This window comes from Macrotis lagotis, chromosome 3 (genome assembly GCF_037893015.1).
Source record: "Macrotis lagotis isolate mMagLag1 chromosome 3, bilby.v1.9.chrom.fasta, whole genome shotgun sequence".
Classification (NCBI taxonomy): domain Eukaryota; kingdom Metazoa; phylum Chordata; class Mammalia; order Peramelemorphia; family Peramelidae; genus Macrotis; species Macrotis lagotis.
Window position 1 is genome coordinate 289,672,963 of NC_133660.1, and position 72,089 is coordinate 289,745,051.

At 34.9% G+C, this 72,089-nt stretch overlaps 4 protein-coding genes and 1 pseudogene across 4 annotated transcripts; 1 reads left to right on the plus strand and 4 right to left on the minus strand.

Annotated features, from left to right (window-relative positions):
- Positions 1 to 948: 948 nt before the first annotated feature.
- Positions 949 to 1,893, minus strand: LOC141519462 (olfactory receptor 14I1-like). Its single transcript, XM_074231699.1, has one exon. It carries the CDS (start codon positions 1,891 to 1,893, stop codon positions 949 to 951), a length of 945 nt encoding a protein of 314 aa, XP_074087800.1.
- A 13,649-nt stretch (positions 1,894 to 15,542) lies between these two features.
- Positions 15,543 to 16,367, minus strand: LOC141519463 (olfactory receptor 14I1-like). Its single transcript, XM_074231700.1, has one exon. It carries the CDS (start codon positions 16,365 to 16,367, stop codon positions 15,543 to 15,545), a length of 825 nt encoding a protein of 274 aa, XP_074087801.1.
- A 36-nt stretch (positions 16,368 to 16,403) lies between these two features.
- On the plus strand, positions 16,404 to 25,946 carry LOC141519464 (galactose mutarotase pseudogene; annotated as a pseudogene).
- Positions 25,947 to 36,180: 10,234 nt separating this feature from the next.
- On the minus strand, positions 36,181 to 52,335 carry LOC141519465 (olfactory receptor 14I1-like). Its single transcript, XM_074231701.1, has 2 exons — positions 52,227 to 52,335; positions 36,181 to 37,148 (listed from the first exon to the last, which is right to left on the minus strand). Exons 1-2 carry the CDS (start codon positions 52,333 to 52,335, stop codon positions 36,181 to 36,183), a joined length of 1,077 nt encoding a protein of 358 aa, XP_074087802.1.
- A 9,059-nt stretch (positions 52,336 to 61,394) lies between these two features.
- On the minus strand, positions 61,395 to 62,339 carry LOC141519466 (olfactory receptor 14I1-like). The gene has a single exon (XM_074231702.1). The coding sequence runs from the start codon at positions 62,337 to 62,339 to the stop codon at positions 61,395 to 61,397; it is 945 nt and encodes a 314-aa protein (XP_074087803.1).
- Between the last annotated feature and the right edge of the window lie 9,750 nt (positions 62,340 to 72,089).

Sequence of the window (72,089 nt, forward strand, 5' to 3'; positions counted from 1 at the left end):
AACATAATTTTCATCAAGGGGTATTGTATAAATAATATAAGTAACACCCTGATGTGTTTGCATTTTTAAAATTTCCTTGGGCTAGAAACAAATATTTTGTACAGTTGCAGCTTCAAACATTATCAGTTGAAATACATATGATCATTTCAAAAGTCATTATTTTTATCAAACAACCTGGCATTATGCAAGTGGAAAAGGAACAGGATAATCCACTAGGAGAGATGAGAAATTAATACTATAAATCTATAAATAATAGAAAATAAAGATATTAAACAGCAAATAAAATATAAATTGTAAAAAAATTAGGTGTGATGAAAACTAATTTCAACTTGAGGGATGAACAAAGATTTTGTTAAAAATCATAGCCTCATAAAGAAATGAAGGGACTATCATGGTCACATAGTCAATATTCTGATTTTTAAAATAGCAAAAAGTAACAAAGAATTTCAGTCCCTAAAAAAGGAGCTAGAACAAACATGCACTTACACAAATGTGCACATATGTAGATATTGACATACATATGGAAAAATGACTCCATCTTCAACATGGAAGGAATGAAAAGAACAATTCCTCAAAAAAAAAGATAAATGGAAGTAAAAGAAAGTGAAAAGTCATGTTTCCTACTGCAGGTAGAAATAGCATAACCATCTCGATGCACACTATTGCTTAGGATTATCTCCTGGGCCTGAGGGGATCAAGTATTGTTCCACTGATTTTTCTCATGATGCAGTTGCCCTAAGACAATGGGTCAGTTGACCTCAACCTCTGGTAGGATGGGTTTGTATTATACTAAACTAAATAATAGATTTATTCCATCCCAGGTAGCTTTCATCTAAAGGACCATTTTCCTAGGTGGCTTTGGTTTGGGTACCCCTTTTATGCTATCTCATATATTCATCATTTTGCATATTTGACAACCCAAATTTATAATCTCCACGTTTGGGCTTTTTATGTTGTCAAGCGTAGGGAAGAAACTATCCTCCTGATCATCTTGCCCATGGCACCTGTAATCTTCTGGTTCCTCAAGCTATAGATGATGGGGTTCATCAGTGGAGGCAATGTTGTATAGGTCAATGCAATTAGAAGATTTTGGATAGGGAATGTGTCTGATGTGTCCATGAGGACTGCAAGCATTATTGAAATGATAAACAACAAGATGATAATTAACTGAGGGGAGCATGTAGATATGCTCTTGTAGCGCCCTTCCACAGAGGGAATCTTGAGTACAGAGGCGAAGATTCGAGCATATGAAGCAATTAAAAAGGCAAAGCAGAATACGAAAAGACTTAAACTTACTGCAATTAATATAAACTCAGTATGAAACACATCAGAATTTAAGACTTTCAAGAGATGACTGGCATCACAGAAAAACTGGTGAATCACATTGGATCCCCTGAAGGGTTGGCAGAACATGTTACCTATGTGGACAGCTGAATAAATAACCCCGCTGAGCCAGGAACCAGATGCTGCCCAGAGACAACGTGCAGGATTCATGATGATGCCATAATGTAGGGGGTGGCAGATGGCCACAAAACGGTCATAGGACATGGCCACAAGTAAAGCAAACTCTGTTGTTACAAAAAAGGTAAAGAAAAAGATTTGTATAGCACAGCCAAAGATGGACAGAGAATGAATCCCAGAGAAAGAATTAGCAATGAATTTAGGAAGAGTGACTGAAATCGTACAGATATCCACGAGGGATAAATTGCTCAGGAAAAAATACATAGGAGAGTGAAGTTGTGAGTCAGTAATAATTGCAGCAATTGTGAGAAGATTTCCCATCAGGGCAGCTAGGTAGATTATCAGGAACAGCACAGCATGCAGGACCTGCACCTCCCGCCTACTGGAAAACTCCATGAGGAGGAACTCCGTGATGATGGAGAAATTGCTCATTCCTGTTGATACAAGAAATAACACTATAAGTAGCAAAAAATGTTTTTGAAAGACAAATGAAGTAAAATAATCATCCATCAAGAACTTGAGAGTTATTCTATCCAATGAAACCTGGACAAAAGGAACATCACACTGTATTTAAAGCCAGATAGACGTTGTAGAAGGAAGGATGAGGCTATGATGCCCACAATAATTTTAGAACATAGCTTTATATCTTAGCTCCCCAGAATGACCAGAGGAAGTTGTACATGATGAAGATCAGTCAAATGAAAGTTATCACTTTAGAGTTAATAAAGAGGACTATCAAACCCAGGGAAGAAATGAATTTTATACATCTTTCTGCCTGCTTACGGACACAAGCACACATACACACTGAGATATGTATACATAGAAATACTTATAAGTATATGAATATGTGTATTGCTATTCCTACTCCTCCATTTCTCAATCATCTATCTAAGCATCTATCTTCCTATCTAGTTTAATCATCTATAGAAAGAGATCAAGAGAGAAGGAAAGTTGAGGATGAGGGAAATATTTTTATTTTTATTTTATATTAAAAGAATTGTGTTCAGAAAAGTGGCTGGAAACATTCAAACATTCTATAAGTTAAGTTGATTTTATTGCTAGTATTAATGCACAGGAGGGTAAAGCAAAGTCAGCTGTAATTCAGCTTTGTGGGCAAAGTAACAAAAATCTTTAGTACGCCAATCAGAACTTGAAATCAATTATCTTAACTCTAAAAAGAATTTCCTTCTTTTAAAAAACAGAAATGCAAATAAATTTTTCCCAAATAAATTTTTCCCATTGCTGTTGTCATTTTTCAATTATGTTAACTTTCCAGATCCCCATGATGGACATATTGGAATGACTTGCCATTTTTCCAACCCATTTTATAGATAAGGAACTGAGGCAAATAGAATTAAGTGACTTGCCCAGGATGACAGAGACTCATGAACTTACATCTGGACAGTCATTTTATAGTGCTACCTAGTTGCTCAAAAAAAAAACAGAGGCCACATTTGTGATCCCAAATTTGAAAGACTATGAGAAGTCTTTATGTTTCCCTTCAGACTGAAGAATTTCCACCTGAAGAAATATTATTTTTATCCTTACTCACCAAGCATCTGACCGTAACTAAGGTGGAAAGGGTTTCTCCTTGTTCTAATGAGAATGTCTTTCCTCTAGTTGGGCAAGACTAGACTAAGGTTAACACATGTCATTGGTTCTCTAGGGATCTCCTGGAGAGAAAACTGTCAACAATGCAGATGGGTAAGAAAGATAGAGTTAGAAGTAGAGATGCCAATTGTAATAGAGTTGTAAAGTAAAAATAGATAATGGATCAATACATGAATATATGGCTGCATACACAGCAATAAATATATTGATGAAGTGATTTTATTTGTGTATGCATCTACATAGCTATATACATGCTTAAATATATATATAAACAAATTGAGTGTATATACTTGCGTAATCAAATAATGATCATGTTTGTATATGTATGTAGAGAAAAATAGAAAGGTAATAGGTAGATAGTCAGATGGATAGATAGAAACAAAAATAGATAGATACATAGATAAAGAGATTTAAGTCACCACCATCCTTAATCACAGATACTCTTCTAGCTTGCAGCTTCTTTTGAAATTTTTCCCCATATTGATCTACCAACCGGACATTAGCATTCATTCTCCAACCTTCCAAATATTCCATCATTTCATCTGACAGTTCAAGGCCTTTAAAAGCATTGCCCAAACCTGGTGCCCTTGAATTCATTGACCTAGGAGATTCTCAACTCCTGCCCTATATAGATTTACCTTTATGCATTCACCAATCTGCATGCACATCACACACACACACACACACACACACACACACACACACACACACAGAGACATAAATGAAATACCCATTTTCATAATACTCTTTAGATTCACTTGAGATTAAGTCTATTAAATGATTTCTGATGCACATCAAAATGACAAAGATTCTACTATGGACCTGTTAGAGGCATGTGAAGGGGGTTTCAGCTAGAATGATATTTACCCATGGTCAAATCACAGTAAGTCAACAACCATTATTAAGTATTTGCTATGTCCCAGACTCTGTGTATGTACTGAATTTACTAAAAAAAGGCAAAAAACAGTTCCTCACCTCAGTGAACTCAGTCAATGGAGTGGAGAAAGCAAATAAGGATGTACAAATTATATCTATAGAAAGAATTAGAGATGATCTAAGAGAGGAATCTAAAAGATTACCCAGCTCATAAGGGCCAGGAACAGAATTTGGACTATGATCTTACTTTATTCCAACCCACCATTTTATCCACAAAACAGAGTTACTTATACTGATGACATCCGCATCCATTTGAGTTCACACATTAAGCCCCTAAGCAAACTGACCAGTCATAAAGAAAAATAATCATAATCTAAATGAAAATACCTGAAATAATTGTTCAGATGTGCCTACATTTCAGCTTTGTTGTTAATGTCATCAGGTTCTTTAGCTTCTCAGAATTCTATATCTAATTTGGAGATTACTTTTTCACCAATTAATTCCACTCTCACTGGTATATTCAAAAATATGGCCAAGCAGTGAAATTTAAACATCAGAATCCAAAAACATTCTGGTGTTTTTTGGTAATTCTTATGGTAAAGATTTAGTGAAATATATTGCCCAGTGTCATTTGGAGAAGGTTCTATGAAATCTCCAGAGTATACAAGGCAAGCAGCAGCATCTCCGTTGTTCCCATGAACTCTTTGTCCATCACCTGAGAATTATTAATTAGGTAGAGTCCACTTTCTAACAATGTGTTGAAAAACTTTCTCCCTTAAGTCTCATTAGAATATTGGCCACAAAATTATGGCTAATTGGATTCTCTCAGTTCATAAGGGTATAAGTCAAGAATTAATAAACATTTATTGCATGTCTACTATACAACAGACAATGTGTTAATGGAGAGAGGAAGTTGAAGGGGAGAAAGCACCCAGTACAAGGGTATGAGGGAGAAGAACAAAGGCAATTTAACTGGTTTGAAATGAAGGGAAGAATGTTTTTGCTCTCCCCTTAAATGGGGAGTAGTGATGAAAAGGTGTGTTAGACAGCCACAAAGATCATGGACTAGACCATTAGCAAAATAAATTTTGTAGCTTCAAAAAGGAGAAGGAAGATGAGATGACATCTCAATGAATTTGTGAGCAGGGCTGAGATGCTGCAGATATTCAATAAAGAGAAGTTATTCAGAAAAGTATAAAAAATAGAGTAAAGATGTAGGAAAGTGATCATTGTAGCAGTAGTGAGAAGATTCCCCAATGAGATTAGAAAGGAAATTAGCAGGTAGGAAATAGTATGTAAGAGAAGCATCTCCAATATATCCTGTGACCTGCAATAAACCATTAAGACAAGTTTCAACTCTTCTTTCACCCTTATGGAGCAAACAGTCTAATCATTCATACAGTCATATTTTAAATACAACTTACATGATAAATCACATGGCAAATATTATGAAAAATTATTTTGGATAGCTGCATTTGGGGTAACTAATCTGATTTTTTTCCAAAAAAAAATAATTTTGTTAAAACTATGGGAAAATGCTTTAAGAATTACTGAAGACAACCTAAAATGTACATATCTATTTAAAAAAAAATTCCTGAGATGTCCAATTGTCTATTTCTAATTCAGTTCCAATTACATCCAATTACTTTATTCCAATTACAATGGAATTAGTATAACCTGAACATTAGTTTAATTTAAACTTGATCAAAATCTTAGTTTTGAAAATCATTTATTTTTGAAAAATATGAAATTTCCTAAAAAATAGCCATCAAAATAAACACATGATATTTAGGTAACTGCCAATTATAAGGTGGTTAGGTAAATGCTAGGAATAAATCACTATTTAAAATGGCAAGAAAACAGTTATTTTTTTCTAAACAGTGTTGCTACATTTGTTTTATGGCATAATAAATTCTGGTCTTGAAAATAGTGTAATGGTGATTCAAATATTTTTAATCACAAAGGTCTGCTAACTTTATGTCAGTTTAAACCCAATTTATCAATATTTTGATTTTAAAATAAAGAGGCAAGATCTTATAAAATATTGAGCATTTTTAAATGTAAAAAATGCATGAAAAATTATTTTGTTAAAGATTATATTTACTTTGAGTTTTTCTATTTTCCCCCTAATCTTACTTCCCTTCCCCCACCCTCACAGAAGGCTATTTGCCAGTGTTTACATTATGTCCATGGTATACATTGATCCAAATTGAAGGTGATGAGAGCGAAATCACATCCTTATGGAGGAAACACAAAGTATAAGAGATTGCAAGATCAGACAATAACATATAAGTTTTTTTTTCTAAATTAAAGGTAATAGTCCTTAGTCTTTGTTCAAATGCCACAGCTCCTTATTTGGATACAGATGGGACTCTCCTTTGCAGGCAGCCCCAAATTGTTCCCGATTGTTGCATTGATGGAATGAGCGAGTCCTTTAAGGTTGAACATCACTCCCATGGTGCTGTTAGGGTGTACAGTGTTTTTCTGGTTCTGCTCATCTCACTCAGCATCAGTTCATGGAAATCCCTCCAGGCTTCCCTGAAATCCCATCCCTCCTGGTTTCTAATAGAACAATAGTGTTCCATGACCTACATCTACCACAGTTTGCTAAGCCATTCCCTGATTGAAGGACATTTACTTGATTTCCAATTCTTTTCCACCACAGACAGGGCTGCTATGAATATTTTTGTACAAGTGATGTTTTTACCCTTTTTCATCATCTCTTCAGGGTATAGACCCAGTAGTGGTATTGCAGGATCAAAGGGCATGAACATTTTTTTGCCCTTTGGGCATATTTCCTAATTGCTCTCCAGAAAGGTTGGATGAGTTCACAATTCCACCAGATAATTTTAAAACAATGCTTCTAATCAAATTCTGGGATGGCAGGATCAACAAAGATTCAAAGTGAAACTTTCTTTCAGGCCAAGGCAAATTTGGAATTTACAAAGCAATATCTGGGATATTGGGGTGGAAGCTGAGTTGGAGACAATGTAGATTAATCAACAGTGGAAAGACTTGGTGGTGATGACAGAAGCAGCAGCAGTTTGGGGAGCTCCATATCATATAATCACTTCTGAATCACAGTGTTAGTGGAACTGGAACAGGAACATTTTCTGTGGAGGGAGAGTGGAACCCCTGAGGGACAATTTCTCTTCCTATTCCAAGGGACCAACCTTACCATACTCTAAGCCAGGAGAGCATGACCAGAAATCACACCACCTTGAAAGCACCAAAAACTTCCAAATCTCCATAATCAAATCTTAAAATATTTGTACATTGCTAAAATTGCTTTTCTAAGACCCTCATAGTGGTGAAATCAGGTCTTTGAATATTCCTGTTCATTTTCTATAATACATTGGATATCCCCTGATCAATCAATATCAAACCAGTAAAGGTACCTAGATAGTGTCATTTCAACAGTTTTTTTTCTTCCATAATCCTACATAAAGCAGATATTCCATAAAAGTATTTTGATTAACAACTTTTTGAGAACTCCTATAATTTTTGACTCATTTTATCATTCAGAAGTCATCTTGGGACATTAAAGTCATTAAAGTCACATTTTCTTGACTTCTTCATGGTTCATCATTTAAAGAAAATTTGTTTTGAGATGAAGACTTTGACACTGAGAGAATTTCAACTTGTTTGGGGAAAAAATGGTATGGTTACAACCATGAATGAAAAGCAAAAACAAAAAAAATCACACCAATAAATATGATAATATAGTAATCATGTGATAATCAGAAATATAAAGCATTTCAATTGTTCTTAGAATATCAAAAATGTAAAATGAAAATTTATCAATATAAAAAAAGATAATGTCCACACTCATAGCACCTGAATATTGAAAAAGGAAAACATAATGACATGATGAGGCTGATATTTCTTTTTGAAATGTCAATACTGTCCCTAGATCTTCTAAAGAATTTTTTGTTTCTCTTATCAGAAAGTCTTTCCATAATACCTCAAAATTATGCTAGAAAAATTTTAGTCTCTTTGCCTAGATAAAATCTTAACAATCTCAGAAAAATATTATCGACAGATTGATAGAATTGTACATTGATAGAAATGTAGGAAGCAGAGACAGCCTGTACTGAGATTATTTTCATTTTTATTTTTATTTTAGTTTTTACAAGGCAATGGGGTTAAGTGGCTTGCCCAAGACCACACAGCTAGGAAATTATTAAGTGTCTGAAGCTGGATTTGAACTCAGGTACTTCTGACTGCAGGGCTAGTGCTCTATCCACTGAGCCACCTAGCCGGTGCTATTTTTATTTAAAAAAGTATTTGTTTTCCAATAATATACAATAGTAATTTCTACCTATCTTTTTGTAAGGTTTTGAATTTTACAATTTTCCCACACCTTCCCTTCCTTCTCCCCGTCCTCCCCACAGAAGGCAGTCTGATAATCTTTACAGTGTTTCCTTGTTATACATTGATCAAAATTGAATGTGTTGATAGAAAAATTGTATCGTTGAGGAGAAAATAAAATATTAGAGATAGCAAAATTATGCAGCAAACAAGACTCTTTTTGAAAAGATTTAAGGTAATAGACCTTGTTCTTTATTTAAACTACATATTTCTTTCTCTGGATACAGTTGGTATTATATGTCGCAAGTACTCTAAAATTGTCCCTCATTGTTGCATTTATGGAATGAGAAAATCCATTAAGGCTGATCATCACCCACATTCTGCTGTAAGGGTGTACAATGTTCTTCTGCTTCTGCAAATCTCACCCAACATCAGTTCATTCAAGTCTTCCCAGGTCTCTCTGAAATCCAATCTCTCCTGGTTTCTAATAGAACAATAATGTTCCTTAGCATACATATGCCATTTGTTCAGGCATTCACCAATTGTTGTACATTCACTCTATTTCCAAAACTTTGCTACCACAAACAGGGCTACTATTAATATTTTTGTACAAGTGATTTTTTTACCATTTTGAATGATCTCTTCAGTGTTTAACACAGGAGTGGTATTGCTGGATCAAATGGTAGGCACATTTTTATTGCTCTTTGTGCATGAAACCAGATTGCTCTCCAGAAATGTTAGATAAGTTGACAGCTCCACCAACAATGTATTATTGTCCCAGATTTCCCATATGTCTTCCAACATTGATCACTGTCCTTTCTGGTCATTTTGACCAAACTGATAGATGTGAGATGGTACCTCAGAGCTGCTTTAATTTGGGCAATTTAATTAATCAGTAATGCTTTAGAGCAAATTTTCATATGATTATGGATAGCTTTAAACAAAGCTATCTATAAATTCATCTATAAATTGCCTTTGCATAATGACCATTTGTCAACTGGGTAATGACATGCTTTTTTTAAAAATAAATTTGACTCACTTATCTATACATTTTATAAATGAGTGCTTTATTTGAAATACTAGTTTTATTGTTTCCCAATTTACTACATTTCTTTTGATCTTGGTTTTGTGTGTGCAAATGTTTGTGATTTTCTTTGTGTAAAAACTTTTTTACTAAATGTAATCAAAATTATCTAATTTATTTGTAATGATGTTCTCCATCTCTTCCTTGGTCATAAACTGTTTCCTTTTCCATAGATCTGACAGGTAAAGTATTCTTTGATCTCCTAATTTTCTTATAATACATCTTTTAATGCATAAATCTTGTACCCATTTTTGATCTTATTGGTTGTGAGTTGTTGGTTACATCAAAGTTTCTGCCATATTAACTTCCAATTTTCTCAATAGTTTTCATTGAAGTGAGTTCTTATTCCAGAAGCTGAACTCTTTGGGTTTTTTTTCATAATCATTTCCTGATGTCCCTTTTGTACTTAGTCTATTCCCCTGATCCATCGCTCTGTTTTTTAGCCAATACCAGACAGTTTTGATGACTGAAAATATCCATACTTTAGAAGTGATATAACTGAGAAACAGTATTCCTGAAAAACCAAATACCAATTAGTAAATAATTTGGTATTAGAACTATCTCATTGCCCAAGTAGCAATTACAGGACTTGACATGAAAAAATGAATTCACCCTTGTAACAGTCTCACAATTTATCCAACGATAATATTAGGGGAAAGAAAATAAATCAAATTCAATAATTGAAGGAAAAACTGCAGCCCATGAATTAAATAAATCACAATGTCTTTTTAGCATGGGCTACAAAGCATTCAGGGAGGATGCCTTCTACTTGGAGATTCTACTTTGAAGTGGAAAGGAAGATAATAAGACAATTTGATGAAAAAGACTATGTAGACATTTGAAAAATAGTAAATATGAAAAAAATTTTGAAATAAACATAGTAAATCAAAAGTAGTTGTCATTTGATATACAGTAATAATGGTGTTAAGTAATTTGTTTAGATAAGATCAAATGATCTTATTAGTTCTCATTAGGCACATAAAGGATTAACATCACAAGTCAGTATAACATAAGTCAATTGAATAGCAAATATTGTAGAATATAAATTTAGTTTATAGATAAGAGAAATAGAAATTAATGATAAATGCACTAAGGGAAAGAGGCCATAGAATTCAAAGGAATTTATATTCAGTTAAATAAATTCAATGATTTTCTATTTATGTACAAAGAGTAAAATTAGAAAATTTTTATGCGATTAAATGGCTTGTGGTTTATCAAGATAGACACAATATGATTATAAAGTGCTATGATGGAAAAGACTATCCAATAAGAGGCACAAAAATTCCTTTGGAAGATCTAGGGAAAGATTTTTTTCCAAGTTCAATATTCTTAGAAAACTTCATGTAATTGATACTTTAGATGATCAACGAAAGATGACAATTTTTATTTCAGATGAATTTGTGGAAGGCACATTACAAAAAGTTGAAAAATATGAACAAATAATGTGTCAAGAAAAAACAAGATTATTTTAAATAGTATCTTTCACTTTGATTCTAGTGCTGCATTTAGGCAGAATTTATCAATTATGGTTAATGGTTCTTTCTAGTTCTGGTGCTCAGATAAATAGCTAATGCATTGTAAATTGTCCTTAACAATATATTTAAGAATTCTTTGATTTTAACCTTATAGTTATGTGCCATCTTGTGCTCATTATTAGCTGTTGTATTACTGACATTATTTTTGCAGGATAATTATGTACTGATATTCACCCTGCATCCTGGCCTTCCATCCATCTTCTGTACATTTACTTTGAATATGAAAGTTTTCTGATCTATTTTCTGATTATTCATATTGCTATGTTAAAATTAAATCCATTTTAAATCATCATTGGAACTGTTTCTCTTTATTTGTTTATAATTTCATTCTAGAGCAGATCCCATCTGAGGACAGTTTCCCCTGAACCATTTTCAGTCTTGGAATAATTAAAACATATTTGTTCTATATGCTTCAGAAATCTGCTTTCTCAAAGTCTAGGTATTTGCTTGACTTCTACCAATTATATGTTCCTTCTTGTACCATAAAACTCTTTTTTCCTAGGTTTCCCACAATTTCCATCCCAGTAACCATTTCTTCTTGGTTCATGACAATCAAATTCAGCCTAAAATTTTCCCTTCTTGGAACTCTAATATTTTAAAATTGAAAGACATATCAACTCATATTAAAAAGTTATTATTATTAATAACTTCTAAAAGTTAAAACCTATAGGCCAGCCTTCTGATAAATTTCCCAAACAAGTTTTATTTTTTCCTTTTCCACTAAACCCTTGTTTTTGTCCAATAAAGATAATATGGAAATACAAATTTTCAAATATATATTTGAATCATAGTTCTCATCTTTCTGATGTGTGATTAGGGAAGTGTGTGGATGGAAAGTGGTTGAAACAGAAAATAAAAATTATTAATGAAATAAAATTGTACCGTTTGAGCAAAATTTCCCGAGATTGTATCACAAGAGAAGTGGATAACTATGTCATGAAAATATGTAAAATATAGCTAAATGGTGATGAATCAGTGGTGAATGGGAAATAAAGTTTGCACGTTAAAAATTAGAAATTGTGATTCAACATTGATATTTGTTGTATTAAAGAAAATTTCATTTAATCCTATCATTACTAGGTTTTTTAAAAATAGAAATAGACAATGGACTTTCCAAAAGCCTTTTTTGGTTTATACTTGAATAATCATGATTTTCATTCCTCATATCATTTTTTCTTTTCTTTTTTGCATTGATATATATATATTTATGAAATAAAGCAAGCATTTTCATAACATAATATACTGAAATAAAACAAAAAACATTGTAGCACCTGAAATTAACAATCCATTAAAAACAATTTTCTATTTCTTTCAAATTTTCTTCCTAATCACGTAAATATCTTTTTTCTTCCCTCTAATGCCAGAGATAGTTATCATTAGAAGAAAATAAGTATGTGTAAGTGTGTGTGTGCATATAAAATTATTCCAAGCATGCTTCTATATATTCATTTTTCTCTCTCTGAATACAGATAGCATTTTCCCTCTTGTGTCCTTTAGAGTTAATTTGGACATTTATGATAGGCAAAATAACATATTGTATATTATGTTCTCCTTTGCCCAAAGGGTATATGAATTTTATTAATTCTTAGGGCACAATTCCTGATTGGACTCCAAAATGGTTGATTCAATTGACTATCACATGCCATGAATTAGATTTTCAATTTTTCCATGTCTTCTCCAACATTTATCACATCATGCTTCTATCATCTTAGTAATCTGGTTTGTGTCAAATGATATCATAAGACTATCTTAATTTTCATTTCTCTATGCAAAAATGATGACTTTATAGCCTTTTTATATTATTATAAATTCTTTTGATATCTTCATTGAAATCCTGACTTCATATCTTTAACCATTTATCAAATTCTTATAGATTTAATAAAGTTCTAATTGCAATATGTGAATTTCCTGCAATTATCATCACTAACTATTTTCTTCTCAAAAGCTCTTTTTGCCCTATCCCTGTTACATTTTTATCCTCTTATTCAATTTATTCTCTTATTTTATTCAATACTCTAAAATTCCCTCCCCTATCATCTCCCTAACCCTTCTAAACTTATTCTATATACTCTTCTGAATGTCTCTTCCCATCCATCTCCCAATTTTCTTACCTCAGTAGATTCAGAAGAATAAACTTCAGGTGAATGCTTTATTTCCTATTTTAACCCAGATGAAACAAAGGTTCCAACATTACAAATTCTTCTCCCCCACCAATTTCCTCTCTAATTGATCTTCATTTCATATCCCATTTTTATGAGATAATTGCACTTTTTTGCCTTTTCCTATCCAATTTTATTTTTTAGCGTGACCTAAATACACAACTTAGGTACAATCTTTTGTTCAAAATAGTAGGAATCACATTTTAAATATTTTTTTAGGTTTTTGCAAGGCAAATGGGGTTTAGGACACACAGTTAGGTAATTATTAAGTGTCTGATTTCAGATTTGAACTCAGGTACTCCTGACTCCCGGGCTGGTGCTCTATCCATTGTGCATTGTAACCACTGCATAAACATTTTTTAAAATGATGAAATTCCCAATTCCTTCACCCTGTCCATCCCTCCTCTTCCTCTTCATTGAAAAGACAAAGATTTTGATGTAATTATACATGAGTAGTAATAAAAATTTTATTTCCATTTTAGCCACATATCACAAAAAAGTATACAAAAGCTTCACAAAACAAAATGAGAAGTAAAGGAATTTTTTAAAAGTAGAGTTTGATATGAAGTTTGATGATAACAGTTTTATTTTTGCAAATAGATTTCACTTCTTTTTATGTAACTTGTCTCAATGAATTGGTAAGAATAATCTTCATTCACATTTGATCTGCTATTACTGAGGACAAATTTCTCTTGCTTCTGGTAACTGCATTTTTTGGCAGTGGCTATGTCTTCTCATATTTCTCAGAAACTATCCTGCTTATCACTTCTTATAGCACATAGGTCTAAGCACGTGCACAGTTTTATTGCCCTTTGGTCATAGTTTGAAATTGTTCTCTAAAATGAGAGGACAACTATTTCATAACTCCAATGTTTCTATAACCCCTCCTACATTTGTCTTTTTTATTTTCTTTCATATTAATGTAACTGATACTTCAGATTTGCTTTCTTTCTTTCTTTCTTTCTTTCTTTCTTTCTTTCTTTCTTTCTTTCTTTCTTTCTTTCTTTCTTTCTTTCTTTCTTTCTTTCTTTCTTTTTGGTAAGACAATGGGGCTAAGTGACTTGCCCAAGACCACACAACTAGGCAAGTCCCAAAAGGTAGAAGCAGTGTAGGCTCTCCAGTATCCCACTGCTGGTTTTCTACCATTCAGCCTTTCCTGCATTATACGTCAGGTCTAACCATCATTCTGATGAGACAGACTTTTCCTGTCAACCTCCTTTCAAGGATTGGACTGGAAAAGACTTTAACCCTCACCTTTCATTGTCTGTACCACTCTAGATCTCAAATTTCTGCATCCTTTTAAAGTTATTTGGAAGAGAATCTGGGGAAGTTATGATGAGTCCTTACCTTTATTCCTTCAAATATCTCTAGGTCGTTGGGAGACAGATAAAAAGAGTTATTAATAAATGTTTTTTCTCTATCCATGCATTCATCCATCTATTCATTCTCCTCCCCTCCTCTCCCCACCCCTCTCCTCTCTCTCTGTTTCCCCCATATACCAGATATTTGACATAATACAATATGCAGTACATATACATAAAGGTAAGTAAAAAATATTTCTGTTCTCAAGAAGCTTGAAGTTATAGACAATCATTTAAGAAGTATCTACTGCAACAAACTGTCCCATCAATATAAAGAAAAAACAAAACAGAATTTGCTATCACGGAGAATATCTAGGTCTTAATTAGTGCCAATAATTCCCTAAGGTTGTTGCGATTTTAAATTTCAGATCAGATATTTCCTTTGGATGAGAATTAAATTACAATATTTTATAATTATAACTTCAAATTCTCACAATTGAAATACAAATGATCACTTCAAGGGAACCATTAATTTTTACAATTATCCTGACAATAAGCTAATGGAAAGGGAACAGGGGAACCCAATAAGAGTGACAAAAAATATTAATTGTAAAAAAATTAGGTGTAATGAAGATTAATTCCAATTTGAGGGATGAAGAAAGATTTTATCCAAAATCATAGCCACAAAATTGAAATGGGAATAGTATACTTGTCATACAGTCAACAGTCTTACTTTTAAAATGAATAAACATAGGAACAAAGAGTTTAAGTGTCTGGAAAGCAACTAGAGCGTAGATACACACATTCACACACATCAGTCTCTCTCTCTCTCTCTCTCTCTCTCTCTCTTATATATATATATATATATATATATATATATATATATATATATATATTTATTTATTTATTTATTTGTGTTCCATCAATTCTTCTGATGATTATGTTGCCCAAAGTTAAGCGACTTATGTCATGACAATTCAATAAAAGGCCATAACCACTGGTAGAATTGGTTCATATTATAGTTAAACAAATGATAGATTTATTATATCCCAAGTAACATTTTAGCCAAAGGGCTATTTTCCTGGGTGATACAGTTTTGATGTCACTTCTTCCCCTCTTAGGGCACCTCATACAGTCATCATTTTGCATATTTGACAATTCCAATATATATATAATCTTCATTTTTTTGAGTTGTTTTGTGTTTTTAAGGATAGGGGGAAAACATTCTTATCACCATCTTGCTCATGGCAACTATAACCTTCTGGTTCCTTAGGCTGTAAATGAAGGGGTTCATCAATGGAGGCAATGTTGTATAGGACAATGCAATTAGAAAATTTAGGATAGGTGTTGAGTCTGTTGCATCCCTGAGGAGTGCAATCATGACAGAAATGAGAAACAGCATGAGAATAATTAGCTGAGGGGAGCAGGTAGAAATGGCTTTGTAGCGCCCTTCCACAGAAGGAATCTTGAGGACAGTGGAGTAGATGCGAGCATATGAAGCAATTAAAAAGGCAAAGCAGAATAAGAAAACACCTAAACTTGCTGCAACTAATACAAATTCAATGTGAAATACATCAGATGATAAGATTTTCAAAATATGAGAGGGATCACAGAAAAACTGGTGGATCACATTGGATCCTGAGAAGGGCTGGCGGAACATGTTACCTATGTGCACAGATGAATAAATAAGCCCACTGAGCCAGGAACCAGATGCCACCCAAATGCAACGTGCTGGAGTCATGATGATGTCATAGTGTAGGGGGTGGCAGATGGCCACAAAGCGATCATACGACATGCTCACAAGCAAAGCAAACTCTGCTGAGGCAAAAAAGCAAAAGAAGAAGATCTGAGCAGCACAACCAAAGAGAGACAGGGAATGGATACCAGACAAAGAATTCACAATGAATTTAGGAAGAGTGACTGAGATGGTGCAGATATCCAGGAGGGACAGGTTGCTCAGGAAAAAATACATAGGAGAGTGGAGGTGTGAATCAGTGATAATTGCAGCAATGGTGAGAAGATTCCCCATCAGGGTTGCTAGGTATATCATCAGGAAGAGGACACCATGGAAGACCTGCAGCTCTCGCATACTGGAAAAGTCCATGAGGAGGAACTCTGTGATGATGGAGAAGTTGCTCATCCCTGTAGTTCTGCTGAAACCTAACTAACATCAAAAATCACTATGAGTATCAGGAAAAGTGTTGAAAAGAAGAGAGAAGTAAAATTATTTTTCACAAAGAACTTGAAAACAATAATATCCCATTAAACCAGAACAAAAGAAAACATCTCTTTCTATTTGAAGGGTAAAACCAGCTGAAAATAAAGTTTGCAGTATAAATGATGAAGCTAAGATGCACCCAATAGTTCTGGAAGAGTTTTATATAATTTGCTCTCCAGAATGCCCAGAGGAAGTTATACATGATGCATATCAAGAAAGTGAAAAGTGACCTCTTCAAAGTTAATACGGAGGTATATCAAAGCCAAGAGTAGAAATGAATTTCATTCATCTTTCTGCCACTATACAGATAGACGTACACACACACAGAGATACGTGTGAGCACAGTCTTATAAATATTTATATATAGTGTATATAGCCCAATAAATATCTATGTATCTCTAATCATCTATCTTTATATCTATCTTAATCATCTATCGATTGAAATCAAGAGAAAATGATAGAAAGTTGAGGATGAGGGAAGGTTTAATACATTTATTGCATATTTATAGGGTTGAGTTCAGAAAACTATTCTGAAATCATTAAAGTATTTTATAAATTAATTTGGTTAATAGTTTTATTACATAGGAAGGTAAAGTAAGGCTCAGACAGGTAACAAAGGTCTTTAGAACAAAAAATATTTTTTGAAATCAATTATACTTACACTAAATAAAATTTTACTCCTATAAAAAAAGAAATACAAATAATTATGAAATCATTAACAGTGATTTCTCTGTTTTTGGTGTCACTTTTCAGCTGTGGTATCTCACTATACCCCCATGTGGGACTTAATACAGTAGTTTGCCATTTTCTTCTCTCTGCTCAAATACTTGATCTACAATTCAAAGGATCAATCTATATTACTTAAGATTTATGTATTTGACTTAAACTAAATAGAATTTAACACATTAGAAAGTTCATCTTTTCCAAAATATTCCTCATTTATTTGTTTGTTTCCTTTGATCATCTCATTAGGATTTTTGTAACTATTTCAAGAGCTCTGGCTCTGAATTAGCAAGGAAACATTTGGAGAACATTTATTGTTGTGATTGCTTTCTCATTTTTGCTAAGATTGTATTAGTTTCTTTCTTTTCTGCAAAGAAACAGATCTACCATTTGGGCCCCCAAATTTGAAGAGTTAGTAGAAGTCACTTTTGTTTCACATCAAGTTGAAGATTTCTAACTGAAGAGGTCTCTGTTTATCCTCACTCACTGAGCATCTATACTGTAACTAAGATGGAAAAGGTTTCTCCTTGTCTTCTGAAATTGTCTTTCCTCCAGTTAGACAAGACCAGGACTAAGGTTAGCAGATATCTTCCATCTGATTCAGTATTCAGAAGATGGAACTGGGAATTTGAGAGACATAATTTCTAGATGTAACTCCTTCCTAGGCATTTCAAAAGTTGTCAACTCTTTGTCTCTCATTTCTTGATTCCTCTGGGTATCAGAACCAGGATTTGCAAAATTATCACCTTGAATGATATAATCTGCACAGCCCTTACTAGATCTATCATTTGTGATTCCTAGAATTTCTACATAGTATTTCTCATTGGGTTCAAGGGATTCATTTCCCCAGAAGAGCTACATGACCTACTGGAAAATCTAATTTACACTGAAAAGGAATCAGGAATGGCATTATGCTATCTACCAGGACCTGCTGAAAATGAAACTGTCTACCAATGCAGATGGACAGAACAGAGACAGAGACAGAAGCAGAAATGGAAATGGTAGAGATGGAGATGGAGGCAGAGATAGAGAGAGATAAAAAATAGATGATGGAAAAATAAATAACTATATGGATGCCACAGACAGTAATAAATATATTGATGGAGGGATGTATGTGTACACATGTATCTATCTATCTATCTATCTGTCTATCTATCTATCTATATACATATGTGTGTTTTAAATGAATATATATATTTATAAATCATGTGTATATATTTATAGACATAAGATATTGTTTATGTACTCATAGATGTATATAATATGTGTGTGTGTGTGTGTGTAATGTGTATGTACAAAAGAGAAAGAGAGCTGATGGATAAATAGGTAAATTTTTAGATAGTTCAAATTTGGTCACAAATTTTTCATAATTGGGTAGCTGTTTGATCTTGGGTAAGTCACTTAATCCCATTGCCTTAAATATGTAAAAATTAAAAGAAATAAAAAGAATTCATTCTGCAGCCTTACTACTATTCCATCATTTAAAATCACAGCTCAAGCATTTTAACAATATTGCTCAAATTCAGTTCCCTGAATATATTTATCAAGGATGATTTCACTTCCTGTCCTATATAGATTTATCTTTAACAGAAATACACCTGTATACATTTATATTTACATAACCACAAAGACACATGCGAGTGCACACATGCACACACACACACAGTTAAATGAAATGTTTATTGCTGTTTCCTGGACTTCTCTTTCCCTCTCAATAAATCAAAGTGAGAAAGAAGTCACAGACCTAAAATCTCAAGGAAAATATGAAAAAAAACCAAAAATTTAGAGAATGTTAGGTCATATCAACTATCTCCTAATTTTAATTAGTAGTGAGAAATGAGAAATATTTCCTTTATTTCCTGCATATGTAAATGTCCATTTTCCAGTCTGCAGAATCAAAGAGATCTATCAATTTCTTCAATTCATTCAAAGGTGTCTTTAAGTGGCGGCTATGTGGTGCAGTGGATACAGCACTGGTCCTGGAGTCAGGAGTACCTGAGTTCAAATCCGACCTCAGACACTTAATAATTACCTAGCTGTGTGGCCTTGGGAAAGCCACTTAACCCCATTTGCCTTGCAAAATCCTTAAGAAAACGTGCCTTTAATTCATAGAACTACAGAAGATCAAAGAGCTTTTTTTGAAAATTTCAGGGGAATTGTTGAAGTCCTCAGTGAAGCCAAGCATCCCTGTAAACATGTCTCTTTCATGTATGATGAGAGGAACAGATCCTCAAAACAGGAAGAAGGATACAACTAAACTATCCAGGTTCCATAAATAGAAAGGAAGAACAGAGACACTCAGTGACTGATTTTAAGTTTCCAAGTTTAAAAATGACAAAGTCGGGGCTAAATTACTGCCATCTGCTCCCAAAATCAGTACTCCCTCCATTGAATTCATTCAAAAGTCTAATTTATCAATCTTGCAACAAAATTTAATTCTGGATGGGAGGTTGGAGGAAGCAGAGAGGTGAAGTTAGAACTGACACACAGCTCCAACATCCCCCAGGTAACTTGGAGTGATTCTTCATAAATTTAAGATACTGATGCTTAAAGACCAGCAGGGAATTGATCATAGTTGCCCAAATCTCCTTGTGATCAGTAGTACAAATGTACTATTAAATGAAGGTGGACCTGGCTTTGTCATCATAGATCAGATAATTCAATGTGACCTAATTGACATCCACAAAGTCTGTTACTTAAATCATCTCTGATGAACTTCAAAATGACTCTGTGAGCTACAAGATCATACTATGCACATGTAAAAGGAATGTTAAAAGGTCAGCCACAAGGATGATGCTTATCCATAGTCAAGTGAGATCAAACCAACAACCATTTATTAAGCATCTGATATATCCCAAAGTAAGCACTGATTTTACTAAAAACAGTACCTGACCTCAGGGCAAATATAGTGGAGAAAGTAAGTAAATCAGAATGGACAAACATATAGAGGAAGAAGTGGAGATAGTCTAAGAGAGGAAACAAAATGTTTACCTCTCCTAAGAGTCAGAAGCAGATTCATATCAAAGATCTTACCTCATTCCAGCACTCCATTTTATCCACAGTATAATGCCAAACTACCTCACAGAAAATTAATCACTGAGGACAACCCCATGATTTTAAATGTATTAATTAAGCACCTGAGCAAAATGATCAGTAAGAATGAAAATAATCATAATCATAATGAAAATACCTGAGATTATCGTTCAGGCATGCATACATATCAGGATAGATTGATATTGTCATTAGGTTCTCTAGTCATTTACAGTCTTCACATAATTGGAAGACTCTTTCCTCACCAATTAATTCCATTCTTATTGAAAAACTAAGGTAAAGCTGTGAAATCTAAACTTCTGAACCTGCTGGCACTGTGGAGATTTAGAGTAATTCTTATTTTATTGAACCTGATGAAATATATTGCTCAGTGTCATTTGGAGAACGCTGTGGAATCTACAGAGTTTTCAACTTCTCCTTTGTTCCCATGGATTCTCTGGCCCATCCCTTGAGAATGATTAGTTAGAGTTCGTTTTTTAAACAACATGATAAAAAAAAAATTCTCCCATTGGTCTCATTAAAATATTAGCCAAAATAAGTATAGGCTATTGGGAGTCACTCAGCCCATATGTGTCTTAGTCAATATTTATAAACCTCATTGAATGCCTACTTTAGGACAGACACTATGTTAAGGGTAATGGAAATGGAGGGAGGAAGATGAATGGGAGACAAGTCCCAGCACAAGGTCTTAAGAGAGAAGAACAAAGGCCACGTAGCCAGTAAGAAATGAGGGGAAGACTGTGTTGGGCTCTCCTATCAAAGCTCAGGTGGTTATAAGGTTATAAGTTGTCAGACGTCCATAAAGAAGTCTTGACCATTAGCACAGAAAACGTTGTAGCTACAAAGAAGAGAAGGAAAAAATTCTCAACTATGAGGCCAAGAAGGGGGATGGGTTGAATCCTCATCAGGGACTTTGCAGTGCTTTTTTCAGACAGGACAAAGCTATTGCAGATATTCAACAAGGAAAAATGGCCCAGAAATATATATACAAAGCAGAGACAAAGTGTGGGACAGAGATAATTGTAGTCATAGTGAGAAAATTCCCCATTAAGACTACCTAGTAAATGAACAGCAACAACAGAGGGAGTAAACCCTGCATCTCTCACATGCTATTTGACCTGGAATAAGATAAGATTTAACTCTCATTTCTATTTGGGCAACTATGGTCAATTCCCTGCTGGTCTTTAAGTGTCAGTATCTTAATTTTTATGAAGAATCACTCCAAGTTACCTGGGGATGTTGGAGCTGTGTGTCAGTTCTAACTTCACCTCTCTGCTTCCTCCAACCTCCCATCCAGAATTAAATTTAAATTGCACATGCAATCTAATTATTCACTGTGTCATGTTCTTAGTTATGACTTACTTGAGAAATATCATGAAAAATTATTTTGAATAGGTGCATTGGGGATTACTAAATTGAAATCTTATCATGTCAGGGAAAAGGTCACAGGTAGGAAAAATAGTATTTAATGATGGACCCAAGCAGTGCTGACCTCACTACCATTTAATTCCTTGCACTTCATTAACTCCTTAGCAGATTCCCTACCCCTTTGTAGGTCTTCCAATTCCTTTCATGATTTGACTTCTACTAGAGTGACATATCCTAGTGATGTCTGGATTAATCATGTTTCTATCTGTATTTCATTTTCATTTTTTCCAAATAATAATTTTTATTTTCTTATGCAATTGCATGTAACAATACTTTATAAGATTTCTTTAAATTATGAATTTCTTTTCTCCTTGTCTCTCTCCCTTCCCATGATTGAGAAGTCAAGCAATTTGATAAAAATTATGGATTTGCAGCCATGAAAAGTTTTTTCTTCCCTATTGGCCATGAAGCAAATTAAAAGAGACAAAATGCAACAAAAATTAAAACAAAAGAAACAAAGGAAAATTTTAAAATGGAGTTTGATCTACACTTGGACTCCATCAATTCTTTTTTTATAGGTGAATAGCAATTTTCATTATAAGTCTTGGATCACTGAATTGGTGAGAAGAGCTGTCATTCACAAGTCAGCACTTAATATTGCTTTACCCCATGTTCTTATGATTCTACTCACTTCACTTTGCAACAGTTTATATAAATCTTCCCAGATTTTTCTTCTATCCATCACTATCTCTCAAAAGTAGTACAATATTATGTCCTTTGTTTCCAATACACTATGTCATCTTCTGTATCATATTCCTTTTACTTTCAATATTTCCTAACATCTGGGGCTTTCCTGTAGCATCCTATCTTATTACTTAAGTGTCAGATACAATACTTGACTTTTCTTTGAATAGCCTGAATCAATTTCTTTGACTATTTTCTGATTCGACATCCTTGCTGCCCAGTGGACTCTCAAGTCTTTTGCAGCTTCAAAATTTGAAAACATTGATTCTGTGGTGCTCAGCTTTTTTTAATAGCCCCAACTTTCCCAACCATATATTGATATTAAAAAACAAGTTTGACTATATAAATTTATATATTAAATTAAATTAAGTTTATTAAAGTATTAAAGCATTTTAGTTTTTAAGTTAAATTTAAAGTATAATAAAAACTAAACCATTAATTTAAATTTTTAAAAGTTATATATTTTTCCATCTTCATGCTTTCAGTGTATTGCCAAGATTTGTCATAACCTTTCTTCCAATAATCAAGGATCTTTTAATTGAGGACTTCAGTCACTTTCTATAGTGACTTTAAATTCAGAATTATAAAATTTGTTATGGTTCCCATTTCTTCTCGCCCTATTCCTGCTGAATAAGGAATTTTCATCCAGAGCAATATTCCAGCTTGGGTTTCATCATTCTGTATCTCAATTCAATCTGTGATATAAATTCAGGGTTTGGATCTCACATTCCTCTAACTTGTTCTAAACACATTGGATATTTCAATTTAGATCTTCCCCCATGGTGGGCTTTCAGTTTTAGGAGAAATTCCTGGAGGGAAACTCCTAAATCCCTCTCTGTCCCTTGAGGGCAACCTATTATTCCCTGGCCTCTCCCTCTGGATAGATCTCTCACCTGGAGGACTTCTCAGCCAGCCAGGGTGGTTCTGGCCACTATCCCACCACCGGCAGATCATCATTTACCATGGTTCTTACCAGAAACATTTTAATCGCTCAGCTCCAAACCTGGCCCAGTCTTCACAGGAACCTCTGAGAAATTTCTTCACCAGAAGAAACAAGAAAGTGTTCTTCAAATCAAGCCGTTTGTGCGCACTATTTGTTATTCTGGGAAAATATTGAAAATATTTACATTATATTATACTGAAGGAACCCCAAAATTTTTATAAATGGCTCTTGAATACTTAGTCCAGAGTAATCAAAATAGTCATTTAGTAATACAGAGAAGGATCACCTTTGAATTATCTAGTTCACCAAGAAGGATCACCTGTCTCAAGGGGAGAGTAATGTCAAATTCTCAAATGTTAAGTATCATATACACTTTGAAAGACTTTATTCCCCCCCATATGTTTTCCCCACCCTATGAAATGAAATTCAGCTTTATTACTATATTAGGAAACCAGTTAATTTTTAAGTTGCTTTTAAGCCAAATTATCTGATTTATAAAAAGAAAGGGGAAACCATTTCCCCTAGGGCCATAGTGAAAGTTCCTTTTTCGTATGTTTTGACATTTGCTTTTTATAAGACAAATGCTACATGAATGTTATCACTTATGAAAATGTAAATCATTTAAGGTCATTTTCAAATTGTTAAATCTGAACATTGGTATTTAGTTAATGATTTGGTCTTTATATCAGAACAAATTGCAAAAGGAAGGAAAAATTTAGTGAAATTTCCTATGATATTAAACCAGTAAATTTGTTTGCTTATTGTATATAACTCCTTGAGAGGAAAGATTACTTTATCTAATCCTAATCTGTCCTTGGGTGAAATTAAACAGTTTGGAATAAAAGCCTTTAAGGAATATAATTGATTTTATTTTGAGGTTTGAATTGGGGTATAGTTCTCTGAGGGATTGTTAAATTAGTAATTCACCATTTGAGAGAAATGCCGAAAATCACTCAAAGAATTGTTACAGGTAGAAATCAGGGTTAAAAAAAGATCGTCTTTGGCCTCAGTCCAAGTCAGGATTCCTCTGATTTAATTTCCCTATTGGGTCCTTTGAAAAGCATTGCTTTCTAGCCACTCATTCATAGTGTGGTTGTTTGGCCTCTGTGACTCTTACTTGACATCAAACAAATGTTTGGATGTGGTTTTTTTTTCTGATGTGTATGTATGAACTCATCCAAGACTATTTTGATGCCATTTAATCATACCCCACATTTTCCCGCTTTCTGGTAAATCCCCACCATCCGAGCAGGTAATAAATTGGAGACAAGGGTGGGAATGTATCATGCCCTTCCAGTGTTCCCATAAAGGCTGAAAAGACCTGGGTTTGGGAACTGCTACAAGATGCTAGAAGCAGGGGTTCGCCCTCCACCCCCCGGGAGGGAGGGAGAGGCGGGCGGCGGGAGGGGTCGGGCGTCTCCCCAATAAGGGGAGCTGTGCCCTCGGGGCCGCGGGCCCCCGGAGCGTGTTTGGGGACCTCCCGGACGGAGCCGGGACTGTGGAGAAGTTCCAGCTGCGCTCGGAGCGGCCGAGGGTGGACATCATCCCCCTGGGCTGCCCCGTCGCCGCCCTGGAGGTGAAGCACCCGGACGGCCACTTCTCCGACCGGGTGCTGGGCTTTGCCCAGCTGGAAGGGCATCTCAAGAAGCACCCGTGTTTGGGAGCCGTAGTGGGCCGCGTGGCCAACCGAACTGCCAAAGGGACATGGGCCATAGATGAGAAAGAATACAAGTTGGCCGTTACCGATGGACCCAAGAGTCTACATGGAGCGCTAAAAGGCTTTGCCAAGGTCCTTTGGACTCCCAAGGTGCTACCAAGTGGCATCCAGTTCTCCCGGATCAGTCCAGGTGGCGAGGAAAGCTACCCTGGCGAGTTGAAAGTTGGGGTCACATACACACTCGATGGGGGGCAAAGCCCAGACCAGCAGCACCACACCAGTCGGTCTGACCAACCACTCGTATTTTAAGCTGGCAGGCCACGGTTCCCCGAATATATCCGATCACGAAGTTTCTATAGATGCTGAAGCTTATTTGCCTGTTGATGATAACCTAATCACTACTGGCAAAGTGGAACCCGTGCAGGGGACTGCACTTGACCTGAGGAACCCAGTGGAACTTGGAAGACACATAACGAAATTCCAAATTAGTGGGTTTGACCACAACTTCTGTCTGAAGGATACACAAGAGAAGCATTTTTGTGCAAGGGTCTATCATCCCCCCACTGGACGGAAGCTAAAGGTTTACACAACCCAACCTGGGGTTCAGTTTTACACAGCCAATTCTCTGAATGGAACACTGAAAGGAAAGGGGGGTGCTGTGTACCCCAAACACTCAGGCTTTTGCCTTGAGACCCAGAACTGGCCAGATGCAGTCAACAAGCCACATTTTCCTCGTGTGCTGCTCCATCCAGGTGAAGAGTATAATCACACTACTTGGTTCAATTTTTCTGTGGCTTAAAGAGGTTCACATTGGCCCCAAGAGATGAAGAGCACAAACAATGGAAATACATCTAAAGACTCCTTGATGACCAAGGTTCTAGATTTCCCCTTGATAAAAGGGGGGGGGGGTTGTAAATCAAGAAGTCCAAAAATAATCAACTGGGCTGAAGTAATAGATCCTAGATGAATTCATCAGATTCTTAAATACTGGTGATCTTCTATAATGATTAATTCCAAGCTATGCTCAAAAGTCAGCTCTCTTCCCTGTGCTAATGAAGACAGCAAGAAATAATAAGGAACACCATTCACTAGAGTCCAAAATCTCGCCCCCTAGTCTGGGGTAGAAGTTACTGAGATCATTAGCACTACAGCCAAGGCAATTGTCCCATCACCATTTCTTTCTCTTCCTTTTTCTTCTTTCCCTTTCCCCCTCTCTTTTTTCCTTCTTGTTTCCCTATGCCTAAGGGCATTATTCGTGGAACAGCAGGTAAAGAGTTTCTGTTTCCTTTTCTGGATATTTTATTCTTTTCCCCACTTGCTCTTTATAAAAATTACTTCCAGTAGCAAAGAGATCTGACTAAAAGACATGAGGTACTTGTATTTCATATTATCTGCTTTTAATGTGATGGGGTTGTTTTAACCTAACCTAAGGCCAGCAAAACTTGAAAGTATCTAGAGTCCACATTACTATAAGTGAAGTTCACTAAACCAAAAACTTAATGGAAATGACTTGTTGGAAGTAGACTAGAATATTAGATACCACCTGAAAGTCTGGCTGTCAGAAACCTTAATTTGGGGAACAAAAGAATTGCCATTATTTGTATTGTGTTAATGATCTTTAGAATAACAGAAATACCAGATGATTTTGTTATATACTCATGTTTAATTTGAATTAAAAAAAAATCTGCAAAAAAAAAATTTTAGAAGCATTGATTCAATTAACCAATGGGTCCCAATCTTTGCTGGGATCATGGAGGATGACTTTTAGGCCCTATATTTTCCTCCTCAGCTATTGTTTCCCAGCCCCCCCCCCCCCAGGTGTGGCACATGACTTTTCTCCTTACTGAACCCTATACTCATCCCATTCCTAATCATTTTATATTTTTGTTCCCTGTTGGTTAATTTTCTTTTATGATGTAGTTTCCTTCAGATTACAGCAGTGCATCTCCATCTAATGGTTCCAGTTGAATATTGTCTTGTACCCAAACCTGGGAGCCAAGAAGTGCCTCTTGGATCCTGCCTCAGGTGATTTGGGATCCTCCCCTTTCCCCCCACTTTCTAGGGAAGGACAGCTCCATACACCTTTGTCAGCAAAATATAGCTTCAGAAGAAAACACTTCTCAACTTTTAAATTAATTTGGTTCTAAATTGTTTGAGTGGGGAACAAGGTAGTGGAAATATTGAACAGAATAACATATGATTTATAATTAACTGATTTCCCCTGTACAGATCAGGTACCTTACATTAACATCGATCCCCCACCCCTAATGCCCTTGTCCAAGCTATGAGATGAAGTCCATGGACATTGAGGAAAATTAACTGTCCTTTCCTGGCAAGGACTCTTGGTAAATCCCTGACCCAGGTGCAAAACAAGTCTTCATCAACAAAACAATGCACCCCCGATTTAGTCGGAAACATTAAGTCTTTGACCAACTTCCCCTCATCCACAGACCCCTAACTGCCTGATTTCTGCTTTCCCAGCTGCTTCCCCACTAAAATTTGTCTAAGTTACCTTATCTTCCTGTTTCTTTAAAAGTTCACTCCCTACTCAGTTGAGATTAATTGTCTTCCTCTGGGAGAGCAACCCACCCTGGGGTGCTGTATCCCCCCCCCCAAAATAACCTCTTCTGTCCTCAGACCCTTTTTTACTACTTATCCCATTAGCTCCTGTTGAGCATAGAAATACTTAAATTATCCTTTTTTGTCACTAAAAAGAAAGACAAAAATGTGCTGGAATGATTTTTTTCCATAATTGCTTCTTTTCTAACTAATTACATTTATGTAATCAATTCTGTCTGATTTACCTTCCAAGGTCTTCTCTATGCCTTTTCTGTCTCAGAATTCTCCCTCCCTTCCCCCAACCATAATGTGAATGTTATCTCTTTTCTTTCCCAACTTTGTCCATGACATGATGATCAATACTTTACTCATAAGTACATTTTGAGTGCATTGTGTCATATGGTATAAGATAAGATGATCCATTATATAGTATTCTGTCCTCACAACACATTTCTTTCTCTTTTCTGCATTTAGATCATGTGAGGTTTTATTGCAAGAATTTCAAAGAACTGTATACTCAATCAATCCATCAGTAGACAAGCAGTAAGGACGAGCCTTTATAGTGTATATAATATGCCAGACATCAGAGTTGGCCGTGAGGAGAGGAATGCATAATTGAAAAAAATCCCTGTCCACAAAACATTTTATTTTATTGTGGAAATATCTTAACATGTCAGTAATTTAAATTGTATAAAATATATGCGAAAGAAATGCAAGATAATTTGATCAAAGCAGTCACTAGCAGTTAAGGGAATCAAGAAAGTCTTCTCTGATGAAGTGATATCGAAAGGAAACTAAAATTCTAAGATGGATATACATTTAAGGGGGAAGTACTTCCCATGGAATAAAAATGATGATGCTTGCCCTTTATTTTCAAAGAAGACCATGACTGCACGAAGGTGATGTCATGACAAGCATGTGAAGTGGATTTGAGAGTGGGGAAGGGGGCCGAGCTTTGTCACCAGCCACACTTTCTCCTCTGGAGTCATCTGGGCCCAGTGGCCAGATATGAATCAGAACAACTGGAGATTGTGGTAGATGGGAGGGAATCAGGTTTAAGTGATTTGACCAAGGTCATATAGCTAGTAAGTGGCCAGAGTCACAGTCCAGATCTGAATACAGGTACCCTGTACTCCAGGGCGGGTGCTTTGTCTACACCACCTCCTAGTTGCCTTAATAATAATGTAAAGAACGTGATCCCTGTGGTATTTGTGTGAAGACAATGCTATGTACATGAGAATAGTGTCTCATAGAGAAAAGTGTGATGAATTAAAGGTCATTAGAAAGACCTCAGTTCAAATTCTGCCTTGGACATTCATCTTATATAAGAGAATGGACAAATCAATTGAGCTCATTTACTTTCTATATACATAAAGAGCCTATGCTAAGATGGGAAAGGAAAGGCCCCTTGTTAGAACTGGAGAGAAGGCCAATTTAGATGGATCAAAAAATAAATGGAGGAGAAAAATGTGTCATTAATTTAGAAAGGAGTGTTGTATTCAGATGATGAAGGGACTTAAATGACAGAGTTCTTGATAATTCATTCTAAAGGCAAGGATGAACCACTTGAACTTATTGAAAACTGGACAGTGATATGTTCAAATTTGTGCTTGTTAAATTAATATAATTAATGTAAATTACAATGCTAAGATAGCATGTATCAAACCATATAAAATGCAAGATAGTATGATAAGGAATACAAATATATAAAGTTAGTTCCTGAATCCAAGGAGCATATCTTTCAAGGGAGGGAGAAAATAAGAACTTATCTTGCTCTTTCTATGTGCCAAACATTGTGGGGAAAATTTAAAAGTATTTCATCTGATCCTCACACCAACCTCACAATATAAGAGAAGTTTTATTTATTTTATGTGTCAGGAAACTGAGGCAGACAGAAGTTAAATGACTTGCTCAAGGTCTTATAGCCAGCAAGTTTAGAGAACATATTTTATTTCAGATCATCCCTGACTCCAGCCTTAGTTCTCTTTCCATTGTACCATGTAACTTCTTCCTAAAAAGAAATGTTTTACATTGGAAAGTCAAAGGGAGGAAGACTCATCATAAATATCAATTGGACTGAAATATTCTTCCCAAGTATGATATTGTTGGTTTGGCTACTATTCCAAAAGATAGATGTGGAAAATGACTCGTTGTATATAGGGAAGTGTGTTTTTCTGTGTTTGTATGTGTGTGTGTGTGTGTGTGTGTGTGTGTGTGTGTGTGTGTGTGTAGACAGGGAAGTGTAAGACAAGGTATAAAGATAAATGATACCCAGGTAGCAACATCGAATAATGAAGATGACCAGTGAAGCATCATGGTGGCTCTGTGTTGGGCTACGTGTGGATAGCTTTGGTCATCCAAGAATCAAGAGTTTTGGTCATCCAAGAACTGGAGAATTTGAACCCAATATTAGATTTATGGAACCAGGCAGAAGTGAGAAGCAATATTCATGGGTAAATACTTGAGACATGAGAAAAATCATTTAGGAGGCAAATACAATGATCTAGTCAAAACTGACCTCACCCAGTTCTAACACAAGAAATTTAATATCATAATCATATATTTCATATATCTAAAAGAGTGAAGTCTTAGATTCTAATGTCAGTCCACTTCCAGGGTTCTCTTAATTCAAGTAGTCTTCTTTATTGACAGTAAAGACATGATTGAATTCCATGTTGCCAGAACCTTGATTCTTGTCCTTTTAATCACCAGTATAGTCTTACTATAGGAAAAGAGAATTTATTTGAAGTATTATTAAAAGCACTTCAGCAGAGTGTGTAGTGCTGGATTAGTAAAACCTGAGTTGGGATCCAGTCTGATATAATTGAGAGCTGCATCACAAAGGGCAGGGAAGGCCTCTCCCTCACAGGTTGATTTCAGATATCAGATAAGGAAATTACCTCACTTACCTGACAAAAGTTATAGTACTAATAATTACTATTACTGTTTTATAACTTTACTTTCTAAAAAGAGATGCCTGTTGAACTCCATTTTTCATGGAGCTGAAATCTTTCTCTATTTGTTTTCCTTCAATGACATGCCCCACTCTTCTCCATCTGCTTACTCAATGCTAACCTAAAGTTCTCTCATTTAAAATATTTCTTCAGACTCAAGTAAAATAGGTAAGAATTCTCATTTGTGGGTCCCAAAACATTGATATCATTATGTATGGAGCAATTTCATCTTGCTAAATGAAACAGAAAAACAAACTGATTAAACATGAAGCTAACAATTTAGAGGAGTGGATGAAACATGTGTGGATTGAATTAGTGAATCAATTATGGAATCATGAAGGAATTGCTTTATTAAAATATGTTGTTGAGATTACTTTATAATGGATACACTTCATAATGGATTCAAGCAATAAACTTTGGTGCCTATGAACAACTTCATTCCTCAGCACAGGAAATGCAGTGAAGGAAGCAAATGATAAGAGTTAATCTAGACTCAAAATTTGGCAAGACATTATTGCATGTCTGCTCCTAGGACAATGGAAAAAAACTTGAATGGAAAAAAGAGTGAAGAGGTTTAGCAAGCTGAACAGATTTAAAATAGGGAATAGTTGAGAATTAGTTGTCCTACAGGATTGGGGTAACTGAGGGATGGATGCATTTGAGATCATGGCAATGAAAAAAAGAGTTTCTTGGAATTTTGAAGGGTAAGATAAAAAATGGTGGTAAAATGAAGGAAATTTGGAGTTCCTGCTAATGGAAATAAAACTCTAGTACAGGATGCCAAAATGAAAGTTATAACTACCTTTATAGCTAAGTTGGAATGAAAAAAATTAGTCATAGGGATTGTGGAATCTGAAGAACTGCATATGGAGATTCTTTGCAGAATATCAACATGTATATTAAATGCTTCTAGCCTAAAATCAAGTGTAAGAGAAAAAAGATAGTGACTCTGAGACAGGACTCATTGAGAAAAGAAGGATTTTGTTGTGGGGATTAGCAAATTATTTATTAGATATCAGGTATCAATAAATGAACCTCATAGGAGAAGCTACTGCATGATGGTGTGAGAGTGCAAGTGGCAATGGAAAATGAGACGTATTCTTAGAACTGTAGTGATGTGAGCTCCAGCTGACTGAAGAAAGTCAATTGTTAAATTTTCCTTATGATGTTACTCCTCAAAAATCACAAATCAAATCTTGATTGGTTGTTTTGTTAATTGTCTATACTTATAGAAGTGATAAAAGAAGCATTACTAACATGGAATTAACATTAAGGTATATTCTAGGTAAATTGTTTTGGAGAGCTGCTTCATAAGAATGAGTGAGATAGATGTTTTAATGGAAGTGAAACCAATATTGGAAAATTTGGCTGAGAATAAGAAAGGTAAAAAGTTCAAGAGAAAACAAGTTGTAATATCACTACTTGGTCTGAGGAAAAAATAAAGGAACTTGAGGTAGCAAAATATTTGAAACAGTTCTTTTTGTGGTGATAAAGAATTAGAATCTAGAAGGCTGTCCATCAATTGGAGAATGGTTAAATAAACATGGTATATGACTGAGATAGAGTGCCATTGTTCAGTAAGAAATGATGAAGAGGAAGGTGCTACCCCCATCCTAGCCCAATTCTCTTTCTCTGTGACTCTTCAGCTTTCTCTTATTCTTCCCTCTATTTTCTTCCTAATCTCTTCTCCTCACCCCTTCCCTCCTTCTCCTTCCCTCTCTCCTGTCTCCTCTGCTATCCTTAACTTTCCCTACACCTCTTCTCCTTTCTCCTTTCTGTGGCCTAGATGATGATGTGCTGGAATCGGTCCAGGCAGACATCAAAAGGCGGTGGGTGCCAGGATATATTCTCCAAAATGACCATACATCTGGCAGGTGAGCTGACAGCCACCAGTGAAGGTTATAAACTTATGAAAAATATGAAGAAATGGGTTGAAATATCTAGAAATGAAAAACATTGTTGTAAACAGCTAATGAGCAATAGCCTACAAGTTGCATGCATATTCCAAGATACTAGAAGCAAAAGACAAGTTAGAGCGATGCGAAAGAATTCTTTAGCACATATACGTTACTATGAAAACATGTTTTCTAAGAGCTGAAGTGCACTATGATGGAACTTAAAAAATTTCAGTGCTTCAGTGCCATAAAAGGAAGTCATGGGACTGATCCAAGGAGAATCCGGCCCAACCTTGATCCTATTCCTAAAACTACAGCACCCCCTTCGCCCTCTTTTGTCCCCTGGAACAAGGCTCCGAAATCAGCAGCAATCCAACCAGGAGTAGACCCAGAGGTTAGGCTCTGGGCTCCTTGCCTTCTCCCTCCTCCCTCCAGATTGATCATTGGTGGATGGGAAACAAACTTTGTCTATTAAATACAAGAATTCTTGATTTAAATTTCTTATTTATTATATTTTTAAAATTCCATTTAATCCTGTGATTACCAGACTTTTTAAAAGAAATAAAGATGGATTTTTTAAAAAGTCTTTTAGTCTATATTTTTAAGATCATAATTTTCATTCTTTATATGGTTTTTCTTCTATTTTTTTACATTGATCTATATTGTAGGAAATGAAACAAGCATTTCTATAACATATACAGTTTATTCAAAAAATTGGTTGGAAATGAAATTGAATACTTACTAAATATAATTTGCTTTTCCTTTCAAATACACAACAAATACACATTATTATGTATTTTCCCCTTTTTTCTACCCTCTCCTCCAAGAGATGTCTATCATTACAAGAAAGTATGTGTGCTTATATATGTGTGTGTTTGTGTGTGCATATGTGCCTCTGGTTTGTGTGCCTGAGTGTGAGTGGTTGTGGGTGGGGTGTATAAATTATTCTATGTATACTTCTATTTATCAATTCTTTCTCTGGATTCAGATAGCATCTTTTTATATGCCAATTAGAGTTCATTTGGAAATTTATGATAGATAAAATAACTTTATCTAAGTCATATCTAAAATAACATTGCTGCTAATGTATCTAATTTTTTTAAGCACAAAGCAGAGACATTTTGATAATCTTTAGGCATAATTCCTCATTGGTCACCATAATGGTTGAATCAATTGACAATTCCATAGAAAGTAAATTAGTTTTTGAATTTTTCCATCTCTTCTCTGATTTGTCACTTTATGCTTCTATCATATTAGCAGTCTGATATGTGTAAAATGATATTGTAAGGTATATTAATCTTCATTTCTCTAACCAATAATGAGAGCATTTACATATGATTATAAATTCTTTTGATTTCTTCATTGAAAAACTGTATGTTCATATCTTTGACCATTTATCAACTGGTGAATGATTTGTTTTCTTAAGATTTGATGAATTTCTGATTATAATGTGTGAATTTCTCTCAGTCTTAATTATTATTCACTATTTTCCTTCTTAGCAGCTCTTCTTGCCCTGTCCATGTTAGCATAATGTTTCCTCATAAACCCTCTCATTTATTTTGCCAAATATTCTAACATTCTATCCTCTGTGTTCTCCCCCACCCTCCTAATGTTATTCTATACAACCATCTAAAAGTCCTTTCCCCGGCCCAAATTTTCTTAATCAGTATATTTTCAGTAGACATCTATTTTCTTCAGATATACATAGTTTCTTCTTTAAACTAGATGAGTGAAAAGTTTCAACATTACAAGTTCTTCACCCCTTCAACTCCAATAGATATTTATTTCACATCCAATTTTGAATAGATAATTAAACTTTTGCATTCTATTACCCAAGGTTTTCGTTTTTGTTTTTGTTTTTGTTTTTGTTTTTAGGTTTCCAAGGCAAATGGGGTTAACTGGCTTGCCCAAGGCCACACAGTTAGATAATTATTAAGTGTCTGAGGGCAGATTTGAACTCAGGTATTCCTGACTCCAGGGCTAGTGCTCTATCCACTGTGCAACCTAGCCACCCCCCAGTTTTGTTTTTTTATCGTCATCCGAAACCAACCACTCAGTCACAAACTTTCTTTCCGTCTACTAGTAATAACATTTCAAACATTATTAAAATGCTGAACTCCAAATTCTCTCACTCTCTCTATCCCTCCACTGTTCCCTCCTTGAAAGGGCAAGCACTTTGATATTAATTATATATGTGCAGTAATGCAAAATTTGTTTCCATGTTTACTATGTCACTAAAGAAAACAAACACAAACCCACAAAATAAGAGCAGTAAAGTTAGTTTATAAGATAGGGTTGGATCTGAAGTTGGACAGTCGCAGGTCTATTTCTACAAATATTGACATTTTTCATTAAACGACTTGGATCAATAATTTGGTGAGAATAGCAGTCATTCACATTTGTTCATCTTACAATATAAGTATTATTATATAAATTGTTCTCATGTTTATTATGGTGACTGAATTTTTTCAGCAGTTCATATAAGTCTTCCCAGGTTTTACTGAGACCAGCCTCTAATGGGTTATAGCACTTAAAATTTGAGTTAATCATCTCAAAAGTTATTTGGAAGGGAATTTGGGAAAGTTCAGTTGAGTCTCGCCATTTACAATTTCATCTACCTCTACCTCCGTTAGGTGGAAAGGAAAGATAAAATTAAGTAAAGTAAGACTTTTCTTCTCAAGAAGCTTGAAATTGAATATAGTAACTTAAGAACAACTACTGTATGCAAAAAATGTCCTATTAATATAAAGACAAAAGCACAACAGAATTTTCTATCAAGGATTATTGTATAAATAATATAAATAATGCCCTGAGGTGGTTGCATTTTTAAAATTCTCTTGGACTAGAAGCAATTAAAATATTTTGTACAATTGCAGCTTCAAACATTATCAGTTGAAATACATAGGATCATTTCAAAAGTCATTATTTTTATCAACCAACCTGGCAGTATGCAGGTGGGAAAGGAATAGGGAAATCCACTAGTAGAGGTAAGAAAATAATAATGCTATAAATAATAGAAAATAAATATATAAAACAGCAGAAAAACCATAAATTGTAAACAATTAGGTGTGATGAAACCTAATTTCAACTTGATGGATGAACAAAGATTTTGTAAAAAATCATAGCCTCATAAAGAAATGAAGGGACAATCATTGTCATAGAGATAATATGCTTATTTTTAGAATAGCTAAAAAATAGGATCAAGGAGTTTAAGTCCTTAACAAAGGACCTGGAAAAAGCATGCACTTACACACATGTGCACATATATAGATATTGCATGCCTAATATATATATATATATATATATATATATATATATATATATATTTGGAAAAATGAATACATCTTCAACATGCAAGGAATAAAAAAGAACAATTCCTCAAAAAGTTAAATGGAAGTAAAAGAAAATGAAAAGTCAAGATTCCTACTGCATAACCATCCTGATGCCTACTGTTGCTTAAGATTCTCTCATGGGGCTGAGGGTATCAAATATTGTTCCACTGATTTTTCTGATGACAAAGTGGCCCAAAGTAAAATGACCTCAACCTCTAGAAGGATGGATTCGTATTATGCTAAACTACATAATGAATTTATTCCATCCCAGGTAGCTTTCATCTAATGGAACATTTTCCTAGGTGGCTTTGGTTTGGGTATCTCTTTTATGCTATCTCATTTATTCATCATTTTGCATATTTGACAGCCCAAATTTATAATCTCCATGTTTGGGGGTTTTATGTTTTCAAGGCTAGGGAAGAAACCATCCTCCTGATCATCTTGCCCATGGCACCTGTAATCTTCTGATTCCTCAGGCTATAGATGATGGGGTTCATCAGTGGAGGCAATGTTGTATAAGACAATGCAATCAAAAGATTTTGGATAGGGAACGTGTCTGATGTGTCCATGAGGGCTGCAAGCATTATTGAAATGATAAACAACAGGAGGATAATCAGCTGAGGGGAACAGGTGGAAATGGCCTTGTAGCGCCCTTCCACAGAAGGAATCTTGAGTACAGAGGAGAAGATTCGAGCATATGAAGCAATTAAAAAAGCAAAGCAGAATAAGAAAACACTTAAACTTATTGCAACTAATATAGACTCAGTATGAAACACATCAGAAGGTAAGACTTTAAATAGATGACTGACATCACAGAAAAACTGGTGAATCACATTGGATCCTCTGAAGGGTTGGCGGAACATGTTACCTATGTGAATAGCTGAATAAATAAACCCACTGAGCCAGGAACCAGATGCCGCCCAGAGACAACGTGCAGGATTCATGACGATGCCATAATGTAGGGGGTGGCAGATGGCCACAAAGCGGTCATAGGACATGGCCACAAGTAAAGCCAACTCTGTGGTTACAAAAAAGGTAAAGAAAAAGATTTGTATAGCACAGCCAAAGATCGACAGAGAATGAATCCCAGAGAAAGAATTCACAATGAATTTAGGAAGAATGACTGAGATCATACAGATATCCACGAGGGATAAATTGCTCAGGAAAAAATACATAGGCGAGTGAAGGTGTGAGTCAGTAATAATTGCAGCAATGGTGAGAAGATTTCCCATCACGGCAGCTAGGTAGATCAGCAGGAATAGCACAGCATGTAAGACTTGCAGCTCCCTCACGCTGGAGAATTCCATAAGGAGGAACTCTGTGATGATGGAGAAATTGTTCATTCCTGTTGGTTCATCAAATAACACTATAAGTAACAAAAAAAAAGTTTTCAAAAGACAAATGAAGTGAAATATTCATAACAAAAGAAATTGAGAATTGTTTTATCCAAAGAGACCTGAACAAAAGGAACATCACACTGTATTTTAAAGCCCAAAAGATCTTGTAGAGGGAACAAGGAGGCTAAGATGGCTACAATAATTTTAGATCATAGTTTCATATCTTAGCTCCCCAGAATGACCAGAGGAAGTTATACATGAAGATTAGTCAAATGAAAGGCAGCACTTCAGAGGTAATAAAGAGGACTGGCAAACCAAGGGAAGAAATGGATTTCATACATCTTTCTGCCTGCGTACTGACACAAGCACACACACAGACACACATAAATCTGTATTCATCGAAATACTTACTTATACGTTTATGAATATGTGTATTGCTATAGTTACTCCTACATTTCTCATTTATCTAAGCATCTATTTTCCTATCTAATCTATAGAAACAGATCAAGAGAGAATGAAAGTTGAGGATGAGGGAAAGATTTTTATGTTTATTTTATATTAAAAAAGTTGTGTTCAGAAAAATGACTGGAAACATTCAAACATTCTATAAGTTAAGTTGATTTTATTGCTAGTATGAATGCACAGGAGGGTAAAGCAAGGTCAGGTGTAATTCAGTTTTGTGGGCAAAGTACCAAAGATCTTTAGTACTTCAATCAGAATTTGACATCAATTATCTTAACTCTAAAAAGAATTTCCTTCTTATAATAAACAGAAATGCAAATAGATTTTTTCAATTGTTGTTGTCATTTTTCAATCTTGTTAATTCTCCATATCCCCATGTTTGGCATATTGGAATCATTTGCCATTTCTCCAACCCATTTTACAGATAAGGAACTTAGGCAAACAGATTTAATTGACTTGACCAGGATGACAGAGACAATAAATGTCTGAGACCAGAATTGAACTCATGAACTGACTTCTGGACAGTCATTTTATAGTGCTACCTAGTTGCTCCAAACAAAAAAATCCAACCAAAATCAGAGGCCCCTTTTTGATCCAAAATTTGAACGACTATGAGAAGTCTATATGTTTCCCTTCAGACTGAAGAATTTCCACCTGAAGAAATATTCTTTTATCCTTACTCACTAAGCATCTTACCATAACTAAGGTGGAAAGGGTTTCTCCTTGTTCTAATGAGAATGTCTGTCCTCTAGTTCCGCAAGACTGGACTAAGGTTGACACATGTGCTTCATTTGAATCAGTAATCAAAAGATGGAACTTGGAATTCCAGCGCTATGATTTTTAGAGATAATTTTACCACTTCCATGGCATTTCATCCATAGTGTCACTCCTTTATCTCTCGTGGGGTTTTGTTTTGTTTGTTTGTTTTTTTTGCTTCCTCTGGTTTATCAGGGCCAGAATTTGTAAATTATTATCTTGGCTGAGATAGTATGCAACTTCCCCAACTACAACCAACATTTATGATTCCTATAATTTCTGCATTCTAGTTCTTATGGTGTGAAAGAAATTCATTCTCCAAACCAGCTTCTAGGAAGATAAACCACTCGAAGAGTTAATTGATTTTATAAAGAAGTTAGGAATGGCAATGTGATTTTATTTCCATAGGGATCTCCTGGAGAGAAAACTGTCAAAATGCAGATAAATAAGAGAGAGATAGAGATAGAAGTAGAGATGCCAATTGTAATAGCGAGATGTACAAGTAAAAATAGATAATGGATCATTTCATGAAATTATGGCTGCATAGACAGCAATAAATATATTAATGGAGTGATATATAGGTATATTTTATTTGTGAATGCATCTACATTAAAATGTACATGCTTATATATATAAACATATTAAGTGAGTGTATATATTTGTATAATCAAATAATGATTATACACATAAATGCTTGTATATATATGTATATATATATATATGTAGAGAAAGATAGAAAGGTGATAGGTAGATAGATAGATGGATAGATAGAAACATAGCTAAATGATAGATAGATGATAGATAGATGGGTAATAGATAGCTAGCTACCTAGATAGATAGACAGATAGATAGATAGATAGATAGATAGATAGATAGATAGATAGATAGATAGATGATAGATAGATAGATTAGATACATGGATAGTTATATGACAGATGAATAGATGTGTCATCATCCTCCTTAATCACAAATACTCTTCTATATTTCAGCTTCTTTTGAAACTTTTTCCCCATCTTGAACTACCAAGTGGACATTAGCATTCATTCTCCAACCTCCCAAATATTCCATAATTTCATCTCACAGTTCAAGGCCTTTAACAGCATTGTCCAAACCTGGTATCCTTGAATTCATTGACCTAGAAGAATCTCAACTCCTGCCCTATATAGATTTACCTTTATGCATACACATTATATGAATTCACATCACACACACAGAAACACACAGAGACATACATGAAATGCCTATTTTCAAAACACTCTTTAGATTCACTTGAGATTAAGTCTATTAAATGATTTCTGATGAGCATCAAAATGACAAAAATTATACTATATACATGTTAGAGGCATGTGAGGGGGGAATGAGCTAGAATGAGATGTACCCATGCTCAAATCACAGTTAAGTCAATAAACAATATTAAGTATTTGCTATATCCCAGAATCTGTATGAGCATTGAGAGTACTAAAAGAAGCAAAATATTATTCCTGACATTAGTGAGCTCAGTGTCAATGGAGTGGAGAAAGCAAATAAGGATGTACAAATTATATAGACATAGACATGAAGATAGAGATAGAGATGGAGATAGAGATAGAGATAGAGATAGAGATAGAGATGGAGATAAAAAGATATATAGATATATAGATATATAGGAAGAACTGGAGATGATCTAAAGAGGAACCTGAAAGATTTCCCAGCTCATAAGGGCCAGGAGCAGAATTTGGACTATGACCTTACTTTATTCCAACCCACCATTTTATCCACAGTATGATGCCAAACTAACTTTCACAAAACAGAATTACTTATATTGATGACATCTGCATCCTTTTGAGTTCACATATTAAGCCCCTAAGCAAACTGACCAGTAATAAAGAAAAATAATCATAATCTTAATCAAAATACCTGAAATAGTTGTTCAGATGTATATACATTTCAGCTTTGTTGTTACTGTCATCAGGTTCTTTAGCTTCTTACAATTCTATATCTAATCTGGAGAGTATTTCTTCACCAATTACTTCCACTCTTGCTGGCAAACTCAAAAATATGGCCAAGCAGTGAAATCTAAATATCAGAATACAAAGACCTTCTGGTGTTTTTGGTTATTCTTATGCTAAAGAATTAGTGAAATATATTGCCCATTGTCATTTGGAGAAGGTTCTATGAAATCTCCAGAGTATACAAGGCAAACAGCATCATCATCACCATTGTTCCTATAATCTCTTTGTCCATCACTTGAGAATTATTAATTAGGCAGAGTCCACAGTATAAACAATGTGGTAAAAAACTTTCTCCCTTTAGTCTCATTAAAACATCAGCCACAAAATTATGGCTAATTGCATTCTCTCAATTCATGAGGGTCAAAGTCAAAAGTCAATAAGCATTTATTGAATGCCTACTATACATCAGACAATGAGTTAAGTGTAAAGGAAATGGAGAGAGGAAGATGAAGGGTTAAAACACCCAGTACAAGGGTATGAAGAAGAAGAACAAACTCAATTTAAATAGTAGGAACTGAGGGGAAGAATGTTTTTGCTCTCCCCTTAAATAGGGAGGAGTAGTGAAAAGGTGTGTTAGACACCCACAAAGTTCCTGGACTTGACCATTAGCAAACCAAACTTTGTATTTTCAAAAAAGAGTAGGAAGAGAGCTGACTCCGCAATGAATTTGTCAGCATGGCTGAGATGTTGCAGATATTCAGTAGAGGGAAGTTATTCATAAAAATATAAAAAATAAAGTAAAGGCGTGGGAAAGTGATCATTGTAGCAGTAGTGAGAAGATTCCCCAATAAGATTAGAAAGCAAATTATCAGGTAGGAAATAGTATGTAAGACATACATCTCCCATATATCCTGGGACCTGGAATAAACAATTAAGACAAGTTTGAACTCTTCTTTCTCCTATATAGAGCACACAATCTAATCATTAATATAGTCATTTAAAAAAAATATGACTTACATGATAAATTACATGGCAAATATTATGAAAAATTATTTTAGATAGGTGCATTTGGGGTCACTAATCTAATTTTTTTCCAAACTTAATTAAATTTATTTTATTAAAACTATGGGGAAGTGCTTTAAGAATTATTAAAGACAAACTAAAATGTGCATATCTATTTTAAAAAAAATTCCTGAGATGACCAATTGTGTATTTCTAACACAGTTCCAATTACATACAATTACATTACTACAATTACAATGGAATTAGTATAACCTGCACTTTAGATTAATTTAAACTTAACCAAAATCTTGCTTTTGAAAATCACTTATTTTTGAAAAATATCAAATTCCTAAGCTTTTAATAATAGCATCAAAATAAACACAAGAAATTTAGGTATAAGATGGTTAGCTCAATGATAAATACAAATCACTATTCAAAATGGCAAGAAGTCACAGTTATTTTGTCTAAACAGTGTTGCTACATTTGTTTGATGGTATAATAAATTCTAGTCTTGAAAAATAGTATAATGGAGGCTCAGTTATTTCTAATCCCAAAGTTCTGCTGGCTTCATGTCAGTTTGAACCCAATTTATCCACATTTTGATTTTAAAATAAAGAGGCAAGATCTTATAAAATATTGAGCATTTTTAAAAGTAAAAATGCATGAATAATTAATTTATAAAGGTTATATTTATTTTAAGTTTTACAATTTATCCCAGAATCCTACTTCCCTTCCCCCACCCCCCATAAAATGCAATTTGCTAGTATTTACGTTGTTTCCATGGTATACATTGATCCAAGTTGAATGTGATGAGAGAGAAATCATATCCTTAAGGAAGAAACATAAAGTATAAGAGATAGCAAGATCAGACAATAAGATATCAGTTTTTTTTCCTAAATTAAAGTTAACAGCCCTTTGTTCAAACTCCACAGCTCTTTCTCTGGATACAGATGGTATTCTCCATTGCAGAGAGCCCTAAATTGTCCAGTAGTTGCCCTGATGGAATGAGCTAGTCCATCAAGGTTGATAATCACCCTCATGTTGCTGTGCATGAACAATTATTAAAAATTACCTCTGTAAAAGGAAAGGAATACAGTCCTTTCATTCACTCAGGATTTGGCCAATAAATAGCGACCTAAGTTTATATATAGCTAAGTCAGTAAAGCCAATATTGCCGCTATTGACTAATGACGCATAAATGATTTGTAAGCAGACACAAAAGTCCTTTCCAGTTAGCCATTTTCTAGATGCTTTAACTCTGGTTCCAAGTCCATAAACATAGATAACCTTAACCACAATGAATTTTTTATTTTAATACAGCAATTGTTTTGCTCTATGCTTGGCCACATGTTTTGCTGTATGTTTGCTGTATGGTTGACCACACTCTAAAAAAGTGTTTTCAGAAATGAAGAGTATATTTTCTCTAGAGTTTGTGTCATATGGAGGGCAAATGTATATAACTTTCTATTGTCTGTGTTAATTCATTCTTCTCCCAGGTGAGTTTTGGGTCACTGTAGTCAAGGAAGAGGCTTGGGCACAACTGGCTAGAAATTCAGTGAGCTGAATTTGTTTTGCACCGTTTGTCTCGCTGTTGAACATGCTTCGAATTCAAAGCCAGTCAATCCCTGAACCAGAAATTTGCAGTTGAAAAATTATTCAACTTTTTTTGGTATTCCTATGTGATAAAACTGTTCATTTATCTTTATAGTTTAAATTCTAGCCCTATAATTCAGGAATAGTAAACTATGCTTGGACAAGCTAAAGTTAGCTTTTATAATCACATTTTTTTTAGGTTTTTGCAAGGCAAATGGGGTTAAGTGGCTTGCCCAAGGCCACACAGCTAGGTAATTATTAAGTGTCTGAGACCGGATTTGAACACAGGTACTCCTGACTCCAGGGCCTGTGCGTTATCCACTGTGCCACCTAGCCGCCCCTATAATCACATTTTCAACATATTCATGTACAGAATATCGGTCTAATAAATATATATGTATATATATATATATATATATATATATATATATATTATCACTTTTTAAAGAATAGCCTGCAGAAAATATAAAATACTATAGGTTTAATGAAGTATGGACATTAAAACTTGTCTGAATAAAGATGTAATACTAATGTAATAGAAAATTTTGCTTATTGTGAAACATTAGCAAATATGGGAATATACAAAATACTTTGGAGGACATGTGGTTATGGTATACAGATCAGTTGTTCTCAAACAGGATCTTGTAATTTTCAGGAGTTATGAGGGGGTTTCAGGACATATTTCTCTTCTTCTGAGGAGTGCTGCAGAGGCCTTTAATGCTGCTATATTAGCAGATAGAAACTTTCCCTTTGGTCCCTAAAGCTCCCCCACCCCCTTTTCTTCCCAAATAATGATGTCCAGCCATTTAGTACCTTTTAAAAGACTATTGCTCTATATGGGAAAAAAGTTCAAGAACTACTAGAAAAACTCCAAAAAATCTTCTTGATATGCTGCAAACTTCTCTAAAATGTGAAATCAAGATGTTTAAATTCTATTGTTTTGCATTTAATTTTACACCTTGGAAACCATTAAGATCAGTAACATCAATTAGTTTTAATAAAATTTAGAAAAGTATGAAATTTGCTATTACCTATTTTCCATAACTACATACACAGTCCATATGACTGGTAAACAGGTGAGTAAAGAAGTCATATGAATTACATTAACAGGAATAGAACCTTTTTTACATTGTCCAAAATAAATTAACTATATTTGAGATTCCACAACAAACTGAATGTTAGTCCTAAACTGATAACACTTACACATTCAAAAACAGTATTTCCATAACTAAACTTCAGTACATAAGCTCCATGAGGGCAGGGATGGTTTCTTCTCTAAATTCTTAATTTGTCTCAGTATTTAGTATAGTGCTTTGCAGTCAGTGCTTTTGTTTTCCTCATGGAATTCAGGGAAGCCTGGAAGGATTTGCATGAACCTATGCTAAGCGAGATGAGCGGAAACAGAAGAACACTGTACACCCTAACAGCAACATAGGCATGATGATCAAGTTTAATGGACTTGCTCATTCCACCAGACAACAATCAGGGATAATTTTGGGGTATCTGCAATGGACAATATCATCTGTATCCAGAGAAAGAATTGTGGAGTTTGAACCAAGATCAAAGACTATTAACTTAATGTTTTAAAAAAACTGTTATTATGTAATTTTACTATCTTATACTTTATTTTTCTTCCTTAATGATATGATTTCTCTCTCATTACATTCAACTTAAATCAATGTATAGCATGGAAACAATGTAAAGACCAACAGACTGCCTTCTGTGGGGGTGGGGGGAGGGAAGTGAGATTAGCCGGGAAATGATAAAATTCAAAATGAATAAATAAATTAAATAAAAAAATTTTAAAAATTGTCTTTCCTCCAGTTAGACAAAACCAGGGTTAAGATTAGCATGTGCCTTCCACCTGATTCAGTAACCAGAAGATGGAAGTAGGAAGAGAGAGATATGATTTATAGAGAGAACTTTATTACTTTGTAAGCATTTCAACATTATTGTCACAATTTTATCTCTCATTTCTCACTTACTCTGCATATCAGATAGGATTTGTAAAATTAGCACTTTGAATAATATAATCTGCACATCCCTTACCGGACCTAAGAGTTTTGATTACTAGAATTTTTGCATGCTATTACTCATTGTGTTCAAGAAATTTATTTCCCTGGAGGAGCTACTATGAAAATGAACCACCTGAAGAGCTAATTTTCTTTGAAAAGAAACTAGGAATGGTACTAAGATTTCATATCATCAAAAGTATCCTGAAAAGCAAATGGTCTACCAATACAGATGGACAAGAAAGAGATAGAGACAGAAGTAGAGATGGGGCTGGAGGTAGAGATAGTTATAAAAGAGAAGAAATAGATGATGTAAAAATGAATATGGATGCTACAGACAGTAATCAATATATTGATGGAGTGATGTATGTATATGATGTATCTTTATATCCATGTGGGTTTAAAAAGAATTTATATAAATTGTGTGTATATACTTGTATATAAAAATGTTTATGTACTCATATTTTTAAATATGTATATACAAATAAGAAAGAGGTGATGGGTGGATAGATAGATTTATAGATAGAAAGATTTATGGCAATCACCACTCCATTTAACTACAAATATTCATCTATATGGATAGAGCACCAGCCCAGGAATCAAGAATACATGAACTTAAACTGACCATAGATACTTAATAATTGACAAGATGTGTGACCTTTGGCATGTCACTTATCCCCATTACATAAATAATAATTTAAAAAATAAGATTAGTTTATTCTCCCACCTTCCAAATATTCTATCATTTATTCTCACAACTCAACCATTTTGAAAAGGTGGCTCAAACTGAATTCACCGAATATATTTACCTAGCATGATTTCACTTCCTGCCCTTTATCTGTACTCACACATCTAGAGTTTTATTAAATAGTGTCCGAGGTCACATTTGAACTCAGGTCCTCCTTGACTCCAGGGCTGTTGCTCTATCTATCGTGCCACTTAGTTTCCCCCTTTCCTTACCAATTAATTCCATATTCACTGACAAAATTATGGCAAAACAGTGAAATCAAAACCTCTGAACCTGCAGGTATTATGGAGATCTGGGGTAGTTTTTATTTTATAGAACCTGGAGAAATATATGGCTCAGAGTCATTTGGAGAAGGCCATGAAATCTCCAGAGTATTCAAGGGAAACATCCTCATTTCCTTTGTTCCTGTGTATTTACTGAACTTTGAGAATGATTAGTTAAGAGTCCATTTTATAAAGAGGATAAGTGAAAAACTTTCTCCCTTTCGTCTCATTAAAACATCAGCCAAAAAAGTATAGCCTATTGAGAGTCTCTTAGTCCATGTGTCTTTTAGGCAATATTCGTAAACCTAATTGAATGACCACATTATGAGTGGAATATTATCAATAAAACTTTTTAAGTATTAATATTCTCAGTGAAATCCTCTCAGGGTTATGAAATATTAAGAAAAGAACAAACTATTATTCTTATCTATTTCTAGAAAAAAGCCCCTTGAATTCCAAACAGGGGTTTCACTCTCCTAACTTTTGATAAGACTCCTTTCACTGCTAGAAGGAGAGTAGAATTTTCCCCAGAAAGAACCCATGCATTCCAAAGAAGCTCATAAGACACCTATTGTTTGATGCTAAGTACTAAATGGGAGTATGGTAGACTGTTCCTAGATCTTGTGTTCTAAGACAAGCTACATTATTTCAATATGGTAGTTGAAATCCTGAAGGTTATTCTTACCATCTGGATGGTGAGCTACTATTTAATGAAAACTTTTCATTCTTTTTTTTATTGCTGGGGTAGATTTTCACTAGTAGAATGTAACTCTGAAGATAAACCAATGAATGGAAAGGGAAAATAGGGAGAAGGGGATCCTGTTAGCCCATAAAATCTTGCTTGACTGTGATTTTCAGGGAAGCTTCTTGATCTTTGCTACCTTTGGGAGACTTGGAGTGTACCTTTTTCTTAAAAGCCAAATTAACCTTTTTTTTTTCTTTTTGCTCAGAAGAATCTCTATTTTTAAGTGGGTTTTATCCCACGCAATTATGACAGGCAATATGGTAAGTATAAAGGAAATGTAGGGAGGAAGATGAATGGGAAACAACAGCCAGCACAAGGGCTTGAGGAAGAACAAACTGTGTAGTTGTAAGAAATGAGGGGAAGAATGTGTTGGGCCCTCCTATCAAAAGACAAGTGGTTATAAGAGTATCAGAAGTCTATAAAGCGGTTCTGACCATCAGCAAAGCAAATTTTGTAGCTTCAAAGAAGAGAACAAAAAATTCTTAATTATGCAGCCAAGGAAGGAGATGGGTTGAATCCTAGTCATGGACTTTGCAATGTTGTTTTAGGTGGAACCAAGATTTTACAGATAATCAGCAATAAAAAGTTGCCCAGAGAAAGATACAAGGAAGAGGAAAAGTGTGGGAGTTGATAATTGCAGCAATAGTGAAAAAATCCCTCATCAAGGCTACCAAGTAAATCAACAGGAACAATAGAGGGAGTAAAACCTGCATCACTCATGTGTTACGTGACCTGGAATAAGATAAGATTAAACTCTCCTTTCTCCCTGCATAAAGCACGCCATCTAATCCTTCACTGTATAATATCCTCATACATAATTTACTTACGTGACAAATATCATGAGAAATTATTTTGAATGGGGCATTGGGGATTGGTAATCTAAGCTCTTCTATCATCTCAGGGAAAAGGTCATGGAGAGGGAAAAAATAGTATTTAATGTGGGACCCCAGCAATGCTGACTTCTCTACCATTTCAATTCCTGTACTCCATTATTTCCTTACCAGATTCATTATCCCTTTGTAGATTCCTACTCTTCCAATTTCTTTCATGATTTCACTTGCTCTATTTGAATGACATTTCCTTGTGAGTTTTGGATTTGTCATGTTTGTATCTGTAGTTCATTTTTATTTTCCCAAATAAAAATTTTTATTCTTTCTTATCCAATTACATGCAACAATACTTTATAATATTTCTTTTAATTATGAGTTCCAAATTTCCTCGCTCTCTATGTATCTCCTGCCCATTGTTTGAAGAAGTAAACAATTTGATAAAAAATATGCACATGCACTCAAGTGCCAAAATAAAGCAGATAAAATAAAAAACAAAAAATTAAATAAAAATAAGAGAAACAAAGGCAAGTTTTAAAAGTAGGGCTCGAGTTACACTTGGACTGCATCAATTCTTTCTCTGCAGGTAGATAGCAATTTTCAGTATAAGTCTTGGATGATTGAATTGCTGAGAAGAGCTATTATTCCCCAATCAGCACCTACCAATATTGCTGTGTTCCCTGAATTCTTCTGGTTCTGCTCACTTCATTTGACAAGTTTATATCGTCCAGATTTTTCTTCTATCTATCACTCTCTCTCAAGCTCAGGCCAAGTTTATGTCCCTTGTTTACAGGACACTAACTATCCATCTCATCTTCTGTATCCTATTCCTTTTACCTTCAATCTTTGCCAACTTCAGGGTCTTTTCTATTGAGTTCTATCTTCTTGTTATTTAGTGTCAGCTTCAGCACTTGACCTTTCTTTGAAAAGTCTGAATCAATTTCTTTGAGTATTGACTGATTGGACCTCCTTATTACATTTTCATGAAATGCAGTTTCAGAAGAAAATAACGGTTCCTGCCAACTTTCAAATTAATTTGGTTCTAAATATTTTGAGTGGGCTATAAGATAGGGGAAATACTGAATAGCAAAATTTATATTTTACAATTAATATATTTCCCTGTACTGATCATGTACCTTACATTAACACTGAACACCCCTCCTCATTCCCATTGCTCAAGCAATTAGATGAAGTCCATGGATTTTTAGAAAAGTCACTTGCCCCTTCCTGGCAAGGACTCTTGGTAAATCCCTGACCCCAGGAATAAAATAAGCCTCTATCCCTGATTTAGCCTGAATGATTATACCTTTAATCAAACTCCCCTCATCTAATCATGCCACTAATTACCTCATCTCTGCTTTCTCAGTTGCTTTCCCTCAACATTTGTCTAAATTACCTCATCTTCCTGTCCCCTTAAAAGCTCAATCACTCTCAATTGAGATTACTTGTCTTCCTCTGGGAGATCAACCTACTCTGGGGGGAGTGGGATCCCTCAAAAAAAACTTCTCCTGGCCCCAGACCATTTTTACTACTTATCCTCCTAGCTCCTGTGAACCATAGAAATACTTAAATAAACCTTTTTTGTCCCTAAAAAGAGAAAGAAAGAAATGTGCAGGAATTATTTTTTTCCTTGTTTCTATTCTAAATCTAATTAATTTTATGTAACCAAATCTGTCTGATTTATCTTCTGAGGTCTTTTTAAAAAAACAATTTAGATATTAATTTCTGAAATTTTGACTCTAATGAAAGCCAAACTCAGGCTTTTCAACTAATAGACTTCACATCTTTCCATTAAAATTAATATATATATATATTTCATTTGCCTTTCTCCAATATTTGATATATTTTTTAATTTTCTGGAATCTTTCAAAGATAATAATATTACACATCAAGGGCTACAAAGGATCTTAGAGAACTATCAAATTCAACTCCTTTATTTTACAGATGAAATAAGACAGGGAAGTTAAGTAACTTAACTCAGATCACACAGCTAGAAATAAACTGAGGAACGAATTGGAATGAACCTCAAGTCATCCTGAGGCTAAGTCTCATGTTCTGTTCACTATATCATCTACCTGTCTCTAAATCTAGAGATAACATAAAAACAATATTATTTGACATTTCATGATATGTCAGAGTTTATCTTGGCTAATATACTAGAATTCATTAAGGGCACCCAGGTACTCTTACTATCCTCTCTTTTATCTTATTTTACCTTTTTTTATTTCTTTCAATTACTAAAATAGTCTTGATGTAAGAGTGAACATAAATCTCCTCTCCCACAAAAATAAAAAAACACATGAGAAATAAAGTGTAAGAAAGAGGGGAAAAATGTTCTTGACTCTGTGTTTCCATACCACAAGTTCTTTCTCTGGGGTGGATCTCAGTCTTTATCATAAGTCATCAGAGAAGTTACTTCCATATTTTTCCACAGTTGATGTTGCTGCTTGTAATTCCCTCCATCCATTTTTCCCCACTATCAATTATTATATTTTCCTCTCTTTTCCCTCTGTCCCTCTTCAAAAGTGTGCTGTGGAGCAGCCAGGTAGCACAGTGGACAGAGTACTGACCCAGGGCCCAAGAGGCCCCAAGTCTCCATCCCACCCCAGACACCCAGCAACCACCCAGTTCCATGGTTCAAGTTAGGCCACCCAATCCCACCATTTTACAAAAAGTAAAAAATAAAATGTGTCATATCTGACTATTCTCTCTTATGACCTACCCTCTCCTCTTTCCCCTACATCCTCCCTCCCTTTCCCCATCCAATTTCTCTCCTTTTTCTTCTAGATTTCTATGCCTTATTTCATTATATATGTTGTTTCTTCTCTGACTCATTTCCAATGAGAATGAAGGCTCCCTCATCCCACCCCTTGCCTTTCCCCCTTCCAAGACATTGAAAAAAGCTATATCTTGACTTTTTTACATGAAATATCTTAGTCTATTCTACCTCTCCTTTCCTTTATCCCAACACATTTCCTTTTCACCTATTGACTCCATTTTTACATTACATTATATTTTATTTATATTATATTATGTTACATTATATTTTACATTATATTATACCTTCATATTCAGTTCCCTCCTCTGCCTTGTCTATATATGCTCCTTCTAGCTTGTTTAATAATTGTAAACATTCATATGAGTATTTTCAGTATATCTTTCCATGCAGAAATACAGTCCTTTTCACTTATTGACTCCACTTTTACATTATATTATACCTTCATATTCAGTTCCCTCCTGTTCCTTGTTTATATATGTTCCCTCTAGATGCTCTAATAAATGTGGAAGTTCATATGAGTATTATCAATATCATCTTTCCATGCAGAAATAGACTCAGTTCATCATCATTAAATCCCTCATAATTTGTACTTCTCATCCACCCTCTCTTTGCTTCCTCTAAATTCTGTACTTGAAAACCAAATTTTCTATTCAACTCTGACCATATCAATAGGATCATTTGAAATTTCCCTGTTTAATTGAAAGTCCATCTTTGTCCCTGGAAGAGGATGTTCAGTTTTGTTGGGCAGTTGATTTTCAGTCACAATCCAAGCTCTTTTGCCTTCTGCAATATCATATTCCAAGCCCTATGAGCCCTTATTGTGGATGCTGTTAAGTCCTGTGTTATCCTGACTGCAGCTCAATTATATTTGAACTGTTTCCTTCTGTCAGCTTGTAATATCTTCTCTTTTACTTGTGAGTTCTTGGAACTTGGCCACAATATTTCTGAGGGTTGTTTCTTTTTTGCATCTCTTTCAGTAGGATATTAGTGGATTCTTTCAATTTCTATTTTTCCCCTCTTCCTCTATGATATCAGGACAACTTTCCTGTAGAAATTCTTTAAAAATTAAGTCAAAGGTTTTTCCCCTGATCATAAATTTCAGGTAGACCAATAATTTTTAAATTGCCTCTTCTTTATCTGTTTTCCAGAGCTATTGTTATTTCAATAACATGTTTCACATTTTCTTCTAGTTTTTCACTCTTTTGTTATTGCTTTATTGTCTCTTGATTCCTCACAAAGTCATCAGTTTCCTATAGCTTCATTCTACATTTGAAGGATTTGTTTTCTTCAGAGAGCTTCCTCATCTTCTTTTCCATCTGGCCAATTCTGCTATTTAAGACATTTTTCTCCTCATTAACTTTTTGAACTGTTTTTATTCCCATTTGGCCTAAACTTGCTTGTAGTATGTTACTTTCTTCAGCTTTTTTGGATCTCCTTAACTAGGCTGCTGACTTGGTTTTCATGTTTTTCAAGCATCTCCCTCATTTCTCTTCCCAATTTTTCCTCTACCTCCCTTACTTGATTTTCAAACTTTTGGGGGGCTCTAAAACAGTCTGAGCCCAATGTCTATATTTCTTAGGGGATTTACATATAGAAGCTGGAATTTTCTCATCTTCTGTGTATGTATATTGATTCTCAATGGGACCAAAGAAATTGTCTATGGTCAGGTTCATTTTTTCTGTGTACTCATTTCCCCAATCTGTACCTGATTTGGAGGTGGTTCCAGAGCTGCTTATTATTATTGGGACACCTCTGCAAGGACCTCAATACCTTCAAGGTCTTATGAGAGACTCTAACTGCTCTCCTGCATGTGCTCTGATCTGTGGATATCCACAAGACCACCCTCTGTTCTGGAGCTGGGAGGAGGTCTCAGGTCTGTGGAAATGAGGTCCCACACTGTGTCCAGGGACTAACTGAATATGGACATAGCACAAGAGTCCTGTCTCAGGGCCAGAAGAGAGACCTCAATAGTCTACCCTATCCCCTTACCTTCTGTGAACTGTGCATACTGAAAGAATCTGCCCAGCAGCTCTGCAGGCCTGCTCCTATTCCCTGGAATCTGAGCTACTCTGATGGTCCCTGTTGTGCTGATGGACATGCTGGCTCCCACTCACTTTGTCAGAAGTTTCCCCACTAATCTTCCAAGTTGTGCTTGGTGCTTCCTGGGTTGGTAGGTCAAGAAACTGCTTCTACTGCTAGGAGCTGGTATTCCCAGGGACCCTGGTGACCAGCCGGCCAGCATGCTATTCCTGGAAGACTAGAATTCCTTCACTCTGGAGTGCTATTCCTGGCTGTGCTGTTACCTTCTCTACCCCATGAAACAGATCCTTCTGAAAATATTCCAGATTCCCTCAGGCATGAACATTTCATCCATTGATCTTTATGTGGGTTCTGTCTCTTGAAAATTTAGTTAGAGCCATAATTTTAAGGTTTTTGGAATATTTCAGAGAGAGCTTCTAGCAATGGCTGTTCTTATGCTGCCATCTTGGCTCTGCCCCATCTTCTGAGGTCTTTATGCCTTTTCTATGTAGGAATTCTCCCTCCCCCCACCCAAGCCATAATGTGAATTGAGTTCTCCTTCCCTTCTCAATTTTGTTGTTGTCATTATGATCAATATTTTACTGATAATTAGAATTTTGAGTATACTGTGCTGCATGGTTCTTTCATCACAATACATCACAACACATATCTTGAGATCATGAAAGATTTTATTATAAGACTGCAAAGAATTGCATACCCCATCAATGCATCAATGGACAAGCACTAAGAATGAGACTTTTTAATATATAATATGCCCAACATTATACTTGGCAATAATGAGAAGAACACATAATTGAATAAAATCCCTATCCCCCCCTAAAAAATTATGTTTTATCATGGAAATCATATGTTTTCATCTCAGCAATTTAAGTTGTATAAAATGAATGTGAAATAAATGTGAGATAATTGGTTCAAAGCCTTCATTATCAGGTAAGGGAATCAAGAAAGTCTTCTTGGTGGATGAGATATTTAAAGGAAACTAGAATTCTGAGGTATAAGTGAGGAATTGGTACTTCCCATGTGATGATAATGATGATATTTGTCCTTTGTTCTCAAAGAAGAAAATGACTTTGAGAAGGTGATGCCATGAAATGGGTTTCAGTGAAGGGGTGGGGTGGGATGAGCTATCACCAGCCCTACTTTCTCCTCCACAGTCATCTGGGTCTATTGACTATATTTGAATCAGGTGAACTGTAGATAGCAATAGATAGGAGAAAATCAGGTTTAAGTGATTTGCCCAAGATCATACAGCTAGGAAATGTCAAGAATCTGAGACCAGATTTGAAGTCAGGTCCTTCCAGCTCCAGAGCCAGTGCTATCCATTGAACCACCTAGTTACCCTAATGATAATACATATAACATGATCCCCATGGTATTTGTGTAAAGACAATGCTATGTAGATTGAAGCAGCCTCTTAGAGAACAGTTTGATAGAAGAAAGGTCATTAGAAAGACCAAAGTTCAAATTCTGCCTTGGACATTTTACTTATATAAGGGAATAGACAAATCAATTGAGCACTTTTTCTTCCTGTGTACATAAAGAGTTTATGCTAAGATGGGAAAGGTAATGTCCCATATTAGAACTAGAGAGTAGGCCAATTTGGGTGGATCAAAAAATAATTGGAGAAGAGTAATGTATGATTAAGTTGGAATAGTACTATATATTCAGATGATGAAGGGACTTAAATGACAGAAGTCTTGATAATTCATTCTAAAGACAACCACGTGAACTTATTGACAACAGGTCAGAGATATGGTCAGCTCTGTGCTTGTGAAATTAATGCAATTAATGTAAATTAAAATATTAAGATAGCATGTATCAAATACTTACAAAGTTAGTTTCTGATCCGAAGGAGCATATCTTCTATGGGAAGGGAGGAAATAAGAACTTATCTTGCTCCTTCTGTGGATCATCTATTGTGGGAACAAAACTTTTCAAATGATCCTCAAACCCACTCCACTGACATAAGAGCAGTTATATTCATTTTGTGTTTGAGGAAACTGAGGCAGACAGAAGTTAAAAGACTTGCTCAAAATCTCATAGCAAGTAAGTGTAGAGAACAGATATGAATTCAGATCTTCCTAACTCCAGGTTCAGTTCTCTTTCCATTGTACCATGTAACATTTTTTTCCTAAAAAGGATAGATTTTTACATTGGAATGTCACAGGGATGAAGACTCACCCCATGCAACAAGTGGATTGAAATTTTTTCTCAGGAATGTTATTGTTGGTTTGATTATTATTCCAAAAGATGGACTTGGAATATGACTCTCTGTATATAGTGGTTTGTGTGTGTGTGTGTGTGTGTGTGTGTGTGTGTGCATGTTTGTATGTGTGTGTGTTTGTGTGTGTTTATGTGTGTGTGTGTGTGTCTGTGAGTGTAGTGGGGGTAGGTGTCACAGAGCGCAGAAGAATAAAGTTACACACATAACAAAATTGAATGAAGATGGATCAGTGAAGCATCATGGTGACTCTGAGTTAGGCTACTTGTGAATAGTTTTGGACATCCAAGAACCAGGTCACCTGGAGAACATGGACCCAATGTTAGATTTGTGGAACCAGGCAGAAGTGAGAAGCAATATTCATGGGGAAATACTTGAGACATGAGAAAAATCAATTAAGATGCAAATACAAAAATCAAGGCAAAAATAGATCACAGCGGTCCTAGTACATGACACATCATATCATCATACATGTAATATGTATTTCCTATATTTCAAGGAGTAGAATCTTTGATTCTCATCTCATTCCAAATCCTGGGTTCTCTGAATTCAATTACTGTCCTATATTCACTGTAAAGACATGATTGAATAAGATGTTGCCAGAACCTTGACTCTTGTCATTTTAACCATCAGTAAAATGTTACTTTAGGAAAAGAGAATTTATCTGAAGCATTATGAGAAGTACTTCAAGAGAGTACTTGATTAGAATCTAGCCATAGATAATCACTACCTGCATCACCAAGGGCAAGGTAGTAAGGCTTCATTAGGTCCAATTTAATTTTCTCTAAAATAAAACTAGTAGAGGCACCTCCCTTACTGGTTTATTATAAATATCAAGTAATAAAATAATCTCAATTACTTTGCAAAACTTACACTGTTCATAATTGCTATTATTGTTTTATGGCATTATTCCAAAGAGAGATGTCTGATGAAGTCAGTTTTCCATGGAGCTGAAATCTTTCTCTCTTTGCTTTCCTTTTCAACTCCAAACCAATAGTATGTTTCAGCCTCCTCTTGGTGATTTTTTGCCCAGAATCTCCTTTTGAAGAAATCTCTGGGAGAGGCACAGCTCACTCTTCTCTGAACTAAGCTGTTTACTCTGAACTTCCCCACCTCTATTCCAATTGTTTTTTCCCCTTGAAGATGCTCCCAACTCAGTGTCCCCTCACTTCTTCCCATAACTTCCTCCTATTGGTGAATTCCTAACCTAAACCTCTACTTGAGAAAATGTTGGGACAAGTCACAACTCCTTTCTATCTAAAAATGGGTAGATTTAGTATCAACCTTTTCTCCACTAGTATCTTTCTCCTAGATCATTTTTGCTATCATCTCGAGTTCGAATGTAAGATACTTGAGAGAAGGGAATGTCTTTCTTTTTGCTTGTATTTACATTCAGCACTTAGTCCAGTGTTTGACAATTGATGTGTCTTTCTCACTCTGTGTGTCTCTCTATCTCTCTTTTTCTCTCTCTGTCTTTATCTCTCTGTCTCTATCTCTGTCCCTCTCTCCGTCTTTCCTCTCTGTCCCTCTGTCTCTCTATCTCTCCTCTCTCTGTTTCTGTCTCTCTGTTTCTCTCTCTGTGTTTCTCTCTCTCTCTCTCTCTCTCTCTCTCTCTCTCTCTCTCTCGTGCGCGCTTTTTGATCAATTTCTTCAGACTCAAGTAAAAGAGGCAAGCATTCAAGTTTGAGGGTCCAAAAGTAACTTGATAGCATTAGTTTCAGAGTACTTTCATTTAGCTGCACACTTTATTAAGTATTAAGGAAGATAAAGGAAATTAACCAAAAAAAAGCCAAACTGATACAATGTGAAGTTGTTAACTTAAGAACATCGGGATTGGATCAGTGAATCAATTACGGAGTCATGACCAAATAGCTTTATCCCAATATCTTGTTGAGATTATTGAATCACTTCAATCTGTAATAGATTCAGGACGTAACCTTTGATAACTATAAACAATTCTATTCCTCAACACATGAAAAGCAAGGAAGGAAGCGAATGGTAGGAGTAATCAAGATTCAAAATTTGGCAAGTTATTATTGCATGTCTCCTAATAGGACTATGGCACCAAAAAAACATGAATGGAAAAATAGTGAAGAGTTGATCAGCTTTATCAAGGGGCTAAAATAGGGAAGGGAGGAGAGGGTAACTGGTTCAGATCAGATGATTTAGGGGATTGGGGTAACTGAGGGATGAATGCATTTGAGATCATGGCAAGGAAAAAAGAGTTTCCTGTTTTAGTGAAGGCTTGGATAAAAAAAGGTGATAAAATGAAAGAAACTACAGATATTAGGTATAAACTAATAAACCTCAGAGGGGAAACTACTGAATAATGGTGTGAGAGTCTTGAATTGGTAATGGAAATTAAGACATAATCTTAGGGCTGTGCTTATGTCAGCCCCAACTGGCTTAAGTGGGTCAATTATTAAATTTTGAGTGTGATAAGTTACTCCTCAAAAATTACAAATCAGATCTAGGTTTGTTGTTTTGTTAACTGTCTATATTTATAAAAATGATAGGAAAAAACATTACTAACATTGAATAAACTTAAAAGTATATTCTAAGTAAATTGTTTTGGAGAGTTGGTCCACAAGAATGAGTGAGAAAAATGTTCTATTGGAAGTGAAACCACTATTGGAAAATCTGGCTGAGAAGAAGAAAGCTAAAAGTGTGAGACAAAAACATCACTATTGGGTCTGACAAATATAAAAGGACCTCAAGGTAGCAAAATATTTGAGACAGTTTTTTGTGGTGATAAAGAATTCGGATCTATAAGGATAACCAGCAATTGATGAATGGCTAAATAAGATATGGTATATGATTGAGATGAAAAGTGATTGTGAAGTAAGAAATGATGAAGAGAGAGATGCCACCATGGTAGCCCACTTCTCTATCTCCCACTCTTACTCTTCATCCTTCTCTTTTTCTCCCCTCTCTTTCCCGAAACCTCCCCTCCTTGCCACTTCCCCTTCTCCTTTTTTCTCCCTCCCCTCTCCTCTGCAATCCTTATCCTTCCCTCCATCTCTTCTTTCTCCCTTCAATGGCCTAGGTAATACTGTAGTGGACTCTGTCCAGACAGACATCAAGATGCCATGCCAGAACATGTTTTCCAAAATTGCCATGTACCTGCCAGGTGAGCTGATAACCACCAGTGAAGACTATAAACTTCTGGGAAATATGAGGAAATCTAGAAATGAAACATATTGTTGCAAACAGCTCCTGAGCAAGCAGCCTACACTTCAGAAATACATTCTAAGAACCTAGAAGCAAAGTACAAGAAGTTAGAGAGATGATAAAAGAATTCTTTAGCAAAAATATTTTACTCAAGAATGTTTTCTAAGTGCTGAAGTGCATTGAGATGGAACTTATAAAACTTCCATGCTTCAATTCAACAAAAGGAAGCCATGGGACTGATCCAAGGATAATCCAATCCTAAACCTGATGCTATTACTAAAACTCTACTAACCCCTCTCACCCCATCTTCATCTTTTCCTCTGCTTCCGTTTGTCCCCCGGACCAAGGCTCAGAAATCAGAATCAACTGAATTAGGAGTAGACCCAGAGGCAAAACTCTGGGGTTCCTGTCTTCTCCCTCCTCCCTGTAGAGTGATCATTGGTGGATGGGTAATGAAGTTTGTAAATTAAGAAGTTTTCTTGATTTCAATTTATTTTTTATTATATTTAGCAAAATTCCATTTGATCATGTTATTACCAGATTTTTTTAAAAGAAAAAGAAGATGGATTTTTAAAAAAACCCTTTTTTGTCTATATTTGTAGGATTACAATGTTTATTCATTATATTATTTTTCTTTAATGTTTTATATACTAGATATATACTTAGGCAAGCTTTTCTATAACGTTATGCAGTTTATTCAAAAATATGGTTGTACATGAAATTGAAAATCTACTAAATACAATTTGCTTTTGTTTTCAAATACGCATAAAAATTATTACCTATTTTTTCCTTTTTTTCTTACACTCACCTCCAAAGGTTGTTTATAATTAGAAGAAAATAAGTATATGTGTTTGTTTGTGTTTGTTTGTGTGTGTGTGTGTGTGTGTGTGTGTGTGTGCATGTGCCTGTGATTTTTGTGCCTGAGTGTGAGTGAGTGTGGTAGAGGTGTAAAGTTATTCTAGGTATACCTCTATTTATCAATTCTTTCTCTGGATGCAGATAGAATCTTTCTTCATGTCACTTAGAAATAATTTCAAAATTTATGATAGATAAAATAGCTTATTCTATATGCCATTCCTAAAATAATGTTACTGTTACTGTATACAACGCACATAACAGAAGTATTTTCAATAAGTCTTTGGGCATAATTCTTGATTGGTTTCCATAATGGATGAATCAACAGACAATTCCACAAACATTGAATTAGGTTTTCAGTTTTTCATGTGTTCTCTAAGATTTGTCACTTCCCACTTCTGTCATATTTGCAGTTCCGTAGGTGTAAAATGATATCTTAAGGTTTATTAGCCTTCATTTCTCTACTCAATAATGAATATTTGAAAGCCTTTATATATGATTATAAATGTTTTAATTTATTCATTGAAAAACCAAGTGTTTATTTCTTTGACCATTTTGGTTTCTTATAGATTTAATAAACTTTTAATTTCAATGTCTGAATTTCCCTAAACCTTATTATTGTTCTCTATTTTCCTCCTTAGCATTTCTTCTTTTTTTTTTTAGGTTTTTTTTGCAAGGCAAATGGATTTAAGTGGCTTGCCCAAGGCCACACAGCTAGGTAATTATTAAGTGTCTGAGACCGGATTTGAACCCAGTCCTCCTGACTCCAAGGCCAGTACTTTATCCACTATGCCACCTAGCTGCCCCTTAGCATTTCTTCTTGCCCTGTCCCTGTTACCATAATGGTTCCTCTTAACCACTTATTGTTTATTTTATCCAAGATTAAAAAATTCTCTTCCCTATCTCCTCCCTCCTAATTTTATTCTATACACTCATCTAAAAGTCCTTTCCCCTCGGCCCTAATTTTCTTAACTCTCTAGATTCAGTAAACATTCAAATTTCTTCAGTTATACATACTTTCTTCTTTAAACCAAATGACAGAAAAGTTCCACCATTATAAACCTTTAGCCCCCACCTACTTCCTCTCTAATAGTTTTTTTTTGTTTCACATCCAATTTTGTTGAGATAATTGAACAATTGACTTTTATTATCCAATTTTTTTCATAGCTTTATCCAACATCCCCCATTCAATCATAAACTTTCTTCCAGACTCCTAGAAGTAACATTTCAAATATTTTTAAAATGTCGAACTCTTAATTCTCTCACTTTCACTATAACTCTTCTGTTCCCCCATGAGAGGGCAGCACTTTGATATAGATTATGTGCAGTAAAGTAAAATTGATTTCTACATTAACCATGTTGGAAAAAAACAGACCAACCCCCCCCCCAAAAAAAAAGAGAAATAAAGAAAGTTTAAAAAGTACATTTTGAACTGAAGTTGCACAGTAACAGTTCCATTTCTCCAAGGGGATAATAGTTTTCTTTATACATCTTGGATCAATGAATTGATAAGTATAGCTGGTTTCCAAATTTGATCATCTTAGAATATGTCTATTACTGTGTAAAATGCTTTCAAGTTCATTATGTTCACTGCATTTTTCAAACACTCATATAACTCTTCCCAGGGTTTTCTGAAACCAGCCTTTTATTGGTTATGCCATATTAGACCTCGAGTTTGACAATCATCCTAAAGTTATTTGGAAGGGAATTTGGCAAAGCTCAGCTGAGTGCCTTTAGCTTTCATGAATCTCTTCCTCTGTTAGGTGGTAAGTAAATATAAAATGAAGTAAAGTAAGACTTCTCTTCTCAAGAAGCTTGAAATTGAATTTAGTAATTTAAGAACAGCTATTGTATGTAAAAAAATATCCTATAAAGAAAAAAAAAACGAATTTGCTATCAAGGAGTATTGTATAAATAGTATAAATAATGCCCTGAGGCAGTTGCATTTTTAAAATTCTCTTGGACTGGAAGCAATTAAAATATTTTGTACCAGTGTAGCTTCAGACATTATCAGTTGAAATACCTAGGATCATTTCAAAAGTCATTATTTTTATCAACCCACCTGGCAGTATGCAAGTGGAAAAGGAATAGGGAAATCCACTAGGAGAGATGAGAAATTAATAATCCTACAAATAATAGAAAATAAATGTATAAAACACAGCAGAAAAAATATAAGTTGTAAACAATTAGGTGTGATGAAAACTAATTCCAACTTGAAGGATGAACAAAGATTTCGTAAAAAATCAAAGCCTCATAAAGAAATGAATGGACTATTGTCATATAGTCAATATTCTCATCTTGAAAATAGCAAAAATAGGATCAAAGAGTTTAAATCTCTAAAAAAGGAACTAGAACAAACACACACTCATACACATGTGCACATATATAGATATTGCACATAAATATATATATGTATATACATATATATATATACATATATATATATATATATATGGAAGCCATCTTCAACATGCAAGGAATGAAAAGAAAAATTCATCAAAAAAGTAAATGGAAGTAAAAGAAAGTGAAAAGTCAAGATTCCTACTGCAACTAGAAATAGCATAACCATCCTGTTGCCTACTATTTCTTAAGATTATCTGCTGGGACTGAGGGGATCAAGTATTGTTCCACTGATTTTTCTGATGATCTTATTGCCCCAAGACAATGGGTCAATTGACCACAACCTCTGGTAGGATAGGTTCATATTATGCTAAACTAAATAATGGTTGTATTCGATTTCAGACAGCTTTCATCCAAATGACCATTTTCCTAGGTGGCTTTGGTTTGGTTACCTCATTTATACTATCTCATATATTCATTATTTTGCATATTTTACAGCCCAAATATATAATCTCCATGACTGAGTTTTTTTATGTTGTCAAGCCTAGGGAAGAAACCATCCTCCTGATCATTTTGCCCATGGCACCTGTAATCTTCTGGTTCCTCAGGCTATAGATGATGGGGTTCATCAGTGGAGGCAATGTTGTATAGGTAAATGCAATTAAAAGATTTTGGATAGGAAATGTTTCTGATGTGTCAATGAGGACTGCAAGCATTATTGAAATAATAAACAACAGGAGGATAATTAGCTGAGGGGAGCATGTGGAAATGGCCTTGTTGCGCCCTTCCACAGAGGGAATCTTGAGTACAGAGGAGAAGATTCGAGCATATGAAACAATTAAAAAGGCAAAGCAGAATAAGAAAACACTTAAACTTATTGCAACTAATATAGACTCAGTATGAAACACATCAGAGGGTAAGACTTTAAATAGATGACTGGCATCACAGAAAAACTGGTGAATCACATTGGATCCTCTGAAGGGTTGGCGGAACATGTTACCTATGTGGACTGCTGAATAAATAAACCCACTGAGCCAGGAACCAGATGCAGCCCAGAGACAACGTGCAGGATTCATGATGATGCCATAATGTAGGGGGTGGCAGATGGCCACAAAGCGGTCATAGGACATAGCCACAAGTAAAGCAAACTCTGTCGTTCCAAAAAAGGTAAAGAAAAAGATTTGTATAGCACAGCCAAAGATGGATAGAGAATGAATCCCAGAGAAAGAATTCGCAATGAATTTAGGAAGAGTGACTGAGATCGTACAGATATCCACGAGGGATAAATTGCTCAGGAAAAAATACATAGGAGAGTGAAGTTGTGAGTCAGTAATAATTGCAGCAATTGTGAGAAGATTTCCCTTCAGGGCAGCTAGGTAGATCATCAGGAACAGTACAGCATGCAGTACCTGTACCTCCCGCCTGCTGGAAAACTCCATGAGGAGGAACTCCGTGATGATGGAGAAATTGCTCATTCCTGTTGGTTAATCAAATAACATTATAAATAGAAAAAATGTTTTTAAAATTTAAATGAAGTAAAATACTCAAAATGGAAGAAATTGAGAATTATTCTATCCAAAGAAACCTGAACAAAAGGAACATCATACTGTATTTTAATGCCCAACCCAGATAGAGCTTGTAGAAGGAAGGATGAGGCCAAGATGCCCACAATAATTTCAGAACATAGTTTTATATCTTAGCTCCCCAGAATGATCAGAGGAAGTTATAGATGATGAACATTAGGCAAATGAAAGGTAGCATTTCAGAGTTAATAAAGAGGACTATCAAACTAAGGGAAGAAATGGCTTTCATAAATCTGTGTGCTTGCATATTGACACAAACAAACATACAGAGATATGTGTTCATACAAATACTTGCTTGTAAGTATATGAATATGTGTATTGTTATAGCTACTCCTACATTTCTCAATTATCTATCTAAGCATCTATCTTTCTATCTACTTTAACCATCTATAGAAACAGACCAAAAGAGAATGAAAGTTGAGGATGAGGGAAAGATTTTTATGTTTATTTTATATTATATTAAAAGAGTTTTGTTCACAAAAGTGGCTGGAAACATTCAAACATCCTAAAAGTTAAGTTGATTTTATTGCTAGTATTAATGTGCAGGAGGGTAACGCAAGGTCAGGTGTAATTCAGCTTTGTGGGCAAAGTAACAAAGATCTTTAGGATTCCAATCAGAACTTGACATCAATTATTTTAACTCTAAAAAGAATTTTCTTCGTATGAAAATCAGAAATGCAAATAGATTTTTTTTTCATTGTTGTTGTCATTTTTCAATTATGGTAACTCTCCAGATCCCCATGGTGGACATATTGAAATGCTTTGCCATTTCTACAACCCATATTACAGATAAGGACCTGAGGTGAACAGAATTAAAAGACTTGCCCAGTATGACACAGTCAATAAATGTCTGAGGCCAGAATTGAACTCATGAACTGACATCTGGACAGTCATTTTATAGTGATACCTAGTTCCTCAAAAAAAAAAAAAAAAAAAAAAAAGAGGCCCCATTTGTGATCCAAAATTTGAAAGCCTATCAGAAGTCTTTGTGTTTCCCTTCAGAGTGAAGAATTTCCACCTGAAGAAATATTCTTTTTATCCTTACTCACCGAGCAACTTTAATGTAACTAAGGTGGAAAGGTTTTCTCCTTGTTCTAAAGAGAATATTTTTCCTGTAGTTGGACAAGACTACACTAAGGTTAACACATGTCTTTCATTTGAATCATTAATGAAAAGATGGAAGTGGGAATTCAAGAGCTATGATTTTTTTAGATATTATTTTACCACTTCCAAGGCATTTCATCCTTAGTGTCACTCCTTTATCTCTCATTTTTTGCTTCCTCTGGTTTATCAGGGTCAGAATTTGTAAAATTATCATTTTGGATGAAATAGTATGCAAATGCCCCAACTAGTACCAACATTTATGATTCCTATAATCTCTGAATACTAGTTTTTAGGGTGTGAAAGAAATTCAATTCTGCAAACCAGCTGATAGGAAGAGAAACTACTCCAAGATTTAATTGATTTTGTAAATAAATTAGGAATGACATTGTGATTTTATTTCCATAGGGATCTCCTGGATAGAAAACCATCAACAATGCAGATGGGTAATAAAGACAGAGATAGAAGTAGAGATGCAGATTGTAATAGAGAGAGATAGAAGTAAAAATAGATAAAGGATCATTACATTAAAATGTAGCTGCATAGACAATAATAAATATATTGATGGAGGGATATATAGGTATATTTTATTTGTGTATGCATCTACATATATATGCACATGCTTAAATATATATATATAAACATATTAAGTATATTTGCATATTTGTATAATCAAATAATGATTTTGCACATATATGGTTGCATATGTATGTCGAGAAAGATAGAAAGGTGATAGGTAGATAGAAAGATGGATAGATAGAAATATAGATAGATAGATAGCTATATGAATACATAGATAAATAGGTTCGAGTCACCATCCTCCTTAATCACAAATACTCTTCTAGACCTCAGCTTCTTTAGAAACTTTTCCCCCATCTTGAACTACCAACTGGACATTAGCATTCATTCTCCAACCTTCCGAATATTCCATCATTTCATCTGACAGTTCAAGCCCTTTAACAGCATTGCCCAAACCTGGTACCCTTGAATTCACTGACCTAGCATAGTCTCAACTCCTGTCCTATATAGATTTAGCTTTAGGCATTCACCTATATGCATGCACATCACACACACAGACACACACAGAGACATAAATAAAATACCTATTTTCATAATACTCTTTAGATTCACTTGAGATTAAGTGTATTAAATGATTTCTGATGCACATCAAAATGACAAAGATTATACTATGTACATGTTAGTCATGTAAAGGGGGAAATCAGCTAGAATGAGATTTACCCATGGTGAAATCACAGTAAGTCAACAACCATAATTAAGTATTTGCTATTCCCAGACTTTGTGTGAATATTGACATGACTAAAAATGGCAGATACCAGTTCCTGACCTCAGTGAACTCAGAGTCAGTGGAGTGGAGAAAGCAAATAAGGATGTACAAATGATATATATATAGGAAGAACTGGGGATTTTCTAAGAAAGAAACCTAAAAAGATTATCTGGGTGATAAGGGCCAGGAACAGAATTTGGACTACAATGTTACTTTATTTCAACCCACTATTTTATGCACAGTACAATGCCAAACTAGCTCTCCCAAAACAGTTACTTATACTGATGACATCTGCATCCTTTTGAGTTCACACCTTAAGCCCCTAAGCAATCTGACCAATCACAAAGAAAAATAATCATAATCTTAACGAAAATACCTGAAAAAATTGTTCAAATGTGCGTACATTTCAGCTTTGTTGTTAATGTCATTAGGTTCTTTAGCTTCTTACAGTTCTATATCTAATCTGGAGACTATTTCTTCACGAATTAATTCCACTCTCACTGGCATACTCAAAAATGTGGCCAAGCAGTCAAATCTAAACATCAGAATCCAAAGACCTTCTGGTGTTTTGGGTAATATTTAGGGTATGGAAATAGTGAAATAAATTGCCCAGTGTCATTTGGAGAAGGTTCTATGAAATCTCCAGAGTATACAAGGCAAGCAGCAGCATCTCCGTTGTTCCCATGAACTCTTCGTCCATCACTTGAGAATTATTAATTAGGTAGAGTCCACCGTCTAAACAGCATAGTGAAAAACTTTCTCCCTTTAGTCTCATCAAAATATCAGCCACGAAATTATGGCTAATTGGATTCTCTCAGTTCATGAGGGTCGAAGTCAAAAGTCAATAAGCATTTTATTGAATGCCTACTATATATCAGGCAATGTGTTAAATGTAAAGGAAATGGAGAGAGGAAGATGAAGGGGAGAAAGCACTCAGTACAAGGGTATGAGGGAGAATCACAAAGGCAATTTACCTGGTAGGAACTGAAGGGAAGAATGTTTTTGTTCTCCCCTTAAATGGAGAGTAGTGGTGAAAAGGTGTGTTTGACACCCACAAAGATCATGGACTTGACCATTAACAAAAAAAAATTTTGTAGCTTCAAAAAAGTGAAGGAAGATGACCTGACTCCTCAATGAATTTCTCAGCATGACTGAGATGTTGAAGATATTCAGTAAAGATAAGTTATTAAGAAAAAATATAAAAAACAGAGAAAAGGTGTGGAAAAGTGATCATTTTTTGCAGTAGTGAGGAGATTCCCCAATAACTTTAGAAAGTAAATTAGCATGTAGGAAACAGTATGTAAGACATGCATCTCCCATATATCCTGTGACCTGGAATAAACCATTAAGACAAGTTTCAACTGTTCTTTCACGCTTTATGGAGAAACAATCTAATCACTCATTCAGTCATATTTTTAAATATGACTTACATGATAAATTGCATGGCAAAAATTATTTGGAATAGGTGCATTTGGGGTTACTAATCTATTTTTGTAAACTAATATAAGTTTATTTTATTTTATTTTATTTATTAAAGGTATGGGAAAATCCTTTAAGCATTACTAAAGACAACCTAAAATGTGCATATCTATTAAAAAAAAAATCCTAAGATGACCAATTGTGTATTTCTAACACAGTTCCAATTACATCTTATTACATTATTCCAGTTACAATGAAGTTAGTATGACCTGCACATTAGTTTAATATAAACTTGATCAAAATCTTACTTTTGAAAATCATTTTTGTAAAAAAGATTTTATTTATTTCAGGCTTTACAATTTTTCCTCCAATCTTACTTCCCTCCAGCCACCCTCCACAGAAAGCAATTTGTCAGTCTTTACATTGTTTCCATGTTGTACATTGATCCAAGTTGAGTGTGATGAGAAAGAAATCATATCCTTAATGAAGAAACATAAAGTATAAGAGATAATAAGATCAGACAATAAGATATCAGTTTTACCCCTAAATTAAAGGGAATAGCAGTTGGGCTTTACTGAAGCTCCATGGTTCTTTATCTGGATACAGATGGTATTCTCCATTGCAGATAGTTCAAAATTGTCCCTGATTGTTGCACCAATGAAATGAGCAAGTCCATCAAGTTTCATCATCACCCCCATTTGCTCTTAAGGTGTACAGTGTTTTTTCTGGTTCTGCTCATCTCCCTCAGCATCAGTTCATGTAAATTCCTCAAGGTTTCGCTGAATTCCCATCCCTCTTTGTTTCTAATAGAACAATAGTGTTCCATTACATACATATACCACAGTTTGCTGAACCATTCCCCAATTGAAGGCCATTTATTTGATTTCCAATTCTTTGCCACCACAAACAGGGCTGCTATGATTATTTTTGTACCATTGATGTTTTTACCCTTTTTCAGCATATCTTCAGAGCATAGACTCAGGAGTGGCATTGCTGGATCAAAGGGTATGCATATTTTTGCTGCCCTTTGGGCATACTTTCCAATTGTTCTCCAGAAAGGTTGGATGAGTTCACAGTTCCACCGACAATGTAATAGTGTCACAGATTTCCAACAATGATCATTATCCCTTCTGGTCATATTAGCCAGTCTGAGAGGTGCAAGGTGGTACCTCAGAGAAGCTTTAGTTTGCATTTCTATAATAAGTAATGATTTAGAGCACTTTTTCTTATTACTATGGATTGCTTTAATCCCCTCATCTGTAAATTGCCTTTTCATATCCTTTGACCATTTGTCAATAGAGGAATGGCTTTTTAAAAAAAATATGACTCAGTTCTATGTATATTTTAGAAATGTGTCCGTTATTATAAACATTAGTTGTAAAGATTGTTTCCGAGTTCACTACATTTTTTTTTTATCTTGGTTACAGTGGTTATGTCTATGCAAAAGCTTTTTAATATAATGTAATCATAATCATCTAGTTTGTTTTTTGATGATGTTCTCCATCTTTTCCTTAGTTGAAAACTGCTTCCCTTTCTATAGATCTGACAAGTAAATTAGTCCTTGATCTTCTAATCTGCTTGTAGTATTGTTTTTTATGTCTAAATCCTGTATCCATTTGGATCTTATGTTGGTATAGGGTATGAGGTGTTGTTCTAATTTTAAGTTTCTTCCATACTAACTTCCAATGTTCCCAGCAGTTTTTATCAAAGAGAGAGTTTTTATCACAATAGCTGGACTCCTTGGGTTTATCAAACAGCAGATTACTATAATCATTTTCTGCTATTGCACCTAATCTATTCCACTGGTCCACCACTCTAATTCTTAGCCAATTCCAGACAGTTTTGATGACTGATGCTTTATAAAAAAATTTTAGATTGGGTAGAGCTAAGACCCTTCTTTTGCACTTTTTTTCATTAAATCCCTGGAAATTCTTGACTTTTTACTTCTCCATATCAATTTACTTACAACTTTTTCTAACTCATTAAAGTAATTTTTTGGAATTTTGTTTGGTAGGGCACTAAACAGTTTAGTTTTTATAAAATTGTCATTTTCATTTTATTATCTCTACCTATCCATGAGAAGTTGCTTTTTTTCCAGTTATTTAAATCTGATTTAATTTGTGTGAGAAGTGTTTTATAATTGTTTTCAAAAAGTTTCTGAGTCTGCCTTGGTAAATAGACTCCCAGGTATTTTCTCTAGTCTGAGGTTATTTTGCATGGGATTTCTCTTTTCTAGCTCTTCCTGCTGTATCTTGCTAGTCATATATAGAAAAGTTGAGGATTTATGAGGGTTTATTTTATATCTTGCAACTTTGCTAAAATTGCTAATTGTTTCCAGTAGTTTTGTGGATGTTTCTTGGGATCCTCTAGGTATACCATCATGTCATCTGCAAAGAGTGAGAGTTTTGTCTTTTCCTTCCCAGTGCTAATTCCTTCAATTTCTTTTCTTCTCTTATTGCTGAAGCTAACATTTCTAGTATGATATTGAATAGTAGTGGTGATAATGGGCATCCTTGTTTCACCACTGATCTTATTGGGAATGCCTCTAGCCTCTCCCCATTGAATATAGTGCTTGTTGATGGTTTCAGAGAGATACTGCTAATTATTCTAAAGAACAGTCCATTTATTCCTACACTCTCCAGGATTTTTAGTAGGAATGGGTGCTGCATTTTGTCAAAAGCTTTTTCAGCATCTATTGATATGATTATATAATTTATGATACGTTTATTGTTGATATAATTGATTCCACTATCTGTTTTCCTCTTATTAAACCAACCCTGCATTCCTGGGATGAATCCTACTTGGTCAAAATGTATTATTCAGTGATAACTTGTTGTAGTCATTTTCCTAAGGTTTTATTTAATATTTTTGCATCTATATTCATCAGGTAGATAGGTCTATAATTTTCTTTCTCTGTTTTAACTCTTCCTGGTTTAGGTATCAGCACCATATTGGTTTAATAGAAAGAATTAGGAAGATTTCCATCTTCATCCATTTTTCAAAGAGTTTATATAGAACAGGAACCAATTGTTCCTTAAGTGTTTGGTAGAATTCACCTGTGAATCCATCAGGCCCTGGAGATTTTATTTTTATGGAATTCAATGATGGCTTGATGAATTTCTTTTTCTGAGATAGGCTTGTTTAGGTATTTAATCTCCTCTTCATTTAACCTGGGCAACTTATATTTTTGTAAATATTCATCTATGGGAACACAGGCTATTCTAACAGCCATGACACAAATCATTTCCAAGTAAACCGCCACCTGGATAGTCTCAGGAACTAGCATGCCACGCTTAGAGATAAGGTGCACTGGAGTCATTGGGAGCTGGACATTCCTCTCCACAGACAAAGGGCACTAGACACAGCTGTGTTTTATCACTTCCTCCCTAATGTGCCCCCTTATCCTGTAACGGAAGATGCTGCACATACCCTGCTTGTTCACTCCCCCATTCCCTCATTATTCTTTATTCTACCCTGGAAGGCCTAACAGTATATATGTAATAGCTAAGTAGTAATAAAATTGAGCTGGAGGCATAAGACAGTGGTGACTTGACTCCTTATTCTCAGCTCCCCTCCTGGAGGGAGTTCATCACTGTGGGCCCCAAGGTGAAGCAAGCCACAACATTCATCCTTTTCACTTAGATTGTCAAATTTATTGGCATAGAGTTGGGCAAAATAATTTTGAATTATTACTTTAATTACCTCCTCATTGGTGGTGACTTCACCTGTTTTCCTTTATGATACTAGCAATTTTATTTTATTCTTTCTTTTTTAATCAAATTTATCAGAGGTTTATCAATTTTATTGTTTTTTTATAAAATAAACTTTTGGTTTTATTTATTAGTTCAATAGTTGTTTTGCTTTCAATTTTATTAATTTCTCCTTTAATTTTTAGAATTTCTAATTTGGTATTTAATTGGGAGGTTTTAATTTGTTATTTCTCTAATTTTTTAGTTGCATATTTAGTTCAATGTTTTTCTCTTTCTCTAATTTATTCATGTAAGCATTTAAAGATATAATATATCCCCGGACAGGTGCTTTGAGTGAATTCCATAAGTTTTTAGTATGCTGTTTCATTATCAAGAATAAAATCATTAATTCTTTCTATAATTTGTTTTTTGATCCAATAATTCTGTAAAATGAGGTTATTCAGTTTCCAACTGGTCTTGGGTCTATATCTCCCTGGCCCAATATTGCATATGACTTTTATTGCACTGTGATCTGAGAAAGACGTATTCAATATTTCTGCCTTTCTGCAGTTGTTCATTAGGTTTTTATGTTGTTGTTGTCCATGGTGAATTTTTGTATAAGTGCTATGTACTGCAGAAAATAATGTATATTCCTTTCTATCCCCATTCAATTTCCTCCATAAGTCTACCATATCTAGTTTTTCCAACGATCTATTTACCTCTGTAACTTCTTTCTTGTTTATTTCATGATTCAATTTATCTAAATCTGGGAGTGGGAGATTGAGGTCTCCCAATAGTAGAGTTTTGCTGTCTATGTCTTCTTGTAGTTCTTTCAGCTCCTCCTCTAAGAATTTGGATGATATCCCATTGGGTTCGTATATAGTCAATACTGAAATCACTTTATTATCTATGGTACATTTTAGGAGGATATAGTTTCCTTCCTTATCTCTTTTTAATAACATCTATTTTTGCAGTTGCTATGTCTGAGATAAGGATTGCTACCCCTGATTTTTTTTTCACTTCAGCTGAAGCAAAATATATTTTACTCCAACCTTTTACCTTTACTCTAAATGTATCTCTCTGCTTCATATGAGTTTATTGTAAGCAGCATATTGTAGGATTCTGGTTTTTAATCCCCTCTGCTATTCACTTATGCTTTAAGTGAGAGTTCATCCCATTTACATTCAAAGATATAATTACTAATTCTTTATTGACCTCCATGCTATCTTCTGTGAGAATTTTTCCCCTTTCCCCCTTTATTCATATTCCCCAGTATTTTGTTTCTAAATGCCACCCCCCTTCAGTATGTTTTCCCTCCTCTATCACACCCCTCACCTTTCTTTCTTCTTTCCCTTTTTCCTTTCCCTTCCTTTTGTTAGTTCTCCATTTTTTCTCCCCCTCTGTTTCTACATTCCCCCCTCCCCTTTTCCCCTTTTAATACTTGAGAGGTAAGATGTTTTTTAAGTTAACTGACTATGTGTGTAAGTTGACTTTAAGCCAAATCTGATGAGAAAATGTTTCAGGTCTTTCTCATCTCCTCCCATTTTCCCCTCCATTACCATAGTCATTTTGAACCTTTTAGTGTAATGAGATTTATCCTATTCAATCCCCTCCCTCCTCCTGTCTCCTTCCTGTCCCTCTTTATAAGGCAGTAATGTTTTTAAATCTTCCTATCTGAGTCATATAAAATTCTGAGTATCCATCACTTCTTGTTAAGTACATTCTATCTAATAGAGTTACAATTCTTGAGAGCTGTTAGAGTCTTTCTCCCAAGTACAGTTATAGCCAGTTTCATCCCATTGTACAGCAATGTCAAGGATAAGTCATGAATGTCCATCATTTCTGGCTAGGTATATTCTCTCTGTTAGAGTTACAATTCTCAAGAGTTATGAGAATCTTTTTTCCCCATGCTGGAATATAGCCAGTTTCAACTTATTGGATAGCAGTTTTTTCTTTACCCCCCCCTTTTATTAACTTTTCATGTTTCTCTTGAACCTCCTGTTTGATGTCCAAATTTTCTATTTAGCTCTGGTCTTTTCATCAAAAAATTTTGGAATTCTTCCATTTAGTTAAATGCCTACCTTTCCCCCTGGAAAAAAAGGCTCAACTTTATCAGATAGTGAATTCCTGACTGCATTCCAAGCTCCC

Bases quoted from the DNA above. Each gene is read 5' to 3' on its own strand.
- LOC141519463 (XM_074231700.1), bottom strand. From the start codon at position 16,367: ATGGGGAATCTTCTCACCATTGCTGCAATTATCACTGATTCACACCTC.
- LOC141519466 (XM_074231702.1), bottom strand. From the start codon at position 62,339: ATGAGCAATTTCTCCATCATCACGGAGTTCCTCCTCATGGAGTTTTCC.
- LOC141519465 (XM_074231701.1), bottom strand. From the start codon at position 52,335: ATGTCCATCAGCACAACAGGGACCATCAGAGTAGCTCAGATTCCAGGG. The intron at 37,149-52,226 runs GTAAGGGGATAG...TGTTACTTATAG, and splicing joins GTATGCACAGTTCACAGAAG to TGTTATTTGATGAACCAACA.
- LOC141519462 (XM_074231699.1), bottom strand. From the start codon at position 1,893: ATGAGCAATTTCTCCATCATCACGGAGTTCCTCCTCATGGAGTTTTCC.